Source organism: Pan troglodytes, chromosome 15, assembly GCF_028858775.2.
Source record: "Pan troglodytes isolate AG18354 chromosome 15, NHGRI_mPanTro3-v2.0_pri, whole genome shotgun sequence".
Lineage (NCBI taxonomy): Eukaryota > Metazoa > Chordata > Mammalia > Primates > Hominidae > Pan > Pan troglodytes.
The window spans coordinates 94,039,093-94,110,272 of NC_072413.2; the positions used below are offsets into that span (position 1 = coordinate 94,039,093).

The following is a 71,180-nucleotide window of genomic DNA, read 5'->3' on the forward strand; positions in this document are numbered from 1 at the left end:
AGGGCTAGTGCATCAATAAAAACTGTGATAAGGACATACAAATGGAACATTGTGTAGCACTGAAAAACAATATACGTCAACTACACAAATAATGCTGAGAAAACAACAAAGAAGACATGGAAGAGCAAATTTAGAGCAATTTAATTTTTCTACAAAGGGTTAAAGCAGGTAATCTATAAAGGTAAAACTATAAAGAAAAGCAAGAGAATTGACAAGAGTGGATACTAAATAGGATGGAGGTGACCCTGGAAAGGGGGCAGGTAGGAGATGCCTTTGGAGAGATACACAGTAGGACTTCACGACTGTTTTTTATTGTTCCATTTTTTAACCTATGCAAGGCTATATTATTTTTCAAATTGCACACACACAACATATATGCCCTTTTATTGTGAAGTATGCCGTGTACATAATATTTCTTACAGCAGACGGGGAGCCCTGGACAGTCCTGGGCAGGCTGCTTTGCTATTGGCCACAGGAAGGATGGGAGGAGGTGGGCGGCTCTTGGCATGGACTGTTTGGGCAGGCCCCGTGTGGACTAGGCTGGGAGGTGGCAGGAATGATGGGTGTGGTGAGTGCAGTACTGGCTAAAAACAGGGAGGGAAGGGAGGGCCAGGGAACTGGAGGGTTTAGAGACCAGAGGAGGAAGGGAGGAGGCAAGCATGACAGGAAAAGTGAAAAGAGAAAAGAAAGAAAAAAGTGGGGGGAAGGGGAGAGAAGGAGAGAAGGAAGAGGAGGAAGAAAAGGAGGGAGAAATGAAGGGAAGGAAAAGAAAGGAAAGTTACAGGAAAGATAACACTGAAAGCCTTCTGTAGGTCAGTGAGGTTCTGGTCCCATTCCCACAGCCACAGTCCCTACTGGACCCCCAGCTGCCGGGGGACCTTGAACAAACCCCTCCATCTCCCTGTGCCACAGCTTCCTTGCCTGTGACAAAGTCTGGGAGTCCCAGGCTGCCCCTCACAGAGGCTCGTGATGACCACGAGTGTAAAGTACCTGGAAGAGACATCACCCAAAGGGACCAGTCGTACTCACTGAGACTCCTTAGAGTACAACTGGTTCCCTCCTAGTGAGCCCCCGGAGGGCAAAGCCTCCACGTGTCACCAAGTCTGTGGTGTCCAACACACACACACACACACACACACACACACACACACACACACACACACACACACACACAGAGCAATGGGCCCCTGTGGGCATCTCTTCTGTTCCCCTTACTTGAACTGTGGCACCTGCATGATTTTCGATACTTGTTTGAGCTGAGAGCCATGGAGTACCCGCTGTGCAACCTGAGCACCGTGCGGTCCTCGAAGACACCACTCACAGCCTCGTCTCTATTGGATGATTAGCCATGTTAGGGCTCTCATTTACTGAGGACACCGCGTGCTGTATTCCCTATCTCATTTAATTATTCGGTTCTGTATTCTCTTTTCACAGATGAGGAAATCTAGGCTCAAAGACACTTATCTTGCTCAAGCTGCACAACAAAGCAGGGCTAGGATTAAACCTCGTTCTGCCCAGATGCCGAGCCGGGAGTACACCGGACTCTGGGAGGAGCGTTGGCGTGGAAAGCCAGGTCACTCCGATCTTGGTCCTCAGGCTCGGGATAACGTGTCAGCCCCAAGAGCGCGCTGCCCACAGCCCCGGGCGGGTTGGGTTCAACTGCACGGGGCGGGGCGCCAACAGCTCAGGACTTGGGTTGCAGGCTGGTTCTTGCACCAACCAGCGGGGCGGCCTCGGGCCTCAGTTTCCCCATCCCGCCCACGAAGGGAGGCGATTGCGAGCGCTTGGGGTTTCTGACGGACCCCGCCCCGGGGGTGGGGCGGGGAGTGGTCACGTGGAGGGGCGCCCCGTCCCCCGAGCCCCGCCCCACCCCGCCCCGCCCGCCCCCGCGCTCGGGGCCCTCCGCCTAGTAGAGATCTGGAGCCAGAAGCCCAGAGACAGCCGAGGGCGCCGTGCGGTCTCCGGACGCTCGCTGCTCAGCCCGATCCCCGCCAACTGTGCAGGCGGCTGACCCGCAGCGGCAGCGGCAGCAGCGAGGACTCGAGCGCTGGCTGCAGCGATACCATGGATCTCTCCTTTATGGCCGCGCAGGTAACGGGGCGCCCTCCCCACGCGCCCCTGGCCGCCAAGTTTGGGGAGGTTCGGGGCTACGGTCTCGCCCTCCACGCTGGGGCTGGGCAGTGGCGCCCGCCCGCGATCCGCGTGCCGGTCCTTTGTCCCGAGCCGGGCACCCCCACTTGGTGCACGCGTCGGGGGCGGCGATCGCGGCTCTCGCGGGGTGGGGCGGGCTGCGCGCCCCGCACCCCCGCGGCTCGAGCTGTTCCCACCCGGGCCCCTCTCGTTGGCAGGAAGGCTGCGAGGAGCCTGGGTAGCCCGAGTCGCCCCCTTCCTGCCCATCCCCCACTGCTGTCCCCCTTCTGGGGTCCCGGAGCCCTCCAAGGCCGGGCCAGCTCAGACCCGCGCGAACGTGGATGGGCGCACAGTCTCGCTCTTCCCCACTCTGTTTTCCCGAGGCGCCAGTAATCTGTCTCTTGCCGGTGACCTCGGGCGCCCCCTTTGCCGCCGCCTGAGGAAGGCGCTGAGACCCGCTTTGTGACCGTGACCCGCCAAGCGTCGACGCGCCGCAGTCGTTTGTCCTGTTTTGCTTTGTGTAGAGTCTGATGGAGCCACCAGTGCCCAGCGCGGCCAGAACCCCCCCACCCCCCTCCCCGACACAAACAGGCTCCCAGTGGCCGGAAAAACAAATCTCTCACAGCTTGAATTTTCCTCCAGCAGAATGCCCTGGAGTTCTGAGCTTGGGTGATGATTCTATTTCTGTGCCTTAACTCTCTTGAGCCAGAACAAAGACAAATCCCGGATTTCTCCATCAGTCTGTGACCCTAGAGAAGACCCAGAGCTGGCTCCAGGGAAGGGCTGCGTTTGGCCCGGGAGAGTAAGTCCCAATCTACCAAAGCCACATCTTGCACCTTCTCTGGTTGTGTTGGTTGGTTATGGTGCGAGCAGAGAGGTCGGGAGGCCACCCAGGCTCCCTTCTGTCTCCAGGGTGTGTGGCAGGGACCCTGCTGCTGTTTTCTTTTACAGGGAATGAAGTTTGAGGGGACACTTGCTTTTTCCCCAAGCTTCACCTGTAGTGGAAGCCTGTTTAAAAAGTGACAGCAAAATCCAGACTGTGTGTGGACAGCGAGTCTGCAAATGGAGGCTTAAAAGATGCGGAAGCCCCAAGTTAGTTCTGGGGGTCTAGATCCTGGCTCTCCGGCAGCCCCTTAAGTTTTCCATGATGCTAATTGCCCTTCTGAGTATCGCTGGCCCTTTTTTTTTTTTTTTGCCTGATTTTACATCTCCTGTGCCTAAATCCATACTTATAAAAATTGTCATGTAAACATCATTTTAGATAATGATGGTTTTAGCTACATGAAAACTAAGGAGGCTTTCCAGGATTTATTTCTAGACTGGAGAAGAACTGTGTCTGCCTTCCCCTCTGGATCCCACTGAACCTCCGGAATTTCCATGGTTACAAGATAAATTGATCCCTGCTAACCCTGGAGCTGGCTGGAGCATCAGTTGCTGCCATGGCAACTTGACAAAATAAATACAGGGCTTTTTAACGTCTTTAGGCAGAATCTGCCCAGAGACCAGGTTCCTATTTTTCCTTTTTTGTTTACAATTCACATTCCACTTGGTCAGTGTATTCTCCTTGACACATTTTTGACACTGGTTACATGCGCAGTACTGTGCTAGCTGCAAGGAACAGAAACATGAAGTACCACACAGATGAGAACAGATGCTAAGGTTTGTTGGGCACCTACTATGTGCCAGACGCTGGGTGCTTGGCATATTTTATCACAGCAAATCCTTACAAGTCCATGACGGAGGCCCCATTTTACAGGTCAGGACACTAAACGAGATTAAATAATTTGCCCAAGAGCATGCCATTTGCAAGGAGGAGAACTGGATTTCAAATCTGGGCCTGAGTATCTGCAAAGGGTTTTCCACCTTATTGCTTCATCCTGAGAAAGATACGATGTAAGGTACAGGACAGATCTATTTCAGAATGATTTCTCTCTTCTCTTCCCTCTGGGAAGTGGGCTTACTATTGTGCCTTTCTAGTAGATTGCTTTCTGCTGTTGATTCATCCCATTATCCCCATAAGGATGGGAACTGTTACTTCCCTACCTACAATACTTCGCAGTGCTTGGCTGGAGCAAGTGCTCAGACCCTGCTCCTGGTGTGTCCTGTGGCCACCAGGTGTGTGTGACAGTCACTGTCTCCCTGTGCAGTCTTTCCCTCAGCAGGGGGCAGTTTGCAGCGAAATGTTGGTGCATCCATCCACTTGCTCAGCAAATGTCTAGTACCTGCCTTGTGACAAGCTCCGTATCAGGCACTGGGACAGGGATCCTGTGGGACAAACTTGAATGGGATGTAGATTTTCTTTCTGCATGTTTATAAAAGCTTCGAGAAATGATGGGCCCGCCTAAGACACAAAGAGGGGAATGGCTAAAGGGCTGGGTTGAAGAAGGTGCCCAGCACGTAGCAGGTCCTCAAGTATTTATTAGAGGATTGGATGAGGACAAGAGGTATGTTCATGAAAAGACATTAACAGGAAAAGATGGTGAATTCAAAGTGTCAAATGCCAATGCCACTGAACAGCTGTCATCATCAGGACTTTGAGAATGGGGGCTGAAGATGGATTACAACTGTAGGCATATATCTCCTGGTGGGCCTGGGAGTTAAGACTGTTCTAGGTGGAGAGATATCGAGATAGGGAAGTCCAGAAAATATTCACAGAGTTCTTCAGAAAGCTAGAGGATAGGGGTGCAGGAGGGCTGGGAGACAGAGGCCAGGGCCAGATTATAGAAGGTGCTGATTGCTGGGGTGAGAAGTTTGCATCTAATCAGTAAGGCAGTGGGAGCCATTGCAAGTTATTGAGCAGGAGAATGGCATATAGTTGAAGCAGTCCCTTGGGAAAACCTCAGCCCCTGTAGAGGACAGAAGCTGGAGGGACGCCTGGGGCTGGGCATGCACGCTTGTGTGATTAACTAAGTCAGTGAAACCAGATCCACGTGACTCCGAGCCCACGTTTCTTCTTCCCCATGTTGTTAAATGTGATTCCTGTTTTTGGCTTAAGAAGACCCAGAACACATAAGCCATTTTAGAAAGATTTTCCACTCAAAAGCTAAGCATTAAATAGATATCCTCTTTGGGTGTACAGAGTAGACACCAGTTATCTGGCAAATCTTCTTAGAGGTGCCCTCCCTGGTGCAGTACACGTGGCTGTATGACGGTGTAAGAGAGGCTGCAGGCACTGAGAGTGTGCTCGTGGGCCCCATCTTACTTCTGAGCCCTGGAGGCTCCCAGTTGCCCTCTCCCCTACCCTGGAAACACCCCAGCCCCACTCCACACAGTGCCTGAGTCTCTGGTGACTCTGGAGGATGTGAACAGTGAAAAAGGGCATTCATTTCTCTTAGGCCAGGAGTGGCCAAGAGGACAGGGCCACCTGGATGTCCAGTGGGCTGGGGACAAGGGGAGAATCACAGTCTTTTAGGACTGAGTCCAAAATCCCTGTTTCATTGGCAGGATCACGCATGTTCAAAGACAGCCGCCATGCATTCCCTGTCTCCCTCCTGGACATGCTTGCTGCCCACCACTTCAAGAGCTGGAATCTGATTCTTCTCCCCTTAAATCTGGGACTGTCCTTGGTGAAGAGAAAGTCTAGTGGCTTTCTTGGTGAAGAGAATGCAGTATTGGTGACATTCTGTGGCCAAGTCCTAAAAAGCCTTAGCTTCCACTTGGGCCCGTTGGGACGCTCACTTGCTCCGGGGGAAGCCCACATCATCCAAGAAGTGCAGTGACACAGAGGCACGTGCTGGGGGAAGGGAGCGAACATTTCAGGAACGTTCTGCATGCTAAGCCAGCACTCATTATGGGGGAATGGGATGGACAACAGAGACAGGAGGGCTCCTTCACTTGTTCTTATGGCGTAACTCCCCTGTTAAAGCATGCCTCGGGTCTAAAAGCTCAACCTTCTTTTTGTCTTGCACTGTCCCGTCCCTGCAGTGAGTGGTTTCAAGCCAGTGGTTCTCAAATGTTGTTGCCATTAGAATCACCTGGGAGCTTTCAAGAGTCCTGCTGCCCAGGTCTCACCTCCGATACTCCCATCAGATTCTAGGGGTGGGAGCCAGGCACCAGCACTTTCCTTGCATTCCCCAGCTGATCCCAGTGGTCAATGAAGGGAGAGACTCAGAGTGTAAGCCCACCCTATAGGATACATCCACCCTCCCACTTCTCCCTCCCTGGATGAAACAGATCCCTGGCTCTCTGGTCACCCTTAGGCCATTAAAAACTCATGTGGTCACTGGAAGTCACCTAACACAGTATCGATTCAGCAACTTAAAATGTTTGGGCCCAGAGTGACATAGCCTTGGAACTTGCTCCAAAACTGAGCTTCTCCCTCTCTCCAGGCCACACCTGCCAGAGGTGGGAAACCTGTAGTTGAGGTGGGTGCCTTTATTATTCCCATCATCAAGAAAGGGAGATTTGGAATGAATAGCCAGGGAGGCTTAGCCGGCAAACAGAGGGCTAGGAGCGGAGCCACATCCACTGATGCAGGACCATCCTTCCATGTCATCGCAGTACCCCTGCAAGAGCTGGGGGGGCCAGGGACCCTCTGTGGATCAGCTTCATCCTCTGATCCATCCAGGCGGTTGTGTTTGTGTACATTTTTATTTTATTATCATTATTCTTTTTTATTTTGAGACACGGTCTTGTTCTGTTGCCCAGGATGGAGTGCAGTGGTGCAATCATGGTTCACTGCAGCCTTAATCTCCCAGGCTGAAGCAATCTGCCCACCTCAACTGCCTGAGTCTCTGGGGCTACAGGCACATGCCACCATGGCTGGCTAGTCTTTTAAAAATTATCTTTAGTAGAAATGAGGTCTCATTATGTTGCCCAGGCAGGTCTAGAGCTCCTGGGCTCAAGCGATCCTCCTGCCTTGGCCTCCTGAAGTGCTGGGATTACAGGCATGAGCCATTGTACCCAGCTGTGTACATTTTTAAACAAATTCTTGAACCAATCTCTATTAGTTTCCTAAGGCTGTGATAAATTACTACAAACTGGGTGGTTTAAAACAACAGAAATTCATTCTGTCACGGTTCTGGAGGCTGGAAGTCCACAATCCAGGTGTCAGCAGGGCCAAAGTAGTCTCTCTGAAGGTGCTGGGGGTGGGGGTGGAATCTGTTCCAGGCCACTCTCTTGGCATCACAGTGTTACCTGCAGTCCTTGGCATTCCTTGGCTTGTGGACACATTGCTGTAGTCTCTGCCTGCATCGTCATGTGGCATTCTCCCAGTGTGTCTCTCTGAGTCTCTTCTCATCTTATGAGGACACCAGCCATATTGGCTTAGGGCCCACCCTAATGACATTATCTTAACTTGATTACATCTGCAGAGACTCTGTTTCTAAATAAGGACATATTCAGAGGACCCAGGATTAGAACTTCATTCTACCTATCGAGGGGACGCAATTCAACCCACAACAGGTTCTGAAGACCCGTAAAGGATAAGCATCTTGGCCCTCATATTAGCAGCTGTTGATCTTGGGGCAGCAGTGAACAGATCGCTTATTTAAACCTCAGTTTCATTATCTGTGAAATGGGGACAAAACTGTGTCCTCACGGAACTGTTCATTTAGTGTCTTAGAAAATGTTTCCTGTGTGCCAGGCCCTCCCTACATGGAATGCTTTAGGTTAAGGGATGTGCCTCAGAGCCTTCCAAGTGATAGATAACAAGATGGGGGTAAACACAGGGGCTCCAGGAGCCCAGAGATCAGGCAAGCCTTCAGGGGTTTTTGACTTGAACTGAGTTTGAGAGATGCATGGCGGTTATGCAGACACAGGAGTGTGGGTGTTTTGGGCAGAGGGAACTGTGTGCACAAAGGCAAGAAGGCTTGAAACAGTATCTCCTGTTGGGAGTGTGAGTTGCTAGTGGCCATTGGAGCAGAGGGGTCAGGTGGTGAGGGGGTGGGTGTATAAGTCCAGGGAGCCCGAAACCAGCCAGGTGACCTCATGGAGTGGAGTTGGATGGAGTGGGGGCTGTGATGCCCTGGAGAGCTTGGCCAGCCTGGCCTGGATGGGGCACTGGAGCTCTAGCCCCTTGCTCATGCCATGCAGAAACACAGGCCTGGGGCTGCAGGTGCTTCTGTGTTTAAAAGAAAGCTGAAATTTTGATTTTCTCATGCACTCTGGGTGTTTTAATGTTAACAACTAATTAGAAATTGTTACCAGACCTACCAACCATGGTGTGGACTGTTTCTGTTACTTACTGCTTATGACTTCAGTTACTTAATGGCTTAAAGCAATCATTTATTGTGCTGACGATTTTGTGGGACCAGAATTGAGGAAGGGCTTGGCTAGACAGTTTGTTTTTGCCCGAGTGGCATCAGCTGGAACAGCAGGGACTGGAGTCTAGGCTTCCAGCGTGTAGTTTCCTCTGAACTTGTCTGGTGCCTCTAGGCAACTTGGCCACTCTCCTCTTGGGATTTCATCCTGCAAGGGCTTCTTCAGGTGACTTGGGCTTCCTCCCAGTATGGAGGTCCCAAGGTTGTTGCTCTTCTTGCATGGTGCTGGCTCCCCCAAGAAAGAGTGTTCCAGCAGTTCCAGGTAGAAGCTGCAGGCTTCATAGGACCTGCCTAGAAGTCCCAGAATGTCATTAACACTACATTCTTTTAGTCAAGAAAGTCTCCAGGCCAGCTCAGATTTAAAGGGAGGGGAGTCGGATTCCAGCTCTTGATGTAGTGTGTGTGTCTAGGAGCAAGGGACAGAATGGATGGTCATTGTCCTTGAGGACTGGCTACTACTTGGACCAAACAAAACAGGTGTGTGGGCTGGATTCATCCAGCCCAGTGTATTATCTCTAGACTAAACAAGGGTGTGTAGAGCTTGGCAAAACCTTAAAATACTGCCAAGCCCAGTAGAAAAGTCACTTATTACTAAGGAGGTAGGCCATGGCTTTATTAGGCTGAACCATGTGAAATTGCTGACATTTGACCATTTTTGACCTATCAAATGACCATTTTATTTGGTTCAGCTTCATATTGGGGAGATCCAAGTAGGTTTCCTGTGCTTGAGGAGCTGGGAATTCCCCCACCTCTCTCTTTCACCTGTCTCTTGGAATCTGGCCCTTGCCAGGTGGGAGGATTCAGTCTCACCTACATATTAACATCATATTAACACTGGGCCTGTCCTTCTGGGAGACACTACATGTGTATCTAATCACAGCTGAGATGCTGGCATATCCCCTGCTAATTCCTCTTCTAAAGAGAAGGTCCCCCAGGACCTTGGGAGACTCACAGTTAATTTGCATTTTAATCATTTTTCACGGAGGGGAAAAAAGACACAAAAGACATCTCTTCCTATTGGAGAGGTGATTTTGTTATCTCTTGAAACTGTCTTAGCTACGGGGAAGGGCCTCATTCTGACAGATATGCAAGAAACTAGCAGAAGTTGTTGGTCCCCAGAGGAACATATCACTGCCCAGAAAAATAGAATTCCAGGGAGTCTGGCAGTCTGCTTCTTAGAGAATATTTTCTTCAGCCAATGAGTGCTTCTTTTTCTTCAAGCAAGAATTATCATTAAAATACAAATTGTCTGTTATCTTAGGGCTTGTCTGGTTGTACTTCAGGTTTCCATTGCAAAGATTTAAATATTTTATCCTTCTAATTAGACCTGCTTCAGGAGAGGGTATAAGGCCGCATTTTATGCAGAGGTGTAATGAGCAGTTCAAGAAGTAAACATTCCAGTGATTTTTGTAGACCAAATTTCTAGTGTTTTAAGATTTTAGACATGTGACTTGAAACAATGGAATCTCACAAAGCTAAGAGAACTGGGATATCTGCAGGTGGATGGCCGGTCTCCAATGAAATGCTTGAGTGTTTAGGGAGCACTTGCTGTGTGCTCTGTCCTGCTCAGGTCCTGCACTGCAGCTCTTTCTACACTGAGGTGATGGAGACCCATCTGTGTTCACTCCCTCCTCACTGTGTCCCCTCAAGACATCCCTGTACCTTCCCATCACAGCTACCATTCAACAGATGCCTTTGAGGTACCAGACAAACCCTGTGCTGAGCAACACACAGAATCTCACTGAATCCTTGCAATGGCCCCCTGGAATAGGCACATTCCGATCCATTTTATAGGTGAGGAAACTGAGGCTTAGAGGGCACACAGCTGGGGATCAAACACAGGTCTCTGCATCACGTCAGCCTATTATTTTTAAGAACTTTTTTAAAGAGATGTTTTAAGTTCACAGAAAAATCGAGAGGAGGGCATAGAGATTTCTCAGATGCCCCTCTGCCCCTGTTCATGCACAGCCTCTTCCACCATCAGCAACCCCACCGGAGCTGTGCATTTGCCACAACTGACTAACCTACGTCGACACATCAGAATCCTCCAAAGTCGCTGAGCACGGTGTCTCATGCCTGTAATCCCAGCACTTTGGGAGGCCGAGGCAGGTGGATCACCTGATGTCAGGAGTTTGAGACCAGCCTGACCAACATGACGAAACCCTGTCTCTACTAAAAATACAAAAATTAGCTGGGCGTGGTGGTGGGCGCCTGTAATCCCAGCTACTCAGGAGGCTGAGGCAGGAGAATCGCTTGAACCTGGGAGGTGGAGGTTGCAGTGAGCTGAGATCGAGCCATTGCACTCCAGCCTGGGTGACAGAGTGAAACTCCATCTCAAAAAACAAAAACAAAACACTCCAAAGTCCATAGTTTACATTAGGGTTCTCTCTTGGTGTTGTACATTCTGTGGGCTTGGACAAAAGTATAATGACATGGATCCACGTTGTAGACAGTATTTTTACTGGCCTAAAAGTCCTCTGGGCTGCATGTATTCACCTCTCCCTCCCCTTAACTCCTAGCAATTACTGATCTTTCTACTATCTTCACAGTTTTACCTTTTCCAGGGTATCATAGTTGGAATCATTCAGTATGTAGCTTTTCAGATTGGCTGCTTTCACTTAGTAATATGCACCTAAGGCTTGATAGCTTTTCCTATTTTATTTTTTATTTTTATTTATTTTTTATATTTTTGAGATGGAGTTTCACTCTGTTGCCCTGGCTGGAGTGCAGTGGCGTGATCTCAGCTCATTGCAATCTCTGCCCCCTGGGTTCAAGTGATTCACCTGCCTCAGCCTCCCGAATAGATGGGATTACAGGTGCATGCCACCATACCCAGCTAATTTTTGTGTTTTTAGTGGAGATGGGGTTTCACCATGTTGGCCAGGCTGGTCTCTAACTCCTGACCTCAGGTGGTCTGCCTGCCTCAGCCTCCCAAAGTGCTGGTATTACAGGTGTGAGCCACCACACCCAGCCTGCTTTTTCCATTTTAGTGCTGAATAATATTCCGTTGTCTAGATGTACCACAGTTTGTTTGTCCATTCACCTATTGAAGAACTTCTTGTTTGCTTCCAAGTTTTTGCTTTTCTTTTTGAGATGGAGTCTCGCTCTGTCATCCAAGCTTGAGTGTAGTGGTATGATCTCAGCTCACTGCAACCTCCACCTCCTGGGTTCAAGCAATTCTCCTGCCTCAGCATCCCGAGTAGCTGGGATTTCAGGTGCCCGCCACTACATCCAGCTAATTTTTTGTATTTATAGTAGAGACAGGGTTTTGCCGTGTTGGGCCAGGCGTGGTGGCTCATGCCTCTAATCCCAGCACTTTGGGAGGCCGAGGCAGGCAGATCACCTGAAGTTTTGGCAATTATTAATAAAGCTGCTATAAACATCTGTGTTCAGGTTTTTCTGTGGACATAAATTTTTAAGAGCCTATTTTAAAATCCAATCCAACAATCTCTGCTTTTTAAATGGAGTGTTGAAGCTTTTATTTTATTTTATTTTATTTATTTATTTTTTTGAGACAGAGTCTCGCTCTGTCACCCAGGCTGGAGTGCAGTGGCTTGATCTCGGCTCACTGCAAGCTCTGCCTCCTGAGTTCACACCATTCTCCTGCCTCAACTATATATATATATATATGTGTGTGTGTGTGTGTGTGTGTGTATATATATATATGTATATATATATATAGTTCTGTCTTCTCTCTCCTCTTCTTTTGGGACTAATACACATATATTAGGTCACCTGAAGTTGTCTTACAGCTCACTGATAGTCTCTTCATTTTTTTTTTTTTTTTTGGTCTTTGTTTCTGTTTGTGTTTTATTTGGATAGTTATTATTGATATGTCTTCAAGTTAACAAGGTTTTCTTCTGCAATATCTAATCTGCTATTAATAATATCCCCACCCAGTGTACTTTTGATACTAGATATTATAGTTTTCATCTCTAGAAGCTAATTTGGATCTTTTATATAAAAACATATCTCTTCCATTCTCTTCTTAACATGTTCATTGTTACCTGTAGCTTTTTGAACATATGGAATACAGTTATAACAACTGTTTTAATGTCCTCACTTATTAATTCTAAATATGTCAATTCTGGATTGGTTTTGATTGATTGCCTTTTCTCCTCATATGGTTCATATTTTCCTGCTGCTTTACATGCCTGATGATTCTTGGCTGGATGCCAAACATTGTGAATTTTACTGTGGTGTATGCTAGATATTTTTGTATTCCCATAAATATTTTTGTGCTTTGTTCTGGGATGCAGTTCAGATGCTTGAGAACAGTTTGATTTTTGCAAGTACTGTTTTTAAGATTTGTTAGGCAGGATCAAGCCAAATTTAATCTAAGAGTAATTATTCCCCATCACAAAGGCAATGCTGTTCTGAGTATTCTACCTGCTCAGTGCCTCATAAATGATGAGATTTTCAAGATGGATGATGGAAACAGGCACTATTTCTGGCCCTATATGGGTTCCAGGCACTATTTTCTATAATTTTTTGGGTGATTCTTTCCCTGCCTCAGGCAGTTTCTGTACAAACATGCACTCATCTGTCCTTTGTTGAATGTTTGAGTGGTCCCTCTCTCAAACCCCAGGGTTCTCTCTGTGGGCGGCTGTCTTCTCTCCATACTCTGCCATGTGGTCTCCAGCTGCCTCACTCTCCTCAGACTCTCATTTCCATTCTTCAACTGGAAAAGAGAGTCCATTGAGCCCTGCCTGAGTTTCCTGCTCCATGGCCTGGAAACTTTCCATAGGCAGTAAACCAGAGCACCTGTATGGCTCATCTTGCCAATTTCCCATCTCTCGAGGGTCACTGTCCTTCATTGTCTGATGTCCGGTGTCTTGAAAATGATTTTCATGTATTTTATCTGGTTTTTCAGTTGTTTCAGTTGGGAGGGTAAATCTATTCCCTGTTACTCCATTTTGGCTGGACGTGAAATTTTCATAAGCCTGTGTTTTTAACAGCTATATTTCCACCCTTCCTCCTTTTCTCCCATTGTGGGAAAAGGAATGTTGACACTTGAATCTAAATCTAGACCATTACCCCTACCTCCCAGCTATGGGCCCCCGATCCAGCCAGCACTTCTCTTTCTCCCTGTCTCCCAAATGCCACAAAATGTGAGTAACATACATACATACTCTACAGGTCAAGTGAGCCTGGGGAATAACAAGTGAGGATGCCAAATCATGCATGGACCAGCCTAACTCCTTTCCAGTCTGCCGTTGCCACTTGGAGTTCTTCCAGGTATCCTGTGACAGGATGTTCCATGAGACATTGAGGGAGCCCGTCTTTGATTCAGGTGTGGGGTCTGCAGACCAGGAGCCAGAGTTGGGCAGTTCAGTGAGCAGAGATGGGTTCTTTAGGCCTCCATCCCTAATACCTGGGTCCTAGGAAGCCTTGTTCCCCAGAAGGATGAAAGTGAGGGGAAATGCTGGGAGCAGGTTGCTCCAGCCTGAGGCCCACGCAGTTTGCCAGCCTTCCATTTAGCCAAGAGCTGGAACACTGCTTATTTCTTCCAGCCCTCGTGAGGACCCCTCATCCATCTCCTCAGCATGAAGCTCTGGAAGCTGATTAGAAATATATTAAGACTTGGTTTCCAGCAGCTTTGAGGGACACCTGAGGGGGGCTGACTAATGTGCTCTCCCAGGCACCCTGAAACCGTCTCTCTGCATTGAGTCTTAGCAGCCCTTCCTGCATCTCCTGCCTTCTCTCTGACCTCCTGCCAATCCTTCTTCTCTTCCTATGGAGGTTCCACCCGGGTCCTGCTGCGTATCCCAATAATCAAATCAATCAGGCAGGGCCAGCCGCGCAGGCAGGCTGTGTTGGGGAATGTGGAAAGCCAGAAAGAAGTGATTGCCAGCCTTCATCGTCTTTGTCATCCTTGCCAACAGCGTGAGAGCACACATTGCATACAGACCATCATTCCTAGGCACGAAAACCTGTGAGGCAGGAGCCCCGCCCTCTGGTGGAAGAAGAGGATAGCTGTCGTAGGTGAATCTTGAGCACCTGCTAAGAGTTCTGTGCTGCATGGGCAGCCTATGAAGGCAACACATTCAGCATGCCCATTTTAGAGAAGAGGATACCGAGGCTCAGAGAGCTTTGGGGCTTTGCCCAAAGTCATCCAGGTGAGAAGAGGCTAAGCTGGGGTCAAGGCTAGATCTGAGTCACAGCTGATGGATTGTAGAGTGTTGGGGTGAGATGGAGGCAGATCTGAGCCCCAGAGAGTGTGGTTCTATGTCACAACTCCTTCCAGCCTGGCCGTCTCTGCAGCCTGTCTGGGCAGAGTGGATTGTGGCTGAAGCCAGGTGTCCCACGACTCAGACAGGCTGGTGCCAGAGGTGGGGGTGGGGACCCCACAGGAGGCTGAAAGAATTGAGAGGGGCGTTGGAGGACAGGAAGCTTGCTCCCCCCGGGAGAGGCTATACCTCTCCTCTGCCCCTGTAGCTCCAAGCAGCTCACCATCAGAGCATCCCTCCCTTCCGAGGTTCCCTTGAGGGCCAAGGTTCTCATCTCATTTATGTCAGGATTGCTGCTGCCCAGCCCAGGGCTAGACCCAGTAAATATTTCATAAACCAACCAAGGAAGAGCAGGGAATTAATAAAGGCACAAGAAAGAAACTGGACAGAAAATTATGTCTTGCATCAGCTTGCCGGGCACCTCCTCTTTGAGTCTGGATTATGACTTTCCCCAAGGCCAGCAATCCAGACAGCACCAAGTCCCCCACCCTTGCCCCACGTCCTCAAACTCCCCAGTCCCCAGTGCCCCTCTCTTGTCCCCCTGCAAACTGTCTGCTGCATGCTGGGCCCAGCACTACAGGCATTCTGCGCAGTACCCTCTTCTTCCTCTGAACGATTCCGTGGTGTGAACCTGGGATGACTCAGTTGACTCAGGAGGAGAGTGGAGGCCAGAGAGGGTAAGACGCCGGCTCAAGGTCTTTCAATGGGGCTTGTATTTGGAGAGGGCTGACCCCTCTAAACCTCTGGACTTCTCTGTCAAAATAGTGACTCAGAGGTAAGGTGACCAACCACCCCGGTTTCTGCAGGGCTGAGGGGCTTTCAAGACAGGAGACTTCCACTTCCAGTGCTGAAACCAGGACAGCCCCAGGCCAACTGGGATGGCTGGTCACCCTACCCAGAGGCCATTTAAAAGCCCAGAGGCTTTTTGGATCTCACTGTATTTGACTAACATTCTTGCTTTTTAAAAATGAGTGGGGATGGTTGAAACCGTGTCCAGAATCCACACCTTTCCCCGGCCTATTTAATTCTCAAGTGTTAACAAGCACTGAGGATGGGCCAGACACCATTCTAGGCACTGGGGATGCTGGGGAACAAGCACTAAAGTCCCTGCTCTCGCTAAGGGCACCTTGTCCTGACAGCTGCTCACCTCCTATGAAAGGTGACCAAGGAGGAAGGGCACCACACAGTCCCTGCTGTCTGCTCACTTCTGTGTCCCGGCAGCCATGCAGAGAGGTGCCCAGTACATGTTGACTTTGATGAATCCATCAGGAAGGCAGCAGAAGATAAGCAGAGCCTGGGCAGACCCCTGGCCCCCAGAAGGGGACTCTCCCTGGGCTGGCCAGACTCAGCAAGGAGCAGGCAGGCCCCCTCCTCTTCTGTGGTCCTAGAAATCCCAGGCTGAGCCCCAACAGCAGCTGGTGGTCTTGTAGGAGGAGCAGAGCCCCACCTCCATGATGGCCCTTGCCTGTTCAGTCTCCAATGGCCACCTGTCACCCAGAAGCCTCCCAGTGTTACAGAACACTGTTAGCCAGGTCACACAGCTCACCCTGTCAGTCTCCAGCAGCCCACGGTGGGAGGAGGTACCAAAAAAAGGAGGGATGTGGCCCCACCCACAGTCATGAGGCCTTGGGGAGGGAGCACTCCAGGGAGTCAAGCCATAGCCCCCAGCAGAACACTAAAGCGTCTGTCGCATCTCTCTCTTTACCCATCTGTCTGCCTCTCCTCTGCATAGGAGACCCTCAGGGCTAATGCAGTAAGCTGTGCCTCTCTTTACAGCTCTCTAGGGCCTGGCTGGTGGAAGGCCTTAATAAATGCCCGCAGTGAGCATAATGACCCCTCAGTTGGGGAGCGTGGTGGAAGTTCTGACTCGTCTGTTTGCGCTATTCTGGGATGCTGACCAAACCGCCCATGTAGAAGCACAGACTGTAATGTGCCAGAATCCCTCCCCATCATCCCTTATGCAGGGTGAGTCACCTGCTGTGTCTGTATCTTTAGCAACAGGAGGCTCACCACCTCACCAAACAGAGACTTCCATGGGAGTCAGGTCTCCCTGGGCTACAGCATGGCCCTGCCACTGCGCTGCCGGGGAAATCACGTCATGGTCCCCAGCCACGGCATTCTCATTTGTGCAGTGCACTGATGGTAGTTATGATACGTTGCCACAAGCCTTGGGATTTTGCCGCTTAAATATGGTAATGTGGCACCTGAGATGGGGAGGCAGGAGGCTTGAGTTCCCGGCCTGGCTCCACCACTCATGATTTGGGGCTGTTTGACTTGGAACAAGATGCTTAATTTCTTGGAGACTCAGTTTCCCTTTCTGTTAAATGGGAACAGTAGTAATAGCTCATAGTATGGGTGGGAGAATCAAATGAGATGGTGAATGAGAAAGAACAAACTGTGCAGGGCAGCATGGACACCAGGAATTATTATGTTTGAACCAAAACTGTATATCCCCCCTCCGCATCATCCCTTTTTTTGGACTAAATGTAGCCGTTTTCCTCAACTGTTTTCCCAAATGCACATTCTCTCTAAAAATCTTCACTAGGTCAGGCTCTGGTCTGTCAGTGTTCTTATAGAACAGTTTTTTCAGAACAAGACATAATAATTCAGGAAAATCTATTACCTCCTTGGATCTAGCCCTAATGCATTCATTAATGTGGCCAGTGAGGGCCAAATCTTGCCTTGTCTAATGCAAAACCTTTGACTCATTCTGATAGGAGATCTCTCTTTCCTAAACACTGCTGTTCAGCCATGTCTCTCCTCCAGGATTTTTACAACTGATTTTTTTGAAGCTTAGCACAGATATGTCAAGAACTGTGAGGGGTTTGCAATTTTACTTTGCCTTCAAGTTAGTCTTCCAAAATTTCAAAGATGCAGACAGAAGACATGAGACTCCCGGAGTCAAAGGGCATTATTACTCACACCGCAGCAAGCAACTTGAGCTTCATGCTCACATCAGTGCTCCCTGCTCTGCAGGTCCCATGGGGCAATGTGGAGCAGCCCGGGTGGGTTCCGTGCATGCCATGGGTTTGTGTGACAGCTGAGGAACCCAAGCTTAGAAAATCCCACTCTTTTCAGGGAGACTGCTGACAAACCTGCCCAGCCTTTGCCTCAGAGTGAGAGATATAATTATCCTGGTCAGGAAACAGATGTGCCCTCTGCCCCAGAGGGGACACCGTCTTTTTTCAAGGCTGTTTACTTTACCCACATCTTGAAAAGATAGTCCAGAACAGAGACTATCAAATCCTCTATTCAAAAGGCACAAAGAACAGGATTCTATGGAGAATTGCCTTCCAACTATGCATTTATACGTATCCTTCACAAATGCAGCTGCGTACATCTGGGCCTGCATCTCAGCTTGGCCACTGCTGAGCTGTATCACCTTGGGCAAACTCCTGATCCTCCGTTTTCCGCAGCCTGTAAGAGGAGGTATAATTCCTATCTTCCAGAAGTTCTGTAAGGGATTCTCTGAAGTAGTGTTCATGAGGCCTCCTCACCGTGCCTGGTACAGAATAGACCATGGAGAGGAGGCAGCAGGGCCAAGATCACTGTGATTTAGAGCCCATCCTTCTGACCACTCAAATCTCTTTCCTTCACTATCCCTCCCCGACTTAGTCCTCTGGCTCCTGTTTCTTCCCTGCCAAGTGGGGCAGAATCACCTGGGTAGCTGGTGTTGCAAGGCCTGGAGCAGAGATCTCAGAGCCCGGGTCGCACCTAGGCTCTGGGACTGGGTGGTACTTTCTAAGCTTAGCCTCAGTGTCCTTTGTTACAAGGAACCCACCCCCTGGGATTTAAGAAATAATTAAAGGAGATAATAAACATGAAATGTTTGGAATGTTCCTGCAAGGGACAGGTGCTCAGTAAAGACTTTATGATGCAATTTGGATAGCTTGAGCCTCTCGGAATGCGGTGTAGGCCACTCTAGCTGCTCCCCAGAGGGAACTTATTAGAAAAAGCAAGACAATTTGCAAACCTCTTGCAGCTCACTCAGCATGCTGGTGGCATGCAGCAGCAATTGGCTGTACATTCAGCATTCACGTGACAGGGCCCTCTGTGAGCTTCTGGCTTGGGGAATACAGAACTGCCCAGGGCGCCCTGCAAGGGGGTCAGGGTGGTCAGCTGGGCCTTTTTGGTCTTGACAATACTGCTCTCATATTGTGCGACCTTAGGGAGAGGAGAGTGGTGAGGAACCTCCTCCTTCTTGCTGGGCTCCACTGAGGAACTCAGCACCGCATAGTGGTCAAGGGTTTCAGAGGAAATCAGACTGACTTAGGTTTGAATCCTGAGTTTGAAACCAGCTGGGTGACTCGAGCACATCACCCATCTTCCTGAGCTCAGTTTCCTCTTCTGTAAAGTGGGGATAATGACCTCTCCTGGCTCGTGGAGGTGTAAGGATTAGGTAAGGCCATGTATGTGCAGAGGCTGGCCAGGAAATGGTGCCTATGATGACGTTGCACTATTTTCTGTTTTTTGGTCTGCAAAATGCAGGTTGAGTGGGTAGACCCTAAGATCTCTTATTTCATGGGGAGATGGAAAAACTCCTGGAGCTGCAGTCAGAAAACCCCGGTCCAAATTCTTTATAGCCTCACACAATTTATCTGCACCTCACCTGCAGATGGTGCCAGCTCCCCACGCCTCCTTCTGTGATGTATGGCAAAAACACTGGTCACCATACCTGACAGAGGACTTTGGTAGGTGCTCAAGGTCCCTCTCAAGCTCCAGGGTTGTCAATCACCAGGGCCGCTGGCCTCAAAGTATGCTCCATCTAATCAGGGCTATAGCCAGTATGAAGGTAACTCAAGCATCAGACACTTAATGGGGCTCACAGGCACAACTACAGGGTTTTGCTGTGGTTTGAATGTTTGTCTCCTGCAAAACTCATGTTGAACCTTAATCCCCAATGCAATGGTATTATCCCAGTCAGGAAACAAATGTGCTTTTAGGAAGTGATTAGACCGTGAGGGCTTAACCCCCTCATGAATGGATTAATGCCATCTAAAAGGCCTTGAGGCGGTGAATGCACTCCTTCTGTCCCTTCCATTTTGTGAGGACACAGGCTTCCTCACTCCAGAGGGTGCAGCAGCAAGGCACAAAAGCAGAGAGCAGAGAAGCCTTCAGCAGACACCAGAGCTGCCTGCACCTTGATCTTGGACTTCCTAGCCTCCAGAACTAGGAGAAATAAAATTCTATTGTGTATAAATTGCCTAGTCTGTGGGATTTTGTTATAGCAGCACAAACAAGCTAAACTAAGACCGGTTCCAATGGCTGGAGCTGCCTGTCACTCTGTTCTGATGCTGAGGATTAGACCTCAGGGCACCTACTGGAATGGTTAAGGCTGAAGGAGCTCATTGAACCCCAGTGGCACACAGGGTGAACCGGCCCAGCAGCAGACTCCTTTTTGCCAAACAATGCAGGAGTGATGTCTTCTGCAAAAGGGGAATCTGTTTGGCCTCCTGCTGATGAATGATGTCTATTGGTCCTTGGAAGTAGAGTCCATTTTTTATACTTTTGGTCAGGAAAATCACGTGGTGCTAGTAGACATCCTGGGAGAGAATCCTGCAGGCCTCCTGCATTCTACCTGGAAGGAAGCTCAACTCCACCCCTGGATCCTTTGTGGAGAACCATGTGGAGGCACTGAAATTCCTTCACGTCTCTTGGTTCCTGTCGCGGAGGTTGGAGAAGTTAACCTTAGGTGCCATTGGTCCCTTGAGTCACCATAACCATAACTGACCATACTGACCATGTTAACGCCTGCCTTGCTGTGTGCCAGGCTCTCTGTTGAATGTGTTACACAGAGCAGCACAGCTAAGCCTCACCACCATGCTCTGAAGTCGAGATTACAATTAAGCCCAATTTTCAGGTGAAGCAACTGAGGCTCAGATTTGAACCAGCCACCTGGCTCCCACGTGCTGTGTCTCATGGCTCACTTTCTCAGCTCAGGGTCTCCACTCTCCTCCCTGCCCGCACTTCATGAGGCACATCCTCCTCACTTGGTCACTGTACACCTCTGTCTGTGTCCAACTTATTCACAAACACAACTTGTGGCTCCTGGAAATAACTGCCTTCTGTGACCTGATGCTATTTTATTCCATTGGAATAAAGATCCTTAATGACATCATTTCTACCTCCCCTCTTCCCTAACTCCCACCTCAACTCACCTCCCCCTTCTTTTAAGAGTCTTGTGAACATTGGTTTATTTATACTTATGCACCATCTCAGGCCTCCCGGGGCAGGTTTTAATCGTCTACCTTCTTCCTGGAGACATCTTGAAAGACTCCAATCCTTCACCCATGCTGAGAACATTTCAAGCAAAGCAAGAGGCATGAGAACAGTTTTTAATTGAAGTTAACATTGTGGCTTTTCCCACACAGCCAGACACTCAGGCATGTTGGGAAGATTAAAAGTGATGTTGGAAAATGCATCCACGAGTCTGTGCCCTCAAGCAGAAAGCAGCAGCCACCTGGGCTCATGGATCAGACAGGATGCATCTCAAACAGAGAATGGGAAGGATCCATAGATTTCCCTGCCTGGCCCAGCTCTCCCAGGTGCCTCCTACAGCATTGCAGCAGTAGGGCTGCCACTGGCAGGGCTGGGAACAGCTGGGGGGCTATCTCCTGTGCAGGGTAGCCACAGGTTGCCCAAGGGGCTTCGATTCCCCAGTCTTGGCTCTGCCAGAGCCTGGTTGCATATCCTGAGAAAGTCATGACTGAGCCTGTTTGCATATCCTGAGAAAGTCATGACTGAGCCTGTTTGCATATTTGAAAAGGGGCTCAAGATTACCTTCCCCAGGCTGGGTGCAGTGGCTGATGCCTATAATCCCAGCACTTTAGGAGGCTGAGGCGGGCAGATTGCTTGAGCTCAGGAGTTCAAGACCAGCCTGGGCAACATAGTGAGACTCTGTCTCTACAAAAACTACAAAAAAGTTAGCCAGGTGTGGTGTTAAAAAATTAGCCTAGCCAGGTGCACATCTGTATTCCCAGCTACTCAGGAGGCTGAGGTGGAAGGATTGCTTGAGCCCAGGAGGTCGAAGCTGCAGGGAGGCATGATTGCAGCACTGCCCTCCAGCCTAGGCGACAGAATGAGACACTGTCAAAAAAAACAAAACAAAACGAAAAACCTGCCCCATGGGTTTATTTTGAACACTGGATGTGGTAATTTGTGCAAACAGCTTTGCAAATATAACAGATAGTAATGACACAGCTTGACATGTATTGAGCACTCATGAAGGGCCAGGCACTGCTCTCAGCACTTCTCATCATTCCCATTCTACAGATGAGGAAACTGAAGCCCCAGGGTTATGTCACCAAGCCACACAGGGAGCAAGTGGCAGAGGGGGATTTGCAGGTCATGTTTGGGCATCCTTGCTGTCAGCCGCTGTGCTGTGCTCACTTGTCACACGGCAGCATAGCTCATAGGATATTCTTTAACCTGACAGTAGTCTCTGCTGAGGGGGCCCTAGCTGGGTTGGGTATTTCTTGACCCAGTAACATCCATCCAAACTCCCATGCCACTGCTGCAGCCCTTGGCCCCACCTTTCCTCCTCCCTGGACCACTGCAGGTGCTTCTCACCTGGGGGGTGTCTCCAGTTGCTTCCTGATCTGTTTCCTTTCTTCACTCTTGCCAGAGGTAGCTTTCTCCTGCTGAGGGTCTTCTGTGGCTTCCTCCATCCATGGGATACAGTGCCAGGTCCTTGGGCCAACTGTTGTTCCCATGAGCAGACCCCATCTCTAGGCCTGGGCCCGAAATGCATCTTCTTGGTGCCCACACCAGTCAGGCTGAGACACATGCAGCTTCCCATAGTGGTGCCCCAAATTTTCAGTGCCTTGTCCCTGGGATGCCCCCCTCCCCTCCTTCAATGCTGGATTCAGAATCCCCTTCCCACAAAGCCAGGTGCCTGGATCCCACACGCTAAGGCACTGTCCTTTCTTCTGAGTGGCCAGTGCCCTTTTGTAGCATTCCTGGGGACTTCTCCCTCCCTATCGGCTAGATTGTCATTTGTGGAGCTGATCGGCTGGTTCTTGTGTGGCTCCCCAGCACAGGACACAGGGCTGGTATGAAGTTGATTCTGCACAGAAAATGAAGGAGGTGGGATTGGTGTCACAGGCCCAGGTCTCTGCTGGCCCCCACACTGGCTGTGTGATCTTTGCAAAGGTGACCCCCTACAGCTACCATCTCTGCAACAGTAAAAATGGAATGACAGCTGTTCTATTGGCACGGCGAGCACTGACCAGCCAAGTGAGCTGCGACGTTCTTTATGATGTGCAGAGTTCCAGCGCTGTGCATGTTCATTGCTTGAGTGGCTAAACAGAATATTGAGTTTATTCAGCAGATTTTTTATCCTCTGCACCCTCATTCTCGTGCTACCATCTGGGGACTCAGGGCTCAGCTCCCTGACAGAGCAGTGTCCTTCCCCACTCTGTCTTTCTCCCTTGCCTCACCCATTCACTTGATTTCCTCCTCAGCCACCCCCAATTCCCGTGCTGCATACCTGAAAGAGGCAGGAACTTCACCTCTATGCTTTGGCCAGAGGCCTCTTCTCTCCCACCCGTGCCCAGTGCCAGGGACTCAGCCCAGCATCAGCAAATCCAGCAAACACATCTGTGGAAAGAGGAATAAATCCCACATCTCCTGTGCCAAACATCCAAGGAGCTGAGATGGGAAGGGTCTGGGTAAAGGGTTCCCTGAGCCCTGAGACACATCCCTGCCCATTTCCATAGCCCATTGTGTATTTGCCATAGACCTTTGAATAGGGAAGGAAAACAGTAAGCTCATAATTCTCAAGTTTGAAAAAGTCCTTCCCAGAACATGCGCCATCTTTAAATAGTAAAAACAAAGACAATGCCACGACCATCACCTACTACCAATGCTACTAAAACTAAACACAATGGCAGCTTATTAAATTACCATTTCCCTGGTGCTGGGCTCTGTGCCTAGAACCATGCACTGGGCCTCATTCTCAGGGCTGTTCTTCTGTCAGCTCAAGAAGTCCTCACAGCACCTCAGGGAGGGAAATATTTTCATTACCCACATTTAGAGATAAGAACGATAAGGCCCAGAGAGGGTGAGGGATTAGTCCACAGTCACACAGCTCCTTAGTAGCCAACTCAGACATGGGGTGCGGATGGCCCAGCTCTTTGTTCCTGCACCTTCTCCCTGTTGGAGTAGCTGGGGTTGGTGTTATCTATTGCCATTGGGCATGTATTCGCACCCCTCATTTTAGTTCATAGGTTCATTTAAGGAGCTAACTGCGTGTGTGACAAACAGCAAGTGTGGCTGCCTGGAGAGCCCACCACCAGAGCTAGAGCTGTGTGTGATGAACGTCTGCAGTGGCAGATATGATTCACTGGGGTTCTGATTCTCTGTGGGTTTAACTTATTGTATTTTCCTTTAAGTAGCACTAATTTGCCATCATGTGCCTTTGGGTGGGCAATATTTAAAGAAATAAACATCTCAGGACAGGTGCAGTGGCTCACACCTGTAATGTCAGCACTTTGGGAGGCTGAGGCAGGAGGATGGCTTGAGGCCAGGAGCTGGAGACCAGACAGGGAGGGTCTCTACAAAAAATAAAAAGTTAGCTGGGTGTGGTGGTGCATGCCTGTAGTTTCAGCTACTTGAGAGGCTGAGGCGGGAGGATTGCTTGAGCCCAAGAGTTTGAGGCTACAGTGAGCCAAGATCACACAACTGCATTCAGCCTGGGTGGCAGAGTAAGACCCTCTCTCTAAAAATAAATAAATAGATAAATAAATAAATAAATAAACAAACATCTCAACATAATTCCACAGCTTTCTTACAAATGCTCAACAGAACAATTATTCTAATACTTTGTCTTCTATCTCAGTCACCACATTCCCCCTTAACGAGGAGTTAATCAAACTTTCTGAGGATAAACCCTCTATCCAGCTGGTCCGGTCCTTTGGCTCATGTTGAAGTCAAAAGCCCTTGCAGGCAGCTTTTCTTGTCTGCTCATGGCTTTTCTCCAGCAAGTCGCTCCATGGATCGAGTCCCTGCCATGTGCATATGTCTTCTCTGAACCTTCCACAGTCTGCCCACTAGGGTGTTGAACCACAGGTCAGGTAAAGAAAATGGGCTTGGAGTGAAGGACTGGATGTGTGGCTATGCTACCAGTCAGAGAGAGAGCCTGACTTTGCACCCTGGCCTGAACCCCTAGTCCTCTTTCACCCTCAACCATGAGATGAGCATCACCAGCTCCAAATGCTCCCCATTAATCAAGAAAGAAAACAAAAAGGACCAATGGATCTTCGTGTTTTCCTTTCGTTAATCTACTTTCTCTCTCCCCTGCCTTTTGCAAAAGCTGACATGGAGATTGCAGCCCTCCACATGTGTCTTTATGGTAATAATTTGAAACACCAGCACTGCCTGTTTCAATTAGAAAGGAGGCATTTCCTGCCTCTTAGGAAAAAGTCCTCCTGCCCAGCTGCCTGCTCAGGGCTGCTAAGGTTCACATCCTCGCAATTCCACCACTCTGAGCTGCATCCGTGTCAGAACTGCTAGGGAGTGGTCCAGATCCCTTTGCCAAACATTTCAGCAACTGGAACCCAGGTTTCTCAACAGAGGATTAAAGCGCTGTCTTCACTCCTGGGCTGCCAGGTACATTCTTCCTTGGCCTTCGGAGTGCCCTTACATACTCTCAGGATGAATCCAATCTTGTTTCTGAGATGATTTTCTTTCCAACAGACAGGTTACTTATGGAGCATAATATAGACTTGATTTTGCCCAAACAAGCCACTGAGCATTTATTGAGTGCCTGCTATGTGCAAAACACTGAGGATCAAAGACACACCACAGACCCTCTCTGCCCAGAGTCACAAAAAGAGTGGATGTCAGTACCTTTATCACAGAAAAAAATGTTTTCATCTGATGCTTTTAAAGAGTTTGGAAGGTGGATGAGGCAGGGATCGTCATGTCTGTTTGATAGCTGGGTAAGCAGAGGCCAGGGAGCTGTGAAGCAGCCGTTGACTTGCAGCTGGGGCGGGTCTCAGGCCTCCTTGCTCGTGTCCAAGCTGCCATCCCCTCAGGAACAGAGGGTGAATAGGATGGAGGTTCCTTATAAGAAGTGACCTCTTGAAAAGTACTGTCCACCCAAGGAACAGGACTGTGGCATCCTTTTTTTGTTTGTTTGTTTGTTTTTTGAGACAGAGTCTCGCTCTGTCACCCAGGCTGGAGTGTAGTGGTACAATCTTGGCTCACTGTAACGTCTGTCTCCTGGATTCAAGTGATTCTCCTGCCTCAGCCTCCCTAGTAGTTGAGACTACAGGCAAACGCCACCACGTCCGGCTAATTTTTGTATTTTTAGTAGAGACGGGGTTTCACCATGTTGGTCAGGCTGGTCTCAAACTCCTAACCTCAGGTGATCCACCTGCCTCAGCCTCCCAAAACGCTGGGATTGCAGGGGTGAGCCACCACACCCAGCCATGTGGCATCTTTTTGAGGAACAACGAAAGTTACGTCCCTACATTGGCTTAGGCAAGGATTTCGTGACCAAGAACCCAAAAGCAAACGCAATAAAAACAAAGATAAATAGCTGGGACCTAATTACTCTAAAGAGCTTTTGCACGGCAAAAGGAACAGTCAGCAGAGTAAACAGACAACCCACAGAGTGGGAGAAAATCTTCACTATCTATACATCTGACAAAGGACTAATATCCAGAATCTACAACAAAATCAAACAAATCAGTAATAAAAAAAATAAACAATCCCATCAAAAAGTGAGCTAAGGACATGAATAGACAGTTTTCAAAAGAAGATATGCAAATGGCCAGCAAACATATGAAAAAATGCTCAACATCACTAATCATCAGGGAAATGCAAATCAAAACCACAATGCGATACTACCTTATTCCTGCAAGAATGGCCATAATCCAAAAACAGTAGATGTTGGCAGGGATGTGGTGAACAGGAAACACTTCTACACAGCTGGTGGGAATGTAAACTAGTACAGCCACTATGGAAAACAGTGTGGAGATTCCTTAAAGAAATAAAAGTAGAACTACCATTTGATCCAGCAATCCCAGTACTGTGTATCTACCCAGAGGAAAAGAAGTCATTATGTGAAAAAGATACTTGCACAGGCATGTTTATAGCAGCACAATCCACAATGCGAAATCATGGAACTGACCCCAATGCCCATCAATCATCGAGTGGATAAAGAAACTAGGGTAAATATATATATATATATGATGGACTACTAGGCAGCCATAAAAAGGAATGAATTAATAGCATTTGCAGTGACCTGGATGAGATTGGAGACTCTTATTCTAAGCGAAGTGACTCAGGAATGGAAACCCAAACATCATATGTTCTCACTGGTATGTGGGAGCTAAGCTGTGGGGATGCAAAGGCACAAGAATGATACAATGGACTTTGAGAACTTGGGGGAAGAGCGGAAGGGGGGCATAAAAGACTACAAATACGGTGCAGTGTCTACTGCTCGGGTGATGAGTGCACCAAAATCTCACAAATCACCACTAAAGAACTTACTCATGCAACCACAAACCACCTGTACCCCAATAACTCATGGAAAAATAAAATTAAAAAAATTAAAAAACAAAAAAGTCACGTCCTCATCTTAATTTGCTCTCCTGGCATTTTGCATTTTCCATGCTGGGATTCCGCTCTGGCCAGCTCAGTTGAACAGGCTTTGCTGGTTGGCAGGGATTGTGCACGCACACGGCGCCACCTCCCTTAGCTTCTCTGGCCCTGTTTTCTTCCTAACCCAGTGTGCTGTCTTCCTCCCATACATAGGTAGGGGGTTTTGACGTGACTTCCTGGACATCATGTGTAGCGGTCGGGGGAGTTTTCTCTGGCTTCTGACCCAGCTGGGTGTACTGAAATAACTGTGAGGCTGCAGGGTCCTGAGCCGGATTGTGTTGGCACAGGATGGCCATCTCTGTGCCTTCCTCTTCTGCTCATACAGGTGCCCCTGGGGAGGAGGGTGCAGTGTGTTCCCCTGAGAGCTACATTGGTTGGAGGAGACCATTTTAGAACGTCCTCCTGGAGATTCCGATGTGCATCTCCAGTGGAGAATCTGGCCTTTTGTTGCTGTTGTTTCATGCCATGATTACTACTGAAGACAATTTTGCCATATAGAGGAGAGGATGTTTAAAAATAAACCAAAAGGATCCACTTAGGGAGGTAAACATCCTGGGCTTGCCGTTGCCCCAACCCCCGCTTCACTCCAGTATGCGTGTGCTCGCTGATGGAGAATGATGCTCAGTTTCACTTTTATTCCTTTTGTCCTCTCCTCTTAGCCTTCATCACCCCCCACCATTTTCCCCTTCTCTCTCTCTTCCTCCAAAATAGGGATTACATAGTTTTTTTCTTGGTACCTCTGGCTTCTACCCTGACCGCCCCCCCCCCACCAGCATGTAGTAGGTGCTCAGTAAAATGTCTGTTTAGCCAATGAACGAGATAACAATTGAACAAACAAATTCCCCACCCATCCTCCTAAGGCCCTGAGACTTTATTCTGCTCAGTGGCAAGGAATTTAATCTGATTAGGAAGCTGCTGACCCACACAGGGGACGCCCATTTGGTTCCAATGACACTGCTGAATCACTTCAAAGATGCTATCGAGTTAATTGGGGTAGAATAAATACTAATTTATGGCAACCTTTGCCAGCTCCTCCCTAAGGGAAAATTTTTAAACTCCCCATCCTCTTGCTTTGCTTGACTGCTGAGATCCAGTGAAAGTGGCCTGAACTTCCCATAGCTGAACCAACAGAGGCACAGCCTCCTCCCCCTTATCCCCACCTCAGGAAGCCACAGCCAGGTGGAGGAGCTCCTCAGGTACAGCCAGGGAGGTGGGGCATCTCAAACAGGCCTTCGCTGTTTCTTCTTAAGGTTCTTAGCCAGCCTCCTCTGAACGCAAGCTGTGGCTCTGGGGCTTGTCCCAGTCCCCTGAATTCTCACCATGGACCATGGGATGCGCGTGGAGGACAAGGTCCCCAGGGCCCTGGACCACACCATCTGAGCCTTTCTGTCCCCCCAGGGCAAGTGCTTCCTCCATTATTGCTAATCTAAGATGCTGTGCTCTGATGAGACAGCGTTTTCTCCCCCTGCGTTGTGCAGAGTTACTATGGCAACACTTTCAGAAGAGGTGAATTTGCTTTTTCCTCTTAATTCTGAAATGCTCTCAGGCTTTCCAAAAATATCCTTATTTCCCTGGGTCCCACTGTGGGTTGAGGCATGTCGGACACACAGAAAATAGAGCCATCTCCTCCACCATGTATATATTACATCAAGTAGCTCAGTGCACAGCAATTGATTGGGTAAACTTTTTTTTTTAATAAAAAATATTTTTAGCATCTGCTCTGTCAGTAGATGTGCTAGGCACCGGGATTCAAAGAGAAGTTAGACTCAACTCATATCCTACAAGTGCTCACAGTCCCTAAGAAAAATAGACAAGTACACAGTTAACTATAATGTAACGTGAGTACACATCTAACTATAAGATAATGTAACATAACATAATATATTGTAATGTAATATAATATAATGTACTATAATACATGTAATGTAGTAAATATAATGTAATGTAATAAATATTTTGTCAGTTCTAGGAATAAATTAGTGTAGGACCCCAATAGAGAAAGCTGTTAATTCAACCTGGAGTGAGGAGGGTTAGGAGTTGGTAGAGCTAGAGTTTGATTTCTGATCAACTACGTATGGGCTGTGCCAGCTCAGGGAAATGAACATCCCTCTCTGAGCTCCAAACCTCTATCTCATGCTGAGCTGTTGTGAAAATGAGGGGACACCATGAAGTTACAGCAGCCAGTCTCAGAGCAGCTGTTACTCGAAAGATACTGCTCTTCCTTGCCCAGGTGCTGGGGTGCCCAGAAGGGGCTCAGGAGAGGAAGAGAGCATAGAGAGAGGGACCTGCAGGCAGCAGCGTGCCAGCACTTCCGTCACAGGCAGTCGCGCCAGCAGCAAGGTGGCCGCGTGAGCACACCTGGCACATCAGTTCACAGGGAGATAGGAAAGCCAGTGTGGCCAGTGCAGGGGACTGGATCTGAACCCATTGCCATCCTTGGGCTCTGGGTGGGACCCCTTTTGAAAGCTTCCACTGAACCAGAAAGATAGCACAGTGGTAAACTGCTTACAAGGGAGGCACTGCAACAAACATGAACATTGCTCTAAAAATTAGTGTGCACTCCGGGAGGCCAAGGGGAGCAGATCACCTCAGGTCGGGAGTTTGAGACCAGCCTGACCAACATGGAGAAACCCCATCTCTACCAAAAATACAAAATTAGCTGGGCATGGTGGTGGGCACCTATAATCCCAGCTACTCGGGAGGCTGAGGCAGGAGAATCGCTTGAACCCAGGAGGCAGAGGTTGCTGTGAGCGGAGATGAGGCCATTGCACTCCAGTCTGGGCAGCAAGAGTGAAACTCCGTCTAAAAAAAAAAAAAATTAGCATGCACTCAGTGTAGGTCCCAGTGTCATCGTGCCTGGTCACACTTGGAGTGCTGTAGGCGTGCCTTCTACCTTCCACCAGCTTAGATGCTCTTTGAGGGAAGAAAGCAGCCCTCTTTGTCCTGCTCAATGTTAGCATATGCAGGTGGCCACTTATAGGGGTTCCAGAGAGAGTTATGTCTTCTTTACTATGTGTGCCTGTGTCCTCGCCTGTCAAACAAGGGTGACGATAGTACCCACCTCATAGGGTTGTGATAATAAAACCCAATCATGCCTGTAACGTGCTCAGCCCATATCTGGCATAGAGCAGACTCTCAATAAATATTAGCTTTCATTTTTATTTCATCCACCTCATTGTAAATTGAAGACTCTCCAGCATGGAAACATTAGTCAAGGAGAGTGGCAAGTACTGATACCAAATCTTTCCCTTAACTGCACCCTGCATGGGCGAACAGCACAGAAAGGCTCGGTAGCTCCCTGTGTGTTGGAAAGCTTAATGAAAGAGCAGATTATGTTTTTTCAGCAAAACAGCCAGATTTGGAGGCCAGTTCTCTGCAGGATGTCACCTCAACGTGTTGCAGGGCTGGGCAAGTTAATGAGAAAGGCTTTGGGGTTTGGGGATTGGAGAAGGCCTGGACGCCATTCCCAGGTGTGTGATGTGAGTGATCTTAGGCGGGGTGCTCCTTGCCCGTCCAGCGGGCACTCACTGCAGATGCGTGGGCGCTGATTCCAGCCTTCAGCCTCCCTGTCTGTAGAAAGAGGCAGACCCCACCCACTGATACCCTCTACAGGGAGTAGAAAAGGATTTCTCACTTCCAGATGAGACCAAAGCTGGGACTCTTTGGAGCTCTCTATTTCCACCTCCCTCAGGATGAGCACACGGACCATGTAGGGAGCAGCAGCCGCTTACTACCCCTGGGAGGAAAGCTTGGCCACATTCATCAGCAAAAGCCTATGCACCTGGCTTCTGTGCAAAGTTCTGCCCGTTAGCTCTTGTCACCTTTAGCATGTGCTGTGCTCCAGGCGCTGTGCCGAGCACCAGAGGACCGTGATGGTTCATTTAAGGTGTCGACTTGGCTGCACCCTGGGATGCCCAGATTGGGTGTGTCCATGACAGTGTTTCTGGATGAGGTTAGCATTTGAATCCGTGGACCCAGTAAAGCAGATGATCCTCTCCAATGTGGGTGGCATCAACCAGTCCACTGAGGGAGAAGGAAAGAGGAATTCGCCCCTTTTATCTCCTGCCTGCCTGCTTCAGCTGAGACATTGGTCTTCTGCTCTCGGATTGGGTTTTACCCCCTCAGCTCCTCTGGTTCTCAGGCCTTTGGACTTAGGACTGAATTATGCCACCAGCTTCCCTGAGTCTCCAGCTTGCCGGTGACAGATGGTGGGGTTTCTCAGCCTCCATAATTGTGTAAGCCAATTCCTCATAATAAATCTCTTCATATATATATGTATGTATATATATATGTATATATGTTATTGGTTCTGTTTATGTTCATACATATATGTTATTGGTTCTGTTTATGTTTATATATATATATATATATATACATATGTTATTGGTTCTGTTTCTCTGGAGAACCCGGACTAACACAGATTTGGTAGAGACTATTGATTTCTATAACCCTGGAATATTGCAAAGTATACCGTGATACTCAGGCAATTTGAATTTAGTTTCTGGTTCTTTGGAAATATTTAAACTATCAAAGCCTCAGTTATAATACCTGTGTGGTGGGAAGACACCACCTCCACCTCCCTGTGAGGCACACCATGATTAGCCAGGGCAGGCATGGGATGTGCATGAAGCTGGACAACTGGCAGCCCAGTTTGGAGCTGGCGCAGTCAGCCTGGGCAGGCAGGCGGCTTTCGAAGGCTTCAGCCTCCTGCACTGGCTTCAGAGGCCCAGGACTCAGAGGCTGACATCTGACCAGGGACTTCCATGAGTTACTCATGTAATGGAGTTGAGGGCCTTGATGATGTGGAAATGCATGCCACAAAATCCTGCTTTTTTGTTAAGTTTTAAAGGACCTCAACATGTATTATTTTGGAGAGGATGGCTTTCTACTTTGAGATCCCTTCTTCCCAGCAAACACCAACCAACCTTTATTTTTACAGCCTGGAAGTTTATTTTGATGCTCTTGGCACAGACATCTCCCTAAGGAGAAGTCTTCAAACCTGTGCTCGTTAGCATTTCTTCCAGGGCCTTCCAAGACCCCGCGGAGGAAATTCACAGAGCATGCTGTTGTCCTGCTTCCACTTAATATTCCACATCGGAGAGCCCTGCCCCAGGAAGAGGGGTCGACTTTTGGACTAAGCCAGGTAGATTTACTGAAATGCATCCCCAGACCTCACCTCCACTTGTAGCCAGGGCTAAACCAAGAGCCTATGAGGTAGGAGCCCTGTGGACAAATGAGGGTTTTCCACTGTTGGGGGCACTCAGGTTGTGCCCCTTGGAATTGTCCCTTTTCCTTGGTAATTAATTCTAGGTGCCTTGAGTCCTACGTTCTTTACCTTGTTGTTTACTTTTTAAATAATTGATTGCCCACCTCAGTGTCTCATGAGCCAGGTAGCCATCCTTCCCTTGGATCACTGGAGCTGACCTCAGCCCAGCCTTCCATTTCTGGAGCCGGTTACCTATCACCGCCTCATTCTTCTCCTTCTGCACCGTCTAAAGTTCTCTCCTTGAGGAAGCCCATGGCAGATAAAACTGGAGCCAGGTTTGTAGAAATGCAAGTCCTTAGGGAAGAGGAGACACTTGAAGCATGTCCCAGGAAACCCAGATTCTGATTTGAACTGGATTGCAAAGGTTCATTTGCCAGTGTAGATGAAGTCTCTCTCTCTCTCACACACACACTGCACTGACCCCTTCTACTCCTTGCTAGCTGAGGGACTAACCTTAGGCAAATCGCTTAATCCTTTCTAGAGACAGTTTCTGCATCCCCTTTTGTTAAAGGCACGGATAGAAATTACCCCACCAGAGTCACTGGCAGTTCTGAAGATTCCAATGGAAGGTGTGCAGGGGAGTAGCTGCATGCCCTGTGTCCTCATGGGGTGCACCTGCATCACCTTAGTTTCTTCATCCCTAGGGTAGTAGGGTCTCTGAAAGGCAGCTAAACCACTGTGAGTTAATGACTGCCACACTGTAAAGGTCATCGATCATTGTCTGCAGTTTGCAGAGACAGCTGAGCTCACTTTGAGCCTTTGGTGATGTGCTGAGAAGGGGAAGCAACATCCAATGAGGTTTGTATTAGTCCATTATCATGATGCTAATAAGGACATACCTGAGACTGGGTAATTTATAAAGGAAAGAGATTTAATTGACTTACAGTTCCACATGGCTGGGGGGGGGCCTCAGGAAACTTACAATCATGGCGGAAGGGGAAGCAAACATGTTTTTCTTCACATGATGGCAGGAAGGAGAAGTGCTGAGCAAAAGAGGGGAAAGCTCCTTTATAAAGCCGTGAGATTGTGTGAGAACTCACTCACTATCACGAGAACAGCAGCATGGGGATAACTGCCCCCATGATCCAATTACCCCCCACCAGGTCCCTCCCACAACACATGGGGATTTGGGGAGCTACAATTCAAGATGAGATTTGGGTGGGGACACAGCCAAACCATTTCACTCTTCCTCTGTTGCCCATGTCTCCCTTCAAGCCTTCATCACCAGGGGTCTTTCTCCTATAGTGAAATGCAAGCAAGCCCGTCTCTTCTCCACTTTCCCTGGATTTGGTGGCATAAACTCAAGTGTTCTGATTGCCATCATTGCTACTACTGTCACCCCAATTAAGCCATGAACACACACTGCCCCCTGGGGATCCCCAGTCTTTGACCAGCTTGCCACAGTCCCAGCCCTCTCTCCTGAAGGGGTTCAGATGGCAGCCTGTGGACCCAGCCTGTTGCCACCCTGAGGGATGGTGCCACTCAACCTTGGGAAGCTGGGCCCCGTTCTGTGGTGAGTGAGAGCCCCAGATGTCTCAGCAGAAGACCAGCCCCAGGGGGAGTGTAGACAGCTGCAGGGAGGTGGGGCACACAGGGTGCCCTGCCAGGGCTGGTGGACATCGCCTTGTGCCTGTCCAGCCCTGGGCCTTCGTCACAAAGGACTTTTGCTGAAATCAATCAGCTTGAGCTTCAGCACAGTTCTGGGGCATGCCTGGGAGAGCCATGTGAATGTGGCCTCACAGAGAGCTGAAGGGAGACCTGGTGTGAAGGGAGAAGCTCTTTTTGGAGTTGTCTCTGACTCACGGGCATGCAGGGCTCAATGCCTCTGACTCAATGGTCATGCAGGGCTCAAGAGATCCCCCAAGTCGGAATGGCCATCAGGGTTAAGGTGGGGGATATGAATGGAAAGGCCTGGGACTCAGGGAGCCGTGCCCACACTGTTGGAGAATCCTTCCGAGCACTTCCTCAGGAGAGTTGTCGCATGTTCTGCAGGCCTGTCGAAACACCACAGTGATCTCTGCTATGGGCTGAGGTCCACTAAGTCTCAATTTGCCAAGCATCTTTGTCATATATGCAGTAAAATCTTGGCGCTGTAGAAAGAGCTTGGGACGTGGAGGCAGATGTGGTTTGGGGTCCAGCCTGACCCTGGGCGCTTGGGCCTCAGCTGAGTCTGTGCAGTGGGAAGGCCACCACCACCTCCCAGGGGCCCTGAGGACTGCACGGAATGGTGAACGCCGGGCTTGCCACAGTGCCTGGCTCAGAGCAAATGCTGCAGTCTCCTTCCCAGGTGTGCTTTTGATTTACTTGCTAATATGCATACCAGAAAATTGTTTTGGTGAAGGGGATGATACGGTTCTCTAACTTGTAACAAATGCACAGAACCCTGTGACCATGACGACAATAAAAATTTAGAACTTTCCATCACTCCAAAATATCTCCTCTTGCTGTCTCTTGCGGTCAACCACCCACTACCTGACACATCCCTGTCTCTGCTGTTGTCCACCCCATTGTTTTTTGCATCATCCAGAATACCATCTAAATGGCCTTTTCCACATAGCTTCATTCAGTGTAACCTAATGCATTTGAGATTCACCCATGTCATTGCGGACATCAATAACCTGTTCATTTTTATCTCCAAGTGGGATTATATTGGGTGAATGTAGACAGTTCGCCCATTTACCAGTTGAAAGTCATTCGCATTGTTTCCAGTGTGGGGCAGCTATGAATAAAGCTATTGTAAACATTTGCACACAGGTTTTTGGTGAACACCAGTTTTTATTCCTCTTGGGTAAATACGTAGGAGTGGGATTTCTGGGTCATATGATAAACATATGTTTAACTTTGTAAGAACTGGCTAAACTGCTTTCTTTAAATGGCTGCATAATTGCTTCCCACAGCAAGGTACAAGAGTTCTGGTTGCTCCAATTTCTCATCAGAAATTAGGAACATCAGGTTTTTTTTTTTTTTTAAGTTTAGCCATTGTGATAGATGTGTAGTGTTATCTCATAGTAGTTTTAATTTACATTCCCCTAATTAATGATGATGAACACCTTTTCAAGTGTTTATTTGCCCTCTGTATATATATCTCTTGTTCAGTGACATATCTCCTATTTAGCTGTTCAGATCTTTTACCTATTTTTAAAACTGGGTTGTTTTCCAACCCCATTAAAAAGTGGGCAAAGGACATGAACAGACACTTCTCAAAAGAAGACATTCACGTGGCCGAGAAACCTATGAAAAAAAGTTAAACATCACTGATCATTAGAGAATGCAAATCAAAACCACAGTGAGATACCATCTCACACCAGTCAGAATGGTGATTATTAAAAAGTCAAGAAACAACAGATGCTGGAAAGTTTGTAAAGAAAAAGAATGCTTTTGTACTGTTGGTGGGAGTGTAAATTAGCTCAACCATTGTGGAAGACTGTGTGGCAGTTCCTCAAAGATCTAGAAGCAGAAATACCATTTGACCCAGCAATCCCATTATTGTGGCTATACCCAAAGGAATATATAATAAATTATTCTATTAAAAAGATACATGCATGTATATGTTCATTGCAGCACTATACACAAGAGCAAAGACATGCAATCAACCCAAATGCCCATCGATGATAGACTGGATAAAAAAAATGTGGTACATATATGCCATGGAATACTACACAGCCATAAAAAGGAATGAGATCATGTCCTTTGCAGGGACATGGATGGAGCTGGAAGCTGTTATCCTCAGCAAACTAACACAGAAACAGAAAACCAAGCACTGAATGTTATCACTTACAAGTGGGAGCTGAACTGTGAAAACACGTGGACACATGGGGGACACTGGGGCCTGTTGGGAAGGGTGGGAAGAGGGAGAGCATCAGAAAGAATAGCTAATGGAAGCCGGGCTTAATACCTAGGTGATGGGTTGATCTGTGCAGCACACCGCATGGCACTTGTTAACCTATGTAACAACAAACCTGCACCTTCTGCACATGGACCCCAGAACTTGAAATAGAAGTTGAAGGAAAAAACAAAGTGGGTTGTTTTCTTATTGTTGAGTTTTCAGTGTTCTTTATATATTCTACTTATAAGTTCTTTGTCAGATAGATGATTTGTAAATAGTTTCTTTCAGCCTGTGGCTTGTCTTTTCATTCTCTTAATGGTGTTTTTCATGGAGAAAATGTTTTTAATTTTAATAAAATCCAGTTTGCAGTGTTTTCTTGTATGGATTATGCTTTTGATGTTGGATCTAATAACTCTGCCTACCATAAGATTACAGACATTTTTCTCTTAACGTATTTTTCTAAACGTGTTATAGTTTTATGATTTCATTTAGGTCTAAGATCCATTTTGAGTTTTTTGTATAAGGCATGAGTTTTTTTTTTTTTTCGCTGCAGCTGTTTTGTAATTTGTGTGTAAGAGATTGGGTTCCAAGTTCACATATCTGTCTCTCTATATATTGTTGCATATTGACATCCACTTGTTCCAGCATCATTTGTTGAAAAGACTATCCTTTTTCCATTGAATTGCCTTTGCAATTTTTTCAAAAATTAATTGGCCATATTATGTGCATCTCATTTCTGGACCCTCTATTTAATGTATGCATCCATCCTTTTGCTAACACTACACTGTCTTGATAACTGTAGCTTTATCATAAGTCTTGAAATACAGTAGCATGAGTTCACCAAATTTATTTTCTTTTTCAAAATTGTTTTGATTATGCTTAGTCCTTTGCCTTTGCAAATAAATGTTTGAATCAGCTTGTTGGCATTGACAAACATTCCTGCTGGGATCTTCATTGGGATAGCATTGAGGTTTTACATCAATTTGGGGAGAATTCACATCTTAACAATATTGAGTCTTTGATTTCATGACCGTAGTATTTCTCTCCACTTATTTAGATCTTCTTTGCTATTTCATCAGTATGTTGTTTTCAGCGTTCAGATCCTGCACGTATTTTGTTAGATCTAAACTAAGTATTTTATTTTTTGGTGTTGTTGTAAATGGTGCTTTTTGGCTAAAGTTCATATTGTTTGTTGCTTGAGTGTGGAAATACAATTGATCTTTTAATATTGACCTTGTGTTCTATGACCTTTCAAAATTCAGTTATTAGTTATATGATGTTTTGGAAATTCCTTGAGATTTTCTGTATAGACAATCATGTCTTCTGCAATTAGAGATAGTTTTATGTCTTCTTTATATATAAGGCATCTCTATATATATATGACTTTTATTTCTTTTTCTTGCTTTATTATACTGGCAAAAACTTTCAGTGTGATTTTGAATGGGAGTGGTGAGGTTAGACATCCTCTCGTATTCCTAGATCGTAGAGGGAAGCATTCACTCTTTCACCATTAGGTATAATGTTAGCTATAGGTTGTTTGGTTTTGTTTTCTAGATGTTCTTTATCAGATCCAGGAAGTTCCCTTCTATTTCTAGTTTACTAAGAGTTTTAAATCATGAGTGGATGTTTACTTTTGTCAAATGCTTTTTCTGCATCTATTGATGTGATTGTTTTGTTTCTTCATAGTTCTGTCAGTGTGGCATGAATTGTAAGGATTGATTTTTTTTGGATGTTGAATATTTGAATGCTTTGCATTATCTTCTTTATATATTGCTGGATTGAATTTACCAATATCTCGTTGACTACTTTTTGTCTTGTTCAATTGAGATATTGATCCACAGTTTTCTGCTCTTGTAATGTCTTTGATTTTGTTAGCAGAGTAATGCTGCCTCATTAAGATGATTTGGGAAGTGTTCCATAAAATAAGTTGGAAAATGTTCTCTCCTCTTATTTTTTGGAACAGAATGTCTACAACTTGTATTTTTCTTCTTTATATTTTTGGTAAATTCTTCAATAAAATCATTTGGTGATTTTTTCCCAGAAGATTTTTAACTAAAAATTTAACTTATTTAATAGCTATAAGGACTGTGTGGTTTATCTTTTTTTCTTGAGTAAGTTTTGGTAGTTTGTGTTTTTTAAGGTATTGATTCATTTCACCTACATTGTCAAACCTATGGGTATGCAGTTGTTTTTAATTATCTCAGTAATTCCTTATTGTCCGCCCTTTTGCTGTCAGTAATATCTGTGGCAATATCCCTTTTCCATTTCTGATATTGGTAATTTGTGTTTTCTCCCTTCTTGCTCAGCCTGGCGAGAGGTTTATCATTGTTATTGATCTTTTAAAAGAACCAGTTTGTAGAGTCACTGATTTTTCTCTATTGTTTCTGTTTTCAATTTTATTGAGTTTTGTTCTTATCTCTATTATTTCCTTCCTTCTGTATGCTTTGGGTTTAATTTAATCTTCTCCTCTTCCTAATTTCTTAAGGTATAGTTTAGATCAGGGGTGTCCAACATTTTTGCTTCCCTGGGCCACATTGGAAGAAGAAGAATTGCCTTGGTCCACACATGAAATACACTAACACTAATGATAGCTGATGAGAAAAAAAAATGCAGGAAAATCTAGTAATGTTTTAAGAAAGCTTATGGATTTGTGTTGGGCCACATTCTGTCCTGGGCTGCATGCAGCCCGTGGGCTGTGGGTTGGACAAGGTTGGTTTAGATTATTAAATTGAGACCTTTCTTCTTTTCTCATATAAACAATTAGTACTATACATTTTTCTCTAAGCACTGCTTTAGTTGCATCAATGAGTGCTGATAACTTGTATTTTCACTTTTACTCAGTTTAGAATATTTGCTAGTTTCCCTTGAGACTTCCCTCTTGACCCATGGATTATTTAGGAGTGTGTGATTTAGCTTCCAAGTTTTGGGAGATTTCCCCAATGTCTTTCTGTTATTGACTCCTAGTTTAATTCCATTATGATCAGAAGACATATTTCATAGGATTTTGATTCCTTTAAGCTTGTGAAGGTTTGCTTTATGACCCAGGATATGGTCTGTCCTGGTGACTGTTTCACGTGCCCATGAGAAGAATGTGCATTCTGTTGTCAGGTGGAAGGTTCAGTACACGTCAGTTAGATCTTGTTGGTTGATGGTGACATTCAGGTCTTCTGTATCCTTGTTGATTTCCTATTTCTTTCTATACCAAGAGAGAAGTGCTGAGGTGTGATAATTTTGGACTGGATTCTGGGTGTTTTGAATATTATGTTGTGAGATGCTGTGGGCTGTGGGCTGAGTTGTTGCCCCCTCCCTCAACCCCACCATTCCTATGTTGAAACCCTAACTCCCAATACCTTAGACATGAGTGTATTTGGAGATAGGGTCTTTAAAGGGGGTGATTAAGTTAAAATGAGGTCACTAGGGTATGCCCTAGTTCAGTATGATTGGCATCCTTATAAGAATAGGAAATTAGGACACAGACATGCACAGGGGGAAGACCATGTGAAGACACAGGGAGAAGGCGGCCACCTGCAAGCCAACAAGAGAGGCCTCAGAAGAAAACAGCCTTACCGACACCTTGATCTTGGACGTCCACCCTCCAGGACTGTGAGGATGTAAATCTCTGCTGTTTAAGCCATCCAGTCTGGGGTACTTTGTATGGCAGCCAGAGCTAACTAGTACACTGTGTCTTGTTAAAACTTTTAGAGCATTGCTTTGTTTTGGCAGTTTGGGTCTGGTCTGAAAATTCTCTGTCACCTTCTATAAGCGGTGGTTGCATGTCGTTTGGGTGTGTCTTGCAGGTGCACCCCTCAGTGGTTAGTCTCGACATGGCAGGGGTTTGCACCATAGTTCAATTATCAGAGCCTTTACTGTGCTCCTTTGAATCTCTTTTGTGCATGCAGTTTGGGGTGAGCCCAAAATATGTACAGGTTCACACCACAAACTTAGGGGGTTCCCTTCTCCAGCTTCCTCCATCTGGGTTCCCCTGACACTGTCTAGCTCCCATGGGCCTTTCTGTGTAACCCTCTGGCTGCAAAGCCTGCGTTTCTGCCCGCTGCATCCTCGTGTGCTGCTGCAGAGGTCTGCACTGTCAGGGCACCCTGCAGGCAAAGCAGTGAGAGAAAATGGAAGAGATCAAGGGAGCCCCCACGCTCTTCAGACCATGGGGCCCTTCCCCGGCTTCCTCTGGCCAGCGGAACTGTCACTGCTGCCATCGCAACCGTGGCAACACAGCTCAGCAACTGACACTGCTTTGAGAGGCAGGACCAGGAGAGAAAAAAGAGAAAACAAGTAAAAATCGGGGATTCCCCTCAAACTGCCAGCTCACAGGAGCCTGGCTTCTCAGTCTTCTGTCTAGAGAGAGGGGGTTTCTTCTAGAGCTTTTGTGCTCAGTCCTGGGAGATAAAAAAGGCAAAAACCCCAGTAAGCTCATGATGCCTGTCTTTCTCCAGGTTTATCTTCCCTCCCTGAGCCAGCTGCTGCCGCCTTCTTGCCAGGGGCCTCGGCCATTACTTGTTGGAGCTTGCCTGGGCTTACTCTATCTGTGCCGGCACCGCAAGCATTTTTTCATACTCTCCTAGTTTCATAATGGTCCTGTGGGTCCCAGGCAGGAGTTCTCATGTTGAGACAGGGAACAGATCCAGCAATAGAAGTGGCCCAGTCCAGCAGGCAGACTGGGCTGGCACCAAGATCTTACATCTCCCTTTGGGACCCCTTCAGGTACCACCCATCCCTTCAGGAGGACCTGCCTGCCTGTTCACGGTCCTGCAGTCCTGCCTGCCCCAGCTCAGGAGGCCGCTGTGCCATTCAGAGCCCAGCCTCCCAGCAGTTCCTGCTGATTTGTAAGAGTCCACGAGTGGGAAATGAAAACTCAGGTGCTTTCCATCCTTTGCTGACCCTCCTGCTCTGTGGGGCTTCAGCCCTCCCCGTCAGAGGACATTTATGAGGGGATCAGCGTGTACCTAGCCATGCACCTTCCATTTCTTTTCTTACATTCCCAGTGTAATCCACATAAAATAAACCAGACCCAAAAGTGGAAAATGGAGAAAATCAAAAGAGACCCCACTCTGGAGACACCTTGAGACAGCAGGTCCAGCTCTCTGCCTTGGGAGTCATGGGGCCAGGCAGCAAGGATGAAACTTACAATGACAGTTCACGAGCATGGAACACGTACAGCCGGGTGCTGTGAGTTTCTGTCACGCCATAGCACCTTAGGAGGTGGTTCCTGCTCTTATCTTCATTTTACAGATAAGGAAGCTGAGGCATTGGATGGTTAGTCACTTGCCCTCATCATACAGCTAAAAACGAACCACGTGGGAGCTCAGTCTCATGCCTGATTCTGCAGCTCTTGTAATGAATCCCAACCTGTGTTGCCTCTTTCTAGCCGAAATGTCTTCACCCCGTCGAAATCCCATCACCTTTTTCCTCTCTCTGTGAAAGTGCACATGACACCATTTTATGACTGTGTGTTTCAGTCTATATTCTTTTTAAATGTTGAGCCCTTCAGAAGTCATGAGTAACCCTTGGTGTGCCTAATGTCTGTCTATCACTTCCTGGTCTTGCTGGTGCAAGTGGGCCTTTGGTATTTGTTGAATGAATAATGAAAGGATGGATGGATGGTATTCAAATCTGTCCAGCCTTAATGTTTAGACCACAGAGACCCTGCAAGAATTTAGTGATGAGAGAAATTATCTTTAGAATGTTTGTACACTAACTGGAGTCTTCTCTGGAATTTTCTGATGTGCTAGGTCCCCCAGAGAGCCTGGGCCACAGATGGTGTGTTCTGAAGAGACAAAACTGAAGGCGTGGTCCCTTGTACAAATTCTGAAATTGCTGCTAGTTTTTAGATTAGCCACATATTGAGTTGTCAGATGTAGCAAATAAAAGATGCACAGTTAAATTTCATTGTCAGATAAACAACAAATAATTATTTAGGATAAGTATAGTCTGTGTGATATGTGGGATATACTTATGCTAATACGTGGGATATACTTATGCTAAAAATTGTGTTGTTGTTTATTTGAAATTTGAATTTAACTAGGCGTCTTAAATTTTGTTTGAGAATTTTATTGAAGGGTTTATATGGCAATATTTGCCACACAGACTCTCACTTTAGGCCCGTCTATAACTGACTTCAACCTTCTTAGTATTGGGCAGGGACTTCTGACCTTAGATATCACCCCATCCAAGCCACTCCCTAGTGTGTAAGGATCCAAGACAGGGCAGGGCTGGAGCAGGGCCAGATCTCAGGTCTCCAGACCCAGAGCAGTGTGGGAGCAGCACAGCCCACTGGGGACATGGTTGTCTTTACCCCCACACAAATTTAACTTTAAAATTCATAGCCCAGGAGCATCAGATTCTAACTGTTCTGGGCCAGGTTGCTGCAGAACGGGCTCGGCCAAGACGGGCACTGAGACTGCATCTAAGGGAGGAGGGTCTGGTGGCCCCCGTATCACAAGCCATCACAATCACACTTCTGTTGTTTTGTGTTTACCCATCCTCTGAAAGGCCTGCTGGGGTCACCTCTGATAACCACGCTTTGAAGATTTCCTTCTGAAACCGTTTTCCGTTCCTTTCTCTGTAGAGGTGGAGCTTAGGGGAGATTTATATAACAGTCACCTCCTTAGTAGGAACAGGTGGAGGCCTAAAGGCCGCCACACTCCTTGGAGCAGCATGGAGACTGTCGGGAAGGCAGGGTCCTCTGAGGCCCCTGGAGGATGCCGTCCCATTTTCCACAATGGCCCGGACCACCTGGAACACCCCACATCGCACTCAGCCACCACATGCTACATGGTGCCCCGACACTGTGGGGCAGGGACCCTGAGCCTGGGGCACCCTTCTGAATTCAGAGAGCACTTAATCCCACAGCCACAATTGATTATAACCATCACGCGTTTGGTGCACTCCAATGCTCAAAGCACTGCTCTTAATTTTAGGAAGTGCAAAAATACCAAAAAATAACAGACACTCATATACCCAATGACCAGAATAGGCCATTTATAATATTTCATCATGTTTGCCTTGTCTTTCCTTATAAGAAACGACTGCAGATGAAATCAGTCTGCTTTGTCCCATCTTCCCCTTTCCCAGAGGCAGCCGCGATCATGAATCTGGCTTCACAATCCAAGTTGGTGCTTTTACTAACGTTTGTATAAATCCATGCATAGTACATGGTCATATTACGCATGCATGTTTTTGATTTCAAGAATGCTATCTGAGTTTATTTTGTGACTTGCCTTTTCCCCTAGAAAGCATTTTTCATCCAGTGTTAAGAACCTCCCAGCAGCCCCCTTCTATACGGCTGTCTTTATTATTTCCCCTGTTTTTAACTGAGAAACCTCTGCCTCAGAGAGATTAAGAAGTGGGCCTAGATCACACCACGAGGCAATGTTGGCCCTGGGGCTAAATCTCATCACGCCCTCAGGATTCTTGACTGATGGTCCTAGGATTCATTCATTCACCAAATAGTTTTTGAGTGTCTGCTCTGGTCTAGGCATTGGGGATCCTGTGATACTGTGGAAGAGCCCTGCCTTCGGAAAAGCGTAGGCAGAAAATACAGCCTTCTGTCTTCAACAAGCCAACAAGTGTTTTTGTTTTCTTTTTTTGAGACAGGGTCTCGCTGGCACGCAGACTGGAAAGCAGTGGTGCCATCAGACCTCACTGCAGCCATGATTTCCTGGGCTCAGGCGATCCTCCCACATCAACCTCCCTAGTAGCTGGGACCACAAGTGTGCACCACCACACTCCGCTAATTTTTTTTATATTTTGTAGAGATGGAGTCTCACTATGTTACCCAGACTGATCTTGAACTCGTAGCCTCAAGCAATCCTCCCATCTTGGCCTCCCAAAGTTCTGGGATTACAGGCATGAGTCACCGCACCGGCCAACAAATGTTTTGTTGTTGTTGTTGTTTCTTTTTTTAATCTTGACGTGAATATCTCCTCCGATAGGGAAACAAGCCCTAGGTCACCCTGTGTTGTCCTGGTTGCCAGTGTCTAACTCAGCAAGAAGAGACTAGTTTTCTTGTTCTGCCCTCTTAAGCCACTCTGTCTTCTGCACGGTAGCTTTTCTAGGGTTTAAGGTTAGGCTCACGCCCCCAAATCTGCTCTGAGTCAAAACCTCATCCAAGAATCCCATTCTCTGAAGGCCAGTGGCCACCCTTGCCCACTGGCGTGAGAAAACCCTGTTGCTCATTTCCAGCAGTGGCGTGCCACCAGAAGGGCATCTTTAAAAGTGGCTAAAAGTAGACTGGAGCTGGTCGGGCGGGCTTTGAGAGTGACATTCTCTCACCACCTGCTTCCAGGATGACCTCAGCCAACACCCCTCATTCTGACCACAAGCCAGCTCCTGATCAAATTTTTGTAACTTCCAAATGATGGAATTGAGACTGGCTTTTTGTTTTTGAGTCATGGAATTCTGCTGTTGGAAGTTATTTTTATGTCTAACTCAGCACTTTCCATTTAGAACCTATTTTACAAAGAAAAAAAATATCAAAACAAAATAAAACCAACAAACCTGAGACAGACGGATGGAGCAACAGGGCTGACCAGCTTTGGAGCACCTCTCAGCCGCCTGTCTCAGCATACCCTAGGGGCACGGGCGGCCATCTGCTGACAACTGAAAATGAGTACCTGGTTATCGATCACACAAAAAGCACATGACCAGAAATGCCATGTTCCTGATTTCCTCGCTTTAGCTTAAGCAGCTGGATAAGAGATGCATGTGATACTGTCCTACAGGACGACAGAGGGAAGGAATATTGGTAATCATTGCATAACCGTCCTGGGCCATGCTTTCTTATACATGATCTTATTCACTGCTTGCAACAATCTCGCTGGTTGGACTGCATTCTCTTCATTACTTACAGAAGGGAAATTGAGGCAAGTGGGTAAGTAACTCACCCAAGCTCCACCATATGTAGCAAAGCAGGATTCACGCCCAAGCCTTTCTGACGCCAGAACCCACCCTCATTTCCCACGCTCTGAGACAGCAGAATCCGTCCCACACTGACCATCCTCTTTGGCAGTTCTGAGCTCCCACTACAGGTGCAGGGCAAAGGGGACTCCCCATGAGGCCTGTCCCACGGCTGGGAGCTCCAGGATTGGGGTTTATGAAGTACCACCTGTGGGGAGCCCTCCTGCTGATTTCAAATTCATTAATTCTGCATGCTTTTACTTGTCACTTTTTTTGTATGTTAAGGATGGGGCTGAGGGGGTTTGTGATGAGTAGACCATATCCTTGCCTTCAAGAGTTCTCTGTCTAATGGGAGGTGGACATCCAGTTATGCACACCATCCTGACTTCTTTCTGGAACAGAAGTCCGGGGTATGGTCAGCAGAATGATGCCCCCACCAAGGATGTCCACGTCCTAACCCCTAGAACCTGTGGATGGATTACCGTTCATGGCCAAAAGGACTTTGCAGGTGTGATTAAGTTAAGGATTTTGAGATGGTAGGAGTAGCCTGGATTAGCCAGGGGAGCTCAATGTCATCACAAGGGCCCTTATAAGAGCCAGGCTGGAAGATGAGAGAGAGAGATTGGAAGATGAGAGAGATTGGAAGATATTACACTGCTGGCTTTGAAGATGGAGGAAGGGGCCATGAGCCCAGCCATGAGCCCAGGAATGTGGGCGGCCTCTAGAAGCTGGGAAAGGCAAGAAAACAGATTGTCCCCTAGAGCCTCCAGAAGGAGTGCAGCTCTGCCAACACTTCGATTTTAGTCTGGTGAGACCTCTGAAACCGTATGATACATTAGTGTTGTTTTCAGCTACTGTGCTTGTGGGAATTAGTCACAGCAGCAACAGGAAACTGACCTGCAAAGCTATTAAATAAATACCTGCAGGGAGGCAGAGAAGTGAGGGGTGCAGAGGCTGGAGGGCATCACCCTGACCCGTTTGGCAGGAATGTTAGGAATACAGGTGCCGAGTGCCTCCTGGCAGGAGCCCATCGGAAGCAGGTGCTCAAGGGCCACCTGATGGCCTGGTTGGCGGGAGCCCTACAAAAAGCTCTGTCCAGGTTCCCTTCCTCTTTCCCCAGTGATTTGGATGAAAATACTCATCTCATTCACATTTGCTCTAAAGAGAAGAGAGAGACAGGACATATGCCCAGAGAGCTCCATAGGGTGGGAGAGTGGCTCAGATCCCATGCGTGGAGTTCAGGGAGGCGTCTGTCTGAGCAGCCAGCAGCATGGGCCTGGTGAGAGAGGAGAGACAAGAAGCAATGAGTGGGAAGGGACAGGAACGCTGGTTAATTCCTGGGAATCTGGCAGGGGTCGCGGGGGGATGTGGGGGCAGAACAAGTCCCTGCAGCCCCCGTCATGCCCAAGAGGAAAAAAGCACAGCTTCTCACACTGAGCATGCTTTCCAAGAGGCCACCAGCAAATATTGGTGGCTTTACCTTAGCCTGGAGGCCTTCTGTTGTAGACAGGTTGGGCAAAGGCACCAATGATGTCGCCTGGGGAAGGGGAAGCCTCCCGTTAGGCTGGCATGTGTCTGATGCACCCACACCCCATCTGACCTGCAATTCTTTTATTTCCACTTATAATTGTATTTTTAGCATAAAAAACTGTTGTAATATTCTTGTTTGCATTGGTCATTATATTTAATTGAAATATATTAATAGAATATGTTATACATATAAGAAGTACTTATATAAAAATGTACCCCACGAGGGGTGAACACAGCATGGTAACCTGCAGCCCCCACTCAGAAATTGCACCTGGCCTGCCCTGAGCCCCATAGCAGTCCTTTCCAGTCACTGCACTCTCTAGGTCAACAACTGCCCTATTCCGTCCCCTCAAGGACAGCACCATGTTAGGAATATAGGTGCCGAGTGCCTCCTGGCAGGAGCCCATCAGAAGCAGATGCTCGAGGGCCACCTGGTGACCTGGTAATGGTCATCCTTTAACAGGAGGCCACTGAGACTCAAGGCAGGCCAGAGAGCTTCTGAGCAGCAGCTGCCCAGGCACCTGCGTGCCTCTCATGTTCCAGGAGCCTGACCCTGAAGCCCATGGGGCTGCATGCAGAGCCAGGAGTGCCTGGGCTCACAGTCAGACACTCGTGGCGCTCAACCCTGACACCACCACAGATTAGTGCTATGGCCTTGACCTCTGCTTATCCACCTGTAAAATGGGGTTGCAGTATTAGCCTCCACCAGGATTGTTGAGTGATTGAGAGTATTTTAATGTCTCTGGCACAGCCCCTGACCACAGCAGGAGCTCCACACAGAATACTGTCTCATGCAGTGCTCGGTAACTGTGCATCCGATGCAGGCCTCACTGTGTCATGTTCATTCATTCAGGTTCCCTTCAAAAGAAACATTGATTATGGGCCAAATAGGTGTCAGTGCCAGCCCGGGAATGCACATGCATATTCTGCCTCTGGAGAGGGCCTGGGAAGCCCGGACATGGGCCTCCTGGGCTGGGGCAGGAAGGGGCCTCCTCTTCACTGCTGTGTCCGGGATCACCCCCTCCCTTGGAGCACCCCACCTCCCACCTGAAGTCTGAGCAGCAGAGAACCTTTAAAAACAGAAATAGGAAGTTCTGATTCATGAATGCAAACATTCTGGCATCCCGTGTGCAGTGATGTGCGGCGTGGGCGGTGGGAATTAGGGAACCTCTTCTAGCGTATTTGCTCCTATCCACCGGAAGGTATACAGTGTTCATACTCATTGACTCAGAAATTGTGTGTCTGGGAGTCTGCCCTAATAAATAACAATGTGTGTACAATGATGCATGTACATGCTAATGGATGTACAAGGATGTTGATCAGTGCATCATTTATCATAGGAAAAGTGGAAATTGCTAAATCTCCAACACTAGGGGAGTGGTTAAACTGTGGCTTATGTTCATGACAGAATAATACACAATTGTTAAAATGGAATTTTGATGGCCATTTTGAAACAGGGATTAAAAAACACGTTTAAATGTGTTTTCTCTCTGTCTCTGTCTCTGTCTCTCTCTCTCACTCTGTCTCTCTCTCTCTCTGTCACACACACACACACACACACACACACACACAGAGGAAAAAAAGATTGGAAAGAAAAACCATCAAAATGTTAGCACTGATTATGTGGTGGGATCATGATTCTCATTTTTTTATCCTGTTTTATATTTTCTTAGGGTTCTATGCTAAGCATATATTATTTTTAAAATTAGAGGAGGAATGAAGGCATTTTACAACCCATATCATTATGGAGGAGCCTGGCATGGGGGGAGGGGAATGGCTGGAGGGGTTGCTGTGAGTCCTGGTGAGTCACCAGCTAGCTGTTGGGTGAGTTCCTTGATGCTTTCATAGTAGCGTGGGCATGAGAACGTCTGCCTCAAAAGGCTGCTGTGAACACTGATTTTTATAGATTACCATCAATTATAAAACCACCAAAGCAAAGCCCCATTTTGCAGGTGCAGTAGAGATCGTAGCTTCATGTGGGGTTGTTTGACCAGACCACTTCCCTTTTGCAGGGTACATCTGCCCAAGCCCCCATGGCCCTGGATAATTCTCTCTCTCCTTCTTTGCAGCTGCCCATGATGGGGGGAGCTTTCATGGACTCACCCAACGAGGACTTCAGCACTGAGTACTCCCTGTTTAACTCCTCTGCCAATGTCCATGCGGCCGCCAATGGCCAGGGCCAGCCGGAAGATCCTCCTCGGTCCTCCAACGACGCCGTCTTGCTATGGATTGCCATCATAGCTACGCTGGGGAACATCGTGGTGGTGGGCGTGGTGTATGCCTTCACCTTCTGAGGACGGCACACCCTGCACCACCATGGGGTGAGGCTTGGCACGTAGCTCTGACTTGCTGTTGGCCTTTGGCTTCTCCTGTGTTCTAGAACCAGGAGTTTTGACCAGGGGCGGCAGCCGTCCTTCTGGAATTTCTCCCCAGCAGCCCTGATTTCAAATATCCCATGTTGTGGTCAAGCTGAGTCAGAAGACATGGAAGTATGGGCCTCCTGCCCCTAGAGGCATGACGGGGCAAGGCCTTCAGAGGGCAGATTGGGGATCCTTGAAACTACATTCCAGGAACATGGGACCAGATGAGACAGCTAGTTAAGTTTAAAACATAGACATGATTTGATGATCGCTTCTGGTGGTAAATAATCACTCGTGTGTCTTGTTTTTATGCAAACTTATCGAACCTAGGGCGTGGGGTGCTGGGGCAAAAGAAGCCCTCAGAACTTCAGTGTTCCTGACCCAATTCTGGTTTCACATTCAGTCCCTTGGCCATCTAGTAGGGCCATTGGATGTTCCTAGTTTGACTTTGAAATGGCACCTTTGCCACCAGACACCTGGTCCCTTCCAAGACCCAAGTGCATTGGGAGACCCAGGGATGGGGGGTTACTGGTAATAGGTGGGGTTTCTGGGGGTGTTGTTGGTGGTTTTTATCTCCTGGTCGGACTTTCTCTTCTTTTTAAGAAGAGGAGAGGATGTCTTTAAGAGCTAGATGTGCCAGGCAGTGGACTCTTCAGGCCACCCACGTGAGGATGCTCTTTCTTCTCTGAGGAATCGTGGAATTTTAAAGATGAACAAGATTCACATCCACTGAATTATTCAACGGATGGGTCAGAAAGGGGGGTGATTTGCCTGTGGTCACCAGGCAGGTTTGTGGAGGAGTCGGAACAGAAAGATGTGTCCTCACTCTCAGCTCACTGAGCTCTCTGCCCCAACTAAGCACTTCCCTGAGGAGGTTGCTGAGAAGCTGCCCTCAGGAGAATGTCCAGGCATCTTGAAGGTGGGTGCAAGATTGGCAGGCCGCTCAGATACCCGTCCTTTACATTCAGTGTGGATACCGTGCATTCTCCTGAAGCTGTGAAAGTGCTTCTGCCCAAGCCACTTCCTTAAATTCTGAAATATCAGCATCTGGGTCCTGGCAAGCAAGGAAGCTTCCAAGTAAAAACCAGAGAGAAGGGCACACTTTTCTTTCTTCATTAGGAAATCTTATTGCCCAGGACCCACCCCCCACACCTTCCCAAGGCAGCCTCCCAGTGCAGATAGAGTGGGAAAGGTCCCAGAAGGGGGCTCACTCACCTCTAGGCCCAGAGAGGCTTTCTCCTCACTTTATACACTGCAAAAACAGAAGAATTGTGTCAATAACACCCTCTGTGGTGGAGAAACTTAAAAAGCTGGTTAGGAAGCTCTCGTGTATATTTAGGGACAATTACAAGAAAGCTGGACTTGCCACTGTGGTCTCAGGAGAAATGAGTGTTCTTGATGACAGGCAAAGGGACATCTTAGTTGTCCAGAAGCGGCACTCTTCCCTGGAAGCTGCCATGTTAATAGGATTACTAGCCTGGCTCCAGACAGTGCCTGCTCATGGCTGCCAGTTCTTACCGATCACATCCGTCACTGCCACCGTATATCATCTGCCAGTGCATCAGCTTAAGCGGAGGTCATGAGTGCAAAAGAACCTGACCCTTGGCAATGAGGGAGAAGGGACATGGACCACCTGCCTGGAATTCCTGGAATCACTGGCAGGGTGGAGGCTGGGCTGGGGAGTTAGCTGCAGTGTGCGTGAATGGCTCTGTCTCCAGCAAGTCTCTCTCCATCAAACCCCAGGTCTGCCCCATAAGCAAGGTCTTTAACAGATGGATGTCTCCATGAGAAAACCCAAGACGAGAAGCCCAGAGCCATGGCGGGGGTTGCTTGACGTCCTCATGGAGTCACCCTGCCCCACATGCTCAAATCTTCCCTCTGGCCCCACATCCCTAGGAGGGCCTGACCCCTGTAAAGATACAGGAGGCAGCTCCCTGGCCTCCAAATGGCCCATGGAGATGGCAGTCGGGAGACAGGGTTCTGTGTTTGCTGCGGTGAAGGGAGGAGAAGGCAGGAGGAAAAAGGATGGCTTCTAGCCCTGAAGAGGACTCCAGCATCCCAGGCACCGGGTGCTTCTGGCTGCAGTTTTCCCTATGGAGGCCCCTCAGCCTCCAGCCCTAACATAAATGTCAATTAAATTCAGTTTTCAAGCCTCTCTCCCTTTTCAGTGTCAGAGCAGTAGATGGTCCAGGGCATTGGAGGCCTCGACCACTCTGCATTGCAGATTACAGTGACTTCCTCGGGGTTGCCCCATCTTGGTCTCCTATGGTTTCTTCATCAGCTTTTTTTTTTACCAGCATCTCTCAAATAACAATGAAGATAGATATGCCCATTAGTGTCTGATTAAGGAGCAAAGGCTGGATTTCTGGCCACAGCGAGCTGCACTCTCCCTCCTGCCTCAGCGGGGGTCCGTCTTAGCAGTTCGGAAAGGGGAAAAAGATGCCGGTCCTCACTGCTTGAGTTTTGTGTCCAGGTGCCACTAGACTTGCATGCACACTAACTCCTTACAATCACCACACAGCATCATCGCCCCAGTGCACAGATGAGGGACCAGAGGGTCAGAGGAGTGAAGTCGCCTTCCTGAGGTCACACAGCATGAAAGTGGTGAACTAGGATTTGAATCTGGGAAGTTGGGCTCTAAAGCCAGACTGTACTGCCTTCTGCCACACTGTACTGCCTTCTGTGACTGGGTGGCACCTCCAGGGCACATTTACACCAGGCCCTGAATCTGCAGAGGCTGTTTCTCAAGATGCCCGTCATGGTGTGGCCTGGGCCAGCTCTGGCTTCCACAGGTCCCTGACTGTCCTCAGAGTGGAACATGCTCAACCTCCCACCCACTGCTCTCTCTCTGCCCAGATTTCAGGGGTGCCGGTCCCCGAGGCCTGCCCCCTTCTTTAAGACTGAACTCAAGTCTCCTTGGAAGGCCCCGGTGAAGCTCCCAGAGACTGGTTTTGTTGGGATGCAGGCAGAAGGGGACCCTCCCTGGCCAACACCCAGGAGCCCAGCAGAAGCACCCACACGTAGAAAGAAGCTCACTACAGCCAGAAGTGCAGTCAGAGTCCTGGGACCATCTTGTTCTGCAAGGTGACCCCAGGCTCCCCAGGACAGGGGAGAGGGATCGTCCTCATTCAGACTCTAGCTGGGGCCTCTGTACTGGCTTCTTCCTGGGTGGGGTTGCCTGTTACATAGCTGTGCCTCAGAGAAAGGGTCCTGCATTTTCTGGAATGTTCTCTGTGCTTGCCCCTCTGTGTGCCCCTCCATTGCTCCTCTACAAGCAGTTAGGTGATTCAAAAGAGCAACTTAGGCTGGGTGCAGTGACTCACACCCGTAATCCCGGCACTTTGGGAGGCCGAGGCGGGCAGGGACAGGAGTTCAAGACCAGCCTGGCCAACATGGTGAAACCCAGACATAGTGGCATGTGCCTGTAATCCCAGCTACTCAGGAGGCTGACACAGGAGAATTGCTTGAACCAGGAGGCGGAGGCGGCAGTGAGCTGAGATCGTGCCACTGCACTCCAGCCTGGGCAACAGAACGAGACTCTGCCTCAAAAAAAAAAAAAAAAAAAAGAGCAACTTACTGCTTTGTGAGGTTGTGAGTGGCCGCCACTGAAGGTCTTTGAGAAGAGGCCAGACGCCGCTGTAGCCAGGCCTGTCTTAAGAGGACTTGTGCTTCCAGGGACCCAGGCAGGATGATGGCGCAGCTCTTCCTACTCCAAGCCAACGCTGTCCTTCCCCTTTCCCATGAAATCAAGGTCAAGAGGCAAATAAGACTCCCTGCTCCACTCTACCCCCCAGAGAGAAATGATTCTCTCTCCTTTCAGGTCCCCCAGGATCTGAGAGAGAAAGGACAGGAGGAGGGGCAGCAGCATTTCGCTGGAAAGGCAGCAGATGCTTTTCCAGCCCCGTTCAGCTGGAAGGCTTGGAGGCCGGCCAGACCACTCTGGCGTCTCCTGAAGTGGGTCCCTGGGGACCGAAGAGGCTCAGTGGAGTCTGTCTGTTGTCAGCGCTGCTGCCTGATCCCTGCAAGACAAATGGCACTTTCCTTCTTCAGAAGCATCATCTGCCTTCGTTATTAGCAGTAATATTATTCCCAGTAATATTATTCTTACCGGTGCCAGTTTTGCACATCTTTTTGTTGCTCTATTTGTATCTCATTTAATTCTCAAATTGCCCCTGGGGGCAGGAATGAGGATGCAGAGAGATGCACGTTAATTACTGTCGCATTTTTCTGTGGAGAAAACTGAGGCCAGGGCTGAATGCTCACAGCTAAGGAGCTGTGATTCAGACCCAGTTCTGTCAGCTCTAGAGGCACCCTGCATCCACGCCCACCAGGGTGATCCCCCTGGGATGGACCATCTCGGGATATGAGGCCTCGGAGGCTGGGGTTGAGGTTTGGTCCTGAAGAGCTTGTAGCCAGATTGCCACATTCAAGTGTAAGTCCAGGAAAGGGGCAGGCAGCAGTGCACAGGGATTTATCAGTTTCAGAACCTCATAGTGATAAGAGGCTTTAGAGAGCATCTAATCGAGACCTTTAATTTTTCGGGGAGAGCAGCTGAGGCCATGTGGAAAATTAGTGGAGAGCTGACAAGTGTCTGGGTGCCTGGCCCGGGGGTCCGTGGTCCAGCACGTTGTGCGTTCAGTGGGAAGCAAAGGGCTTGCCCGGGATTACCTGCCCCAGCCCCGAGGTGGGTTGTGCTCGCTGCAGCTGCCACCGGCCCGCTTTGCTTCGTCCTGGCAGATGCCCAGTGATTGTCCCTGAGCAAGTGCCAGGGTTGGGCTGAGCTGCTATGACAGGGAGGCCCAGGGAGTTCTGCTCAGGGAGCCAAAGTGAACAGGCAGATCCTGAATGTTCTATGTTCACCTGCCCCAGCCCCACCCACCCTGGGCCACTCCACAGGCCCCTGACCGTGGTCACTCACTGAGAGGGATGGAGGAGAAGGTGGTTGAACTGAGTACTGAGAACCCAGAGGACAGAGCCCACAGCTTCCAAGCAGGAAAAGGGACCTCTCTGAAAAATCTGGATAACCAGAATTATCACAGCACCCTCGCATTCCCAGTGCATCCTTCTGAGCTCAGACCTTGAGCATTTACTGGGTTTCTTTTTGAGGAAGAAGGAAAGTGACAAAGGACAAAACAAAGCAAATCTTCATGACTGAAGACGATCAAAGACTCCCTGGAGCAAGAAAACAGTTACTGCCAGAAGCAGAATGGAAGAGCCAAAAAGTACACAAAATTGACGCCATAAATTCTGAAATAAAAGTGTATGATGTGTTCTGAGTCACTGTAGAAGTCATGCATTTATTATCAAGATAGAAAAGAGCTGAGAATGACGTGGACATTGGTCCTCGGAGGGGCTGCATAGGTGGTGCGGTCCCCGGGGGATTCTGGATGCTGGTCTTTTGACCGTGGCGGCAGCCTCGCGCCTGCCCGGATGGCTCCATCCAGACATTTGGCAAGGCTGTCATCTGCTCTTGGGTCCTTTTTCAAGCTGATTTCCTGCCTCCCCAAGAGGAGGTTTGAGCCCCATTCTGCCTTGGAAATAAATCCTGACAGATGTGCACAGCATATTTGCAGGGAATTTGCAGGCCTCGATTATTGGGGGAATCAGAGCCCATTCCCCACCGAGCCCCGTCCACGTGGCTGAGCAACACCCCTGTGTCCCCTGTATCTGTCTCACTGCCTGGCTTTCTGCCAGTTTCTTAAAGAACCACACCATTACTGCGTTTGCCGTTCGAAGCGTTGTCCCAACAATGCAGATGGTTCTGACAAGGGCTCTATATGCTGGCAGAAGGGAGCTTCCAACCTTTTAACTTGAGGAAAATGAATCTCTGAGAGGCTTGGGAGTGTTGCCAGGTGGAGCTTTTCAGGAGACAGGGGTCTTGAGCCCAGGACACCTAACTATCGAGTTTTCACTAGGAGACTTAGTGGTGGCTTTCATGAGGCCAGTCATTCTCAAGGAAGGGCTGGGGGCCATCAGCAATGTCTGGAGACATTTTTGATTCTCACAGCTTGGTGGGGACTGCTATTGGTATCTCATGGGTGGAGGCCAGGGATGCCACCGAACATCCTACAATGCACAGGGCAGCCCCCCACAAATAAGAATTATCCAGCCCCAAAATGCCAATAGTGCCGAGGTCAGGGGACCCTGTGCTGGCCATCCTATCTCTGATTCTGAAACTATGCATGCTTTCCACTTTTCCCCATTTGTGAGTCATTGAATAAATTAAAGCTCTTCTGAGCAGCAGCAGTGATCATGGTCACTGCCCTGAGTTCAAATAATGCCAGCTGAGGACAGTGATCTGGAACTCCCAGCATGTCATGTGGTCTCTTAGAAATCCATGTGACTGTTTCCACCATCTTGGGCATTTGTGGGGACCCCCAGACTGGAGGGAGAAAGCCCTACAAAGTGGATGGGAGTGTGGGGCTGAACTTTTCCCTACCCTTAACTTTGTGTCTCTGGGCCCTCCAGGGACCTGGCCCCTCACCAATGCATATGAAGAGTATGCTTGGGGAAGAGCTTAGGAATGGGGTGGGCATGGGAGTGCTGGGTAGCAGCCTTTGAGCAAATCTGCATCTTCTCTTATTTCTGACCTTTTTCCACGTGCCCAGTCCTATTTCCGCCAGTTGAAGGCATACTAATATTCTTTATACTATTTAATCTTTTGCAGAAACCTTACTATTATAACTTGCTACTCTCCAGATACCAATTCTTCATGCCGAGAGCATCGGAAATGTTTTTGTGTCTTACTGATGTTTTCATGATCAACTTGTAAATGTAAGCAGTTGACTTCATAAAAGGTATTTTAACTATTCTTGGAGTCCTTTGCTACCCAAGCACCTGGTTTCACCATGCGATCACTGACTTTTCTACAGTGAAGACTCTTTCTTAATATAGGATTTCGCTGTGCTCTTTTGATTAAAAATATCTAACCTTAAAAGATGTAAAAATGTATCTGTGAAATCTCACTTTATTAGCGTTGTTGCTGTTTGTCATTTTCTATTATGATAATTGAAAAGAGAAAAGAAGAAAACATGAACTCCTCTGTGTCTGGTTCTCATCTGTGCTTTATGCAAAGGAGACGATCTACTCAGCTTTAAAAGGCTCAGCCCCAGCGTCACCTCCATTCTGATGCTTTTCCTGCCCCACCGAGGCAGGACAGGTCCCCTCCTCCCTATCCCCTCCTGATCCCACTCCATCATCACACCTGTAGCAAATCAAATCACGGAAGCTACAGTCAGTTTTCCCAACTATTTGAGCCATCTAAGAGCAAACTTATTCAATGTGTTATCCCCACCACCCAGCACAGTGCCTGGCTCCTAGCAAACGTCCGATATTCTGTGAATGAGTGAATGATACCTGAATGACCGGCCCAGTACATTTCAACACTACGAGGAACATGGACCATATCATTTTCCTTATTAGTTCACTGATAGTAACAAACATTCGTATAGCACTTATGAGGTGTTTGGCGCAGTTCTGAGCTCTTTCCACACATGTTAACTCACTTAATCTTCGTTTTACAAATGAGGAGTCTGAGGCATGCAGAGGTTTCTTGCCCAAGGCCATGTAACTGGTGAACCAGGACTGAAAACCTGATTCTGGGTCAGTCCTGGGCTTAGGCCTCAAGAAGCCTTTTTTTGTTCTGTCTTTGGAACCCTGAGGATGCAAGCAAGGCTAGCCTGCTGGATGAGGAGAGACCAGAGCCTGGCCATTCCTAGGCTGCCAACAGTCCAACAGATAAGAGAGCCAAGGGAGGGGTTAGAACAAGAAGGTGTTCCATAATGTCAAGAGCTGCATGGACTTTGTAGGCAGCAACTAAAGAGATCACTGAGGACTGCCTGGAGGAGGCAATACTTAATTTGGTATGGAATCTGCAGAAACAGGTGCACAGCAGAGGTTGCATGGGGTTCGGGCTAGAAGACCAGGCTGGATAAAGGTCAAGGCAGCAGTGGATCTGAGGCTGCTGAGGATGAAGGGATACAGCCAGCTGGAAGGGGCCTTGAATGTCAAGGTGGGCACCATAGTGGGCCATGGGCCACTGTTGGCCATAGGGAAGCAGGGCTGGTTCTCAAGTAGAGAGGCCTGCAGTTTCTGGAGCAGGGAGGCAGCAAGAGAACTGGGAAGGGGCTCTTGATTTTGCCCCTAGAACCTGCCCCTCTGGCGTCTTCCCTAGCTCGCTGGATGGCACCTCCGCCCTGCACCAGCGTGGCTGATAAGGTGGGGTCTCCCTCCCAATCGTGTGCCTTGCAAAGATGGCAGAGGCTTTCACATGGCCCAAAGGACTGCGTTCTCAAGACTGATAAGCATCATTCTGAAATAGCAAAAATGGCTAGCAGCAAGGTTTCTCAAGAAAAGGAGGCATCCCTGGTCCAATGCTGCTGAATTTATGTCTCAAGAAGCTACAGCCAGTCCAGCCCAGGCCACAACGTGTCCCTCACTTCCTGCCCCACCCTCCTTGCTAACATTTAATTGATTTAATTGAATTTTTGGTTTTACCAATCAGAATTGTAAACACATTCATCCTCATGCAATGTGCCTGTTCCTAGTCAACCCTGGTATTGTAAGGGTATGGGCAGCTTTCCTGGAGCAGAATGTCCATCTGTAATGTGGGGCCTGTAAAGAAATAAAGGTTCAAACAACTACAGCTCTTCACTCTGTCCAGGAGTTGGCTATGCTGTGGGTAGTGGGGTGTTCCTCTCCCCTAGGGATGAGCCGGTCCCCCATTAGCTGTGTACCCTTGGAGGGCTAATGCCTCCTCTGGCTCACCCCTCTGTCCTCCCCAGTGCCCAGCCCAGGGATAACAGTGTCAGGCTTTCCATAAATGAACTAATGAGGGGGGCAGGGATGAACACCGCAGCCTCCCTTCGGTGCCTGCTGGAATGGCCAGGCTCTGCATCCGCTCCCCAGAGCTGCCTGAGCCTTTAGGGTTGGAGGAGGGGGAGAGGAAGGGGAGGGACGGGTTTCTAGGGCTGAGATGGGCCCCTTAGTGATGCTGGTGGGGCTGCCTCTTTATTTAGCTGCCTGCTACCCATGGTCTCCAAAGCCTGCCCTTGCTGGGGATTTTCCATTTGGCTTCCAGTGACTCAGGCTCCCGCAGGGTGCTGGCCTTACCAGGCAGCAGAGATGGCCCCACGATTAATATTGATACAAGCCAGCTGCTGAGGCCTCTTTCACAAGCAAGACAAATAATATTAACTACCACAGCAACCGGCATCTGAGCCGCGCTGCCCTCAGGGTTTGCAAGCGCTTTCCATTCCAGCTTTCCATCCTCTGAACAGGTGACCTGTGTCGGCCCCTCCCATGCCCCAAGCACAACCAGGCAGGGCACCTACTCTCTGTCTTGTGTGGTGGGGGGTTGGGGGAGGCAAAGGATCAGATGAAGACAATGGGTTGTAACTGCATGATAGTGAGAAGCTGAAATGGGCCGGGGCTGAGTGGGGCCTCCTAACCAGCCTAGCACTCCAGGCCAGAACGCCAGGGAGACAAGCCTCCAGTTTTTAGAAAACAAAACTGAAGTTCATCGACTTGTTCATTCAATAAGCAATGACTGAGCACCTGCTATGAGCCAGGCACTGTTCTAGACACTCAGGGTGTATAGTGAACAAAACAAAGCCCCCACCCTGCTGATGGCAAAGGGAAGGTAGACAAGAAGCCAATAAAGAAATAAAGATCAAGCCTTACTTTCTGAAAAACCAAAAGAAAGAAACAGTGAAAGAATGCGCTATGGAATGGAGACAAATGTTGGGGGAAACAGAAAGTAAGTGTGGGGCTGGAGCGGGAGGGGCATGCGGTTTTCGAGAGGATGATCAAGACACTCCTATCCCCAGGGGAGAGGTGGTGCCAGTGTCTCAGGACAGGGTGACAGTTCAGAGAGGTGACCTGACAACGTGCCTGGCCACCCCAAGCTTCTGGATAGAGAGAGTTTTGTACTCAGTTCTTACAGAGTATTGTCTTGTCCCAGAAGTGCTCTTGGAAATAGCATCATTCATTCATTCATTCATTCATTCATCCATTCCTTCATCCATTCCTTCACTGAGTCTCTACTCTGAGCTGGACAGGCAAGAATACACCCTGGCTCCTGCCCCCACGGTACTCACGGTCCAGGCTTGAAGTCCCTGTGTCGTGATCACGGTTGGGGCAGCAGGACCCAGTTCTCCCCTGAGATTAAGTCTCAGAAGACACCTGGTTAACCAGCCAAAGTCTGCATGAGGGTGACACTGGCTGCAGAGTGCTGCCCACAGGGAAGGCTCAGGTGGTGCCTTATACCTCGTTGGACCCTTCTGAGTGGGAAAGGCACTTCCCTGTGTGGCTCCCGCGGGTGCTGCTGGGGCCTAGCACCCTAGCACCTATCTCAAGAAGTCAGACATGGCTGCTGGGGCTGGTGCATGCTGGTCTTGGACTCTCAGCATCTGTTGTCACTCCTTTCGGTAAAGCATGCTATTTCCTCTTGGGGAGCCACAATCCGCAGTCTGTGTACTCGATCCCTCCTGGGCTGGGTAGCCTGAATGCCCCATGGCCACAATGATATGTGCAGGGTGTGTGCCTGGCTCTGGCCTGGGCAGTGGTGACCTTGCAACCCCCTGATCCCAGTGGCTGGGCCAGGAGTGATTACACAACCAGACAGATGCAGGCAGCACAGATGCCCTGACTTGTAAGCGAGCACTGGGAAGCAGTCTGCACGGGGGACTCTGTCTCTCTGCTGGAAGGAAAGCCAGGAGGATGTGCGCCTGTCATGGCAGCCACCATCTCACCGCTGTGAGAGAAGCTGCTGAGAGTGGAGGCACAGCAAGTAGAGCCCAGAGATGGGAAGAAAGAGACTGGCTCCTGCAGGGTCTAACTGGACCCCTGTGGATCAAGCCACATCTGATTCTCCTTATGTAAGCTGATCAATTACCCATCTACTTGAACCGGTTTGAGTTGGGTTTCTGCCCTTTGTCATAGAAGGGATGTTGGTGATACTCCTTCAGTGCACTCTGGCCTTCACCCCACATGGGGATGGCCACCCCCAGGTTGAGGAGCTCTAGGGGGCCGTCCTATTCATCCTCGGCCATCCTGGGCTCTCCTGCCTGGCTGCTGCCTCACTCTATCCCTGCTGTCACCCAGTTCTCTTCGTCCCTCGAAGCTTGAACTTTGAGTCCAGCCACAGGTTCGGCTTTTCTGGCTCGACACATTGTCCTTGGTTTTGGCCTTATCTGCTGGTTTCTGATGGCCTCAGGTACTGTCCACCAATGAGGCTCAACACCTCGGACCTGACCCCAGAATTAGCCTGATCCTGCCTCCAAAGAATTACAATTTGTCAAACAAACTCCCTCCTCATTTTTGTTTCATGCCAGTAGAGTGGGGCGGGGGGCTGCCCCGGTACAGCCCTTTGTCATTACTGCTGCTCTGGGAAGCCTAACATCACCAACATTATGCATCTCACTTCGTAGTTTGCAGAAATCTTTCATGCAGTGGACTGAATATTTGTGTCACCCCCCAAAAAAATTCCTATGTTGAAATCCTAACCCCTAATATGATGGTATTAGGAGGTGGGGAGGTCTTTGGGGGGCGATTAGATCATGAGGGTGGAGCCACATGAATGGAAAGTTCTCTCATCAAAGGGGCCCCAGAGAGCTCTCTTGCCCCCTTTCTGCCAGGTGAGGATGTAATAAGACGGCCCTCTGCAACCCGGAAGAACTCAACCTTGCTGGCACTTTGCTCTTGCACTTCCAGCCTCTAAAGCTGCAAGAAATAAATCTTTGTTGTTTCTCCAAGCTAAGACATTTCACATACATTTTCTAATTTGATCACACAGGAGCCCTGCAGTGCACTGCCCAGATGCCCTCGGAGGGCTGGTGCATTTTGGTGTGCCCCCCTCCCAGCAGCAGTGTGCCTTTGTCTCCAACTGCAACCCCTGCAGCCTGCCCTCTGGCTATGGGTCCAGCAGCTTTGCCCACACAGAAGGAGCAGCCAGGAAGGCCAGGCAGTTTGCTCCCTTCCTCCTCCCACACGGTGGCACTGATGACAGGTGTCCCAGCTCCTTTGCCTCCAATGGGCTCTAACAACTTACACCCCAGAGCTCCCTGCAGGACCAAGCTGAGGCTGCCCCCAGCAGGACATTGCCTGAAACTGCTACCCTGGCTTTGCTTCCTGCAAACATCCCCATTTCCCAGAAGCACTTCCTTAATAAATCACTTGCATTGAACCCTTGTCTCAGGTCTGTTTCTGGGGAACACATTGAAAGAAATGGCCCTAACTCCCATGAGAGCTAGATATGTTCTTCTACATTTTACAGATAGGGAAGCTAATGCTCAGAGAGGTTAAGCAACCTGTCTAATATCACACAGCCAGTGAGTGACAGGGTAGGCTTCAAACTCAGTTCTTCTAGACCCCACAACCCAAGGCACTCCATCCTCCATTGATTAATTAGATGCCTGGGATTGCAATTAGCAATCAAGTCTTCAGAAGCTGGACATTAACACCAGAGCCTTAGAGAGCTCTCTGCAGCCCAGAGTCATCGTAAACACTGGCCACAGCAGCCACAGCCCTGAGTTTCATCTGCCCTCTCTCCCGAGCCTTGTCCATCCTTTTTCTTGCTCTGTAAGCCAACCATGTGGATCCCAGGATGGAACCTTTCATGTCCATCCAGATAGCCCTGAAGAGGAGAAACACAGAGCCCCCGTTGCTGCAGGGTCTGAACCCAACTGTGACTGTTTCTACCCGGTGAAAAAGATACTTGTTGGGGGAAGGGGGGAGGGATAGCATTAGGAGATATACCTAATGTAAATGACGAGTTAACAGGTGCAGCACACCAGCATGGCACATGTGTACATATGTAACAAACCTGCACCTTGGGCACATGTACCCTAGAACTTAAAGTGTAATTTAAAAAAAATTTAAAAAAGGAAAGAAATGAAACTGGTGAAAAAGGGAAATGTATAAACACATACCACAATGGCTGGCTCACTAACTGCAGTCGTCTGAGATACTGCGATGAACAACCTAAGTATTTTGAGACTTTCTGTCGAAAACTGTGATGGGTCACCATGATGGTGACCAAAGAGCCGAGATCCTGAGAAATTTCATTCTTCATACGTGTAGATGTACAAAAAGGACATCTCTCCATTTACTGAGGAAGTTTCAATGTTCGTACGTACGTGGGCAATACTTATACAAAATGTCAATATTGTGATAATGTGCTTTTGTAGAGTCAAATTTGCAAAAAAAAAAAAAAAAAGAAAAAAAAAGAAAAAGGTACTTGTTATGAAGCCACTGACGAAGGTTTTCTTATATCCATTCAAGGCTTCCCCACCTTGCAGTGTGCTTAGGGTTCCTTTTGTTTGGGGGAGGGGGCAAGAACACTACTGGGCAAATGTGAACATGAAAACACCATGTGACGGATGACCAGTCAGTCACAGGCACGTGGCTGTGTGATGGCCCCATGTGACTCCTACTGGCTGGCTCCAAGTGCTGCTAGAAGCTGGATCAGAGGCGGAATCCTTGGTGGGCCGCTCAGAGCCGTGAGCACCCGGGCTCCCTTACACCCATAGGCCTGCAGCATCAGGGGGTCGTGTGAGCTGGGGCTGCCTTCAGAGGAGCTCGTGGCACGGCCGAGATGCCCTCCCTTCTCCCTTACCTACACTACCCTCCTCCCTACCTCCCTCCTCCCTCCCTATGCTCCCCTCCTCCCTCCCTATGCTCCCCTCCTCCCTCCCTATGCTCCCCTCCTCCCTACCTCCCTCCTCCCTACCTTTGCTCCCCTCCTCCCTACCTGGACTCTCCTCCTTCAAGGAGTATTGTTTGTCTGCACCTGTGCTGACGCTCAATTTTTGACTCCCTGGAGGCACATTCAAAATCCTGCCTTGCCCCAGAAACTCCAGAACATTTAATTTATTCCCAAAATTTGCCTCCGGGGCAATTACGAGTTACTGGGCCTAGAAAATCAGTCGGATGGAAAAATGCAGTGAGCCAGGACCAGCAGGGGGCAGTGTGGTGTTAGGGATGGGAACAGACCCCGGCAGCCTCTGGGGTCAGTGGGTTGTCGCCCGCTGGTGGCTGCAAAGAAAAACAGAAGAAGCTCTGAGATTCCCCCCAGTACCTTTCAGGAACTCATGTTCCCATACGAGAAATAACCCACAAACCACGAGGTCCCAGAGAGGAAATTAACTGATAACTCCCTGGGATCACCCTGCCCCACCCCCAAAATAAATGCCAAGCAAACCTTCTAAGCCAGGACACAAACAGGTGAACAGGCCGAACCCGGTCCTCAGACCTCCTCTGATGGAACTGGGCATGGCTCTGATTTGTTTGAATAAAGCTTTGCATTGAAGTACAACATACAGAAAGAAAACTGTGTATACCGTTCAACAAATTTTGACAAAATCCTCATACTCCATAAATCCAGAAATGGGGTCAACAAGCAGAACATTCTCAGAAATGTCTTCAGCCTGCACCTTGTTGTGAAACTCACTTAAACTGGTTGCCAACAATAACAGTAACAGAAAATTTGGATTTCTGGTTTTTCTGGAGAACATGGAAAGATTCGCACAGCGGCTGCCTGCCCATGCTTGGAACAGCAGTTCATGCCCGGCCCCCTAGCCCAGGGAAGAGGGGAGCCTGCCCTGTGCCCCTGTTTTAAAGGCCCTCCCTCTCCTCCTCTTACATGGTCCTTCCCCACAAGGCAAGGACTCCAAAGGCCAGAAGACATGTCCACCTGGCTCTGTCATCCCCCTTCTAGATCACACTTCTGTACTCAGGACCCCAGAATTCTGTCTGTATTCATATTTTTGAGAGCTGACTGCCATGGTTCAGGAGCAGCTGTCTGTGACATGAGGAAAGGGCATGTTCAAGATGTTCAAGCTGGCTGGGCATGGTGGCTCACACCTGTAATCCCAGCACTTTGGGAGGCCGAGGTGGGTGGATCATCTGAGGTCGGGAATTTGAGACCAGCCTGGCCAACATGGAGAAACCCCGTCTCTACTAAAAATACAAATTAGCCAGCACATGGTGGTGGCACATGCCTGTAATCCCAGCTACTCAGGAAGCTGAGGCAGGAGAATCGCTTGAACCCGGGAGGTGGAGGTTGCAGTGAGCCAAGATTGCGCCATTGCACTCCAGCCTGGGCAACAAGAATGAAACTCCGTCTCTAAATAAACAAGTAAATAAATGATGTTCAAGCTGTGGATGGGAAGACAAGGGGGGCAGACCTGGGGCCAGGCCCACTGTCCTGGGCACCACACCCCAGCACAGCACCCTAAAAAGCCACTACTAGAGTTCACAAGAGAAACAGACCAATATAGTGTGTGTGTGTGTGTGTGTGTGTGTGTGTGTGTGTGTGTTTACATGGGGTAGGGGGAGAGAGAGAGATTTATTTTAAGGAATAAGGAATTAGTTTGTGCAATTATGGGTCCTGGCAAGTAGGGCTGGCTGAAATTTGTAGGGCAGGCTGGTAGGCCAGATATTGCTGTCTTAGGTCCAAATTCCACAGGGCAATTGGCTGGAATCTCAGGCAAAGTTTTTGTGCTTCAGTCTTGAGAATTCCTTCCTCCTGGGGGAAAGTCTGTCCCCTGAGGCCTTCAACAGATTAGATGAGGCCCAGCCACACGATGGAAGGTCATCTGCTTAACTCAAAGTCTAGTAACTTAAATGTCAATCACATCTAAAAAATACTTGCACAGCACCAGCTAGACTGGGTTTGACCAAATAACTGGGCCACCATAGCTTAGCCAAGTTGACATAAAAGTCACCATCACAGATTCCCAGAAGGCTATATTCAAACCCAGACTTCCTTCTAGGGTGCAAAGGTGCATCTGTCCAGGTAAAAGGAGAGGGCATATTTTGCTCACAATTCATTAGCTGAATCATATCTTTAAAACGTTTTGACAAATGGCATGTTGTCCTCCATTTGTGCAGTAGCCCTGGACCAGCATGAGTTAATGGAAGCCTCCCTGAAACTCCAGGTTGTTCTATAGCAGCTGGCTTTAGCTTCATCTTGCCTGTCTGGCTCTGTAGGTGTTGTGTTTGCAACCCTGGACTTAAAGAATATCGGTTTGGAAAGGGATAGAGGGGATGAAATTATTAGCCAGCCTATTAATTTCAGACTGGTTCTAGTTCTGTGAATATTTATGAAATCCCATCAAAGTCACCCTGCCCCCACCTTTGTATTGGCTATGGTGGTGGGGGCTGGGAGGTGAGGGATTACGATTCTATTTCCTGGGAATACAATGGAGGAGCATCCTATGGATTTAAGGAGATGATGTCAGCAGCAGGCCTTACTCACAGTGTGTGCTCACAGACCCTAGCAATGATTGCCACTGTGGGGGCTCACTGCTCAACAGAGCAGCCCACCTCCCACTAACACCCATTCCCTCATGGTTGGAAGAGTTGGGCAGGGCCTCATCTGCCTTAGAGTTCTGTAGGGAGCACCTTTCTCCTTGTTTAGTATTTGGGAGGAGGCAAGAGAGAGGAAAGTGCACTAAGGAGAGGCCAAGTCTGGCCCACTGCCTGTTTTTATAAATAAAGTTTTATTGGAACACAGCTACACCCATGAGTTTAGTCCTTGTCCATAGCTGTTTAAGTACTGCAACAGGAGCTGAGTCGTTGCAACAGAGGCCATATAGCCAGCAAAGTAAAAAATAATTACTGTCTGGCCCTCTATAGAAAACGTTTGCCAACCTCACCAGAGAAGGTAATTCTGAGAATTAGCCCTTCCTAAAGACCAGGCAAGGTCATCTGGCTAGTCCAGCAGGAAAGTCTCGCTTCTTCACCTTCCCTTTTGTCATCTTTGGGGGCAGCTGCCCCTAGGGAGCTTAGGAGGAAGCAGTTCGGTACACAGCTGGCACAGAGAAGGCAGCCCCACAATCATTTGTCCTATCATCCCATCTTTACCCCAAGTAGGTCACTTATCATTAGCCCTTGGGTTAACAGAGACAGACGGAAGCAGCCTTGGAGGCCACATATGGCTGCACAGTGACAGGTTGTCACTACACAGAGGCATCTGGCCTAGGGGCATCCAGGGGCTGACGTGCAGATTGTGCCACTCACCAAGCTGTGTACCCAGTGTGGGCCACCTGTGCCCAGAGGACAAACACCTCCTCTTAGTTTTCATAAAAGAACTCATGAGGCATATGAGCTAATGTGGTTGCCCTCCAGGGGCTGGGCTGGATATCCATCCTGGCTCTGACCTTGGGCAAGAGACACACATTATCTGAGCCTCAGTTTCCTCATCAGTAAAATGGGAGCAAGAGTAGCACTGTGCTAGGCTGATGAAGGCCCTCCAAAGATACCCCTTGAACCCATGAATATGTTTCCTTAGATGGCAAAAGGGACTCTGAAGATGTGACTAAGTCAGGATCTTGAGATGGGAGACCATCCTGCATTATCCAGGTGGGCCCAATGTTATCACAAGGGTCCCCATGAGAGGGAGCAGGGGGTCAGAGTGAGCTCTCAGAATGTGACAAAGGAAGCCAGAGGTTGGAGTAACCCAAGGAAGGGGCCACAAGCCCGGGGGTGTGGGCTGCCTTTCCAAGCCAGAAAAGGCAAGGAAACAGATTTTCCCCTGGAGCCTCCAGAAAGACCCAGCCCCACCAACACCTTGACTTTAGCCTAGTGAGACTAATTTTGGACTTCTAGTACCAGAACTGTAAGGTACTAAATTGATGTTGTTTTAAGCATTAAATTTGCAGTCATTGGTGACAGCAGATGTAGGAAACTCTACCACAAGCACCTCCCCTAGAGGATCGCTGGAGGGATGAACTGAGATGAGGCCTCTAAGCATCCGGTCCCTGGGGCACAGCTTGGAGCTCAGTAAGTGGGAGCCACTGCCACTCGCTCAATACTGGGGCTTCCGAACCTCTGCCCCTATCCACCTCCTGCCTCTTTCCGGCCCCAGGAACCTCCTGGGGGAAACGAGGAGTGACCTCTGACCACGTGAGGAAGGGAAGGAGACCATATGGTGGAGATTACAGTCATTGCATCCTCGGCCCCTTCCAGACTTGCCCAACCACGGGAGGCAGGCCAGGTGGCCGTGAAGTCATTATTTACATGCCTCGGCTTGCGTCATTGGTTTCGAGTGCAGCCAGCGGTGAAAGCAAAAGTTCATCTCAGGCTGGTAGTGGGTGGCCAGCTGGCCAGATCATTCCCTGCAGTAATAAACCAGGCAGGGATGCAGTCACCCCGCTCACAGCCTTTCCCTGGGCTGCTTCAGCCCACACCACATTCCGGGCCCAGCTACAGCTTGTCTCTCCTCTGGGAGGCTTCGCCCAGTGACCCAGCCCCAGGGTGACCAACTCATCCCTGTTTGCCCAGGACTTTCCTGGTTTTAGCACTGAAAGCCCCGTGTCCAGGGAAGCCCTTAGGTCCTGGGCAATCTGAGAGGGTTGGTCACCCTACTCAGCTGTCAGTGTGGAGAGAGCCTGCCCCATGGTACTTGATCCTGCTCCCCAATACAGGACGGCCTCGTTCTCTTTAGATTCTGCCTGGTCTCAGGGCCCGCCCCATGCTGACCCCCCACCCAGCATCTTCTTCCTCTGGTTTGCCATGGCTTGCCCTGCCCTGGGGCCCGGACCAACCCACTTTGTTGGGGTCACTGCTCCTGTGTCTTTCTCATAGGCCTTCACTAACTTCAAGCTACATATTTGTCCCCAACTAGATCGTAAGCTCCAGGAGGGCAGGGACCCTTCTACTTGACTCAGGTCCCTGAAATCCTCAGTGCCTGCCACACTGCCTGGCTTATCGCTGCACCTCAAAATATCATGTTTGGAGGATGGAGGGGAGGAAGGAAGAAAGAAAGAAAGGCAGGAGGAGAATCCCCAAGTCACCTGTGTCCTTCGGACTCCCAGCCCACAGTGTGACTGATGTCACAGAAAATGCGCTCCAGGCAGAAGACAGGCTGCTTGGCATTTAGCTGTACGGTGAGGAATGGCCTGATCTGGCTGGTATGTGAGTCTAATGGGCTGGAGAGCAACGAGCAGCGGGGACGCACCGGGAGCTCCTGGGACTTCAGGCTCCCGTTTTTCAGATCCCTTAGACACAGCCTTGCCCCAGAAACCGTCTGTACTGAGACTTCACACCAGGCCCCATCTGTGTGTGATATAAACCAGAGCAGCTGAGAAACCCGCCCTCCCCTCTGAGACCTGGGCAAGGCTCTGGAGCACAGAGGAGGAGGCTGGAGCGCATGCACTTTGATCCTCCAAAAGGGAGCTGCCCCCACCTCAGACAGCCCTCCCCCAAATTACTGAAGCCTATCCCCCCGCCCCCCTGCTTACTCTGTGCAAGCAGAGTAAGCTTGGTGTCCATGGCAATGACCGTGGCCTTCAAAGTTCCTCTTCCCATCCTCCTGTGAGATGCCAGGGCCATGTGCGGGGTGGTCCTCCCTGGAGCTCTAGGCGGGGCCACCAGGACTCACCTCGGAGTCATGGGTGTGCAGACCGTAAGGAGGCTGTGCCAGAGCAGGCTGCAAGCTGGGCGGGATGACAATGTCACTGCCCACGTGCGTTCTTTCTTTCAGGCGTTCCCTCAGCAACAACTCATTGAGAGTGTGCTGTGTGCCAGGCCTAGGGCGGGAGAGCTGACACACATCAGCGGAGAGGCTGCCCTCATCTAGATAAAGGTTCTCCAAAATGTAATCACTGGGCAAAAGTGCAAATGGTTGAAAAATATTGACGTAATGCCATTTAGAAGATGAAAAACTCTGCTTTGCAGTGTCTGTGTGTCCACAGATAGAAATGCACAGGGAGAAAGTGGGACCCAGGATTACCCTGGGGAGAGGACTGGGAGGTGGACATGGTCAAAAGAGCCTTGACTCAGGTTTTTGCACAGAGAACATGTACACAGGTTATCTGTATAATTTTTTCATTCACATAATTAAATATTCAAAGGAAAAGAAAAAACAAGGCCGTAGGGCAGTTCTGATGTTGTACCCCTCAACAGCAACTCAGAGGTCATCTTCCAGTTTAACAAGAAAGACAAAATCCCTCATATCTGCCAAGATCTTTGCCATTTACAATATAGACACACAACAGCCAGATGGACAGATAATACAGCTACCACTTAGCTTTTGCTGGGCTTAAAAACAAAACACTCCAAAATGTAGTCACTTATAGCCACAATCATTTTTTTAGCTCATAATTCCGTTGGTCAGCTGGATGATGTTCCTAGTCTGGGCCAGGATATTTGCTGATATTTGCTGGGCTCCCCCAAAAGTCGGTGACCAGGTGGCACCTGGATGGTCTAGAATATTCCAACTCCTATGTCTCCTCACTCTCCTCTGCCTCACTCTCATGACCCAACAGGCTAGCTCATGCTTATTCACAGGATACCAAGAGAGGTGACGGGTGGGGGGCTGCAAGGCACCTGGGGGCCCCAGCTCTGAAATTCAGTGTCCCTTCCACACATTCCATTGCTCGAAGCAAGTCGCAAGCCCAGCCGTTGCCAAGTGGTGGGCAATAGACCCCACCCCACCCTGCTAACTAAGAAGAGAAATACCTCCTGTGTGCTAGACCCTGTGCTGAGCATTCAAGATAGATTTTCTCATTATCATCTCATAGGAGCCCTATGAGGAAGTTGTATAATTTCACTTTATAGATGAAGAAACTGAGGCACACTGGGTGTCAGAGAAGGGAATCTCTCCGATGGACTCCAGGAAGGCTTCTCCCCACCCACAAACTCTCCCCTAAGGATGCCTCAAATGTCACCTTCCCAACTCCCTCATGCTATGAACTAGATTGTGCTCACCCAAATTCATATGTTGAAGCCCTAACCCCAAGTGTGGCTGTATGTGGAGTAAGGAAGTAATTAAGATTAAATGAGGTTGTGAGGGTGGAGCCCTGATCCAAAAGTGTTAGTGTCCTTGCAGGAAGAGACGCCAGAGGTGGAGCGCTCTCTCTCTCTCTCCACACCCCCCTGCACCCTGCTGCCCATCTTCATCATTTAAGGACAGAGAGGCAGCTGTTTGCAAGCCAAAAAGTGAGCCCTTATCAGAAACCAAACTGGCCAGCCCTTTGATCTCAGACTTCCAGCCTCCAGGACTGCAAGGAATACATTTCTGCTGTTTCAGCTGCCCAGCCCATGGTATTTTGTCACAGCAGCCACAGCAGACTAAGCCTCCTCCCTCCCCTCTCTGTCCTCTTTTAAAATGCAGCGCCCCTTGATCCATGGTCAAGCGTTCCCCAGTCCCTCAGGTGCACCTGTTGTTCACTTCACCACTCCCCTTCCCATGAAGACAGACTCCAAAATGTTCCCAGGACAGTAGATTTCTGTTTAGAACCCATCTCGGCCCCAGTTTTTCTCTGCTGTTTCTCCTTTTTACTTCTCTACTTGGAAGACACAGGCTTAGCAATGACTGCTAGGATCCAAAGGGTGTTTCTTAGGTCTAAGGGAAACTGGAAGAGAAATAGTTCTGACACACCTTGGCTGTCGGTGGGTGTCAGCTGTGAATATTTCATGCATGATGGGAATGGAGAGGGAACAGAGCTCCACCTGGCAGTGCAGGTGCCCCTGTCCCCACCTGCCTCCACTGCTGGAGCCCCCAGCTCCTCGCATGCAGTCAAGGGCAGAGGCACTGATGCTCAGACCTCTTCTCTCACCATCAGCCATGTCACCTGGGTGGGGACATCTCTCAACCTCTCCAGCCCTCAGTTTCCCCACCTGTCAAAGAGAGACAGCAATGGCACTTTCTCCTAGGGTTGCTGTCAGCATTAAATAAGCTATCACCCATCAAGTTCTTAGGGCAGTCTCTGACCCCCAGGAAGAACTAATGCATGTCCACTGTGGTACCCACAGTGTTCCCTGGAGGAAAGGGCTGGGGGGCAGGGACCTCAGTGCTGCCCACACGCAGAGTCCAGCCCAGACCTCCCCTCCCTCCCCTCCCCACGGTGCTTACAGGGAACCCCCTGTGCATGGGAACAGAGCACGGGCATGGGCTTCACCCAGTCCACTCCTTCCTCTTCACAGCTACGCTGTCCATGTTCCTAGGTGGGACAATGAGGCTAAGAAACTTAAGTACTTGTCCCAGGTGACACAGCTTGTGACACAGCTTGTGAACTGAGACTCAGTCTCCTACTCATGTTTCTGGTTTCCTGG

At 48.7% G+C, this 71,180-nt stretch overlaps 1 protein-coding gene and 1 long non-coding RNA gene across 3 annotated transcripts; one reads left to right on the forward strand and one right to left on the reverse strand.

Moving 5' to 3' along the window:
• Positions 1-1,918: 1,918 nt before the first annotated feature.
• C14H14orf132 (chromosome 14 C14orf132 homolog) lies at positions 1,919-49,234 on the forward strand. 2 transcript variants are annotated; one of them, XM_009428412.5, is made up of 2 exons: positions 1,919-2,091; positions 48,831-49,234. In XM_009428412.5, the coding sequence occupies exons 1-2, from the start codon at positions 2,065-2,067 to the stop codon at positions 49,053-49,055; spliced, it is 252 nt and encodes an 83-aa protein (XP_009426687.1). In that variant the 5' UTR covers positions 1,919-2,064; the 3' UTR covers positions 49,056-49,234. The 2 variants fall into 2 exon arrangements, with proteins under 2 accessions (XP_009426687.1, XP_009426688.1); XM_009428413.5 differs by lacking the exon at positions 1,919-2,091 and adding an exon at positions 13,495-13,628 and having other exon boundaries at positions 48,831-49,142.
• Positions 49,235-62,975: 13,741 nt separating this feature from the next.
• LOC107968248 (uncharacterized) lies at positions 62,976-68,661 on the reverse strand. The gene is made up of 2 exons (XR_001709317.3): positions 68,366-68,661; positions 62,976-63,155 (listed from the first exon to the last, which is right to left on the reverse strand). It is a non-coding gene; the product is annotated as an uncharacterized LOC107968248 (long non-coding RNA).
• Between the last annotated feature and the right edge of the window lie 2,519 nt (positions 68,662-71,180).

What these genes read in the sequence shown, in the direction of transcription:
- C14H14orf132 (XM_009428413.5), top strand. Translation starts at nt 13,575, where the DNA reads ATGGACCAGCCTAACTCCTTTCCAGTCTGCCGTTGCCACTTGGAGTTC. An exon ending in GCCACTTGGAGTTCTTCCAG is followed by an intron (nt 13,629 to 48,830) that starts GTATCCTGTGAC and finishes CCTTCTTTGCAG; the next exon opens with CTGCCCATGATGGGGGGAGC.